This window comes from Gossypium hirsutum, chromosome A10, assembly GCF_007990345.1.
Source record: "Gossypium hirsutum isolate 1008001.06 chromosome A10, Gossypium_hirsutum_v2.1, whole genome shotgun sequence".
In the NCBI taxonomy this organism is placed as follows: Eukaryota; Viridiplantae; Streptophyta; class Magnoliopsida; order Malvales; family Malvaceae; genus Gossypium; species Gossypium hirsutum.
Window position 1 is genome coordinate 21,134,654 of NC_053433.1, and position 72,089 is coordinate 21,206,742.

Here is a 72,089-nt window from a genome sequence, read left to right on the forward strand (position 1 = left end):
GACTTGTGGTAAAAGGATTCAGTCAAAAATATGGACTGGATTACTTTGAAACATATGCTCCTCTTGCCAGATTGGATACGATTAGGCTAATTGTTGGATTGGCTGCTCATATGCAGTGGAATGTCTATCAACTAGATGTGAAATTGGCCTTTCTAAATGGAATCCTTGAAGAGGAAATTTATGTCGAACAACCAGAGGGATTTGAAGTACCTGGCAAGGAAGACTTGGTTTACAAACTAAGAAAGGCCTTATATGGCCTAAAACAAGCACCCAGAGCATGGTATGCTAGAATTGACTCTTATCTGCTTAGTTTGAAGTTTGAGAGAAGTGCTAGTGAGCCAACGTTGTATGTCAAGAAGAATAAAACTGAAACTCAGCTTGTGGTGTCATTGTATGTTGATGACCTATTGGTGACAGGAGGAGATGAAGTTGATTTGGCAGAATTTAAGACAAAGATGATGCAAATGTTCGAAATGACTGACCTGGGGCTGATGACATACTTCCTAGGAATGGAAGTAAGCCAGACACAAGAAGGCATCTTCTTGAAACAGGAATCATTTGCCTTAAAGGTGTTGACAAAGTTTTCAATGCTGAACTGCAAGCCAACTCCTACACCTGTTGTAACTGGGTTGAAACTATCAAGCCATGAGGGTCATGAAGAAGTCTGTGAAACTACCTACAGAAGCTTAATTGGTTGTCTTCTATACTTGACTGCAACGAGACCAGACATCATGTTTGCTGTAAGTCTACTTTCTAGATTCATGCACTGCTGCAATGTACAACATTTTCAAGCTGCAAAAGGAGTACTAAGATACATTAAAGGTACTCTAAATTATGGTCTCTTGTTTAGCAAGGCTACAGAACTTAGATTGAAAGGCTACACAGATAGTGACTGGGCTGGTTCTAAAGACGATATGAAGAGCACATTAGGGTATGCTTTCACATTGGGGTCAGGAATGGTATGCTGGAGTTCCAAAAAATAGTCTCTGGTGGCTCAATCGACTACTGAAGCCGAGTATGTAGCTGCTGCTAGTGCAGTAAACCAAGCTATTTGGCTGAGGAAAATCTTAGCTGATTTGAACTTATCTCAAGTAGAAGCAACAGAGATACTTTATGACAATAAATCTGCTGTTGCAATTGCAAAGAACCCTGTCTTCCATGGTAGAACTAAGTACTTTGACATAAAGCTGCAAGTGATAAGGGAGATGGAGCAAGCTTGTGAAATAAAGCTGGTTCATTGCAATTCGGAGGATCAAATTGCTGATATCTTGACCAAGGTCTTGGTGTGTCGAGATTTAACAAGTTAAGAAAGCTCATGGGAGTTTGCAGCATGGAGCTCAAGGAGGAGTGTTGAAGCTGATCTCCATGCAGCTGGTATGAAGCAAATGTAGCTGGAAGCTGGCCATGCAAGCTCGTGACAAGCATGCAGCAACCTAGGTTTTGTGTTGCTGTTAGATTTGAACTAATATTTTGTTCATTTTGAAGTTTAGTTTGCTATAAGCTTTTTGATTGATGTAATTTGATGTTGATGGAGCTGTTAACCAGCTTTGTGTTAATGTACAAGTTAAGTTTTTTGTTATTTGGAAAGCTTAGTGGAAGTAGGTGTACGTTTAGGTAGAAATTTGACTTGTAAGTTTTTTTTTATTTTGATATATGTAATGGCAATCTGCCTATGATGATGGTATGAAAAAATACAATTCTTTTTTCATCAATACTCTCAACTATTCTTCATGCTCCTTCATTCTTTGCTTTAGCTCTGTTCTTGTTTTCCTTCCAATTTCTGCTCTTAAAGCTTGAACTGGAAGTATTTTTGCCTTCATTCTTTACCCGGGTATATTACGTTGCTGCTGGTGCTCTGTTTGCAACTCTTACTTTACCCGGTTAAAGTACTCTCAAACTCCAACAGCTTAGTATATCCGGATGAACATCGAATTCTTTGGCGAAAACAAATGGAACTACTCCTAGAGGAAGAGCTACCTGGAATATGTAGATTTGGGGGTATCAATGTCTAGCTTTTTCATCCCTTTGAAAATCAAGATTAATGGAACAGTTTACTAACCTGCACGATTCCCACTCTTAATAATCTGCCTCGAAGTCCCAAGGCAGCTGCGGATGCTGCAATTAGAGCTGGACCGGCCATGAATTTCATGACCATGGCTACTGCCCTTATTCGTATACCACATGCTATTCTGCTACGTTGTGATGCCATAAATAGACCTATATTAAGTGGGAAGAGCTGGGGTTAGGATCAATAACCGTGTTCAGTAACTGTAACAGGTACTCTCACTTCCCCACGCACACACATTCAGGTCTATCATATGTGGAAGTCCTGGGTTTGAGCATAAAGAGGCGCACTTTCGAGAAATTTAACCTTGAGAGAAGTGAGAGTACTCAAAGAGAGCAATTCTTGATTGTAATGTACAGGCAGTCGTTACAGTCACATAAGCAATGCTATTACGGTCAACTGTGATGGATATACCAAAACTGTAATCCTACCTAAACTGAACATTGACATACCAAGTCCTCCACTAGCTATTATTGATAATGAATTCTGAATAATGGCAGGGAATTTTATTTCCCACCCGCGGAAGATAATCCATTTTCAGCAAAGTTTAAGCAAATTTACAGTCACCAAATAATCTTTATCAAAGATGAACATCGTGTTGTTTGGCTTAATATTTTATGTAATCTAACCTGAATCAAGTGCCTGCCTAAATGAGACCAAGCCAAGCTGCATGAGTGTTGGGATTTGCCACCAGCTTCTTTTCCACAGACCTGAAAATGAGCATAATCTTGAATTTGCTTGCTCTGGTTTCTGCCTCTTCTTCTCTCTCTTCCCCTTGTGCTTCCATGTCCTCTTATTTCAACAAAGATTAAATAGTGATATATGTCGATAGTACAATTCATATAATTATATGAACTTGATGCTGGATAATATATATTGGTATAGTTTATGAAATTCATCCATGTTTATATTTCATATAATTGTATGAACTTGATGCTGGATAATACATATTGGTATAGTTTATGAAATTAATCCATGTTTACATTTCATGCAAAGTTAAAAAGGTTTAGCTATGTCTTCTAAAGTTAGTGTAATCTCAGAGGCTGGCTTTGCAGCATTGAACTCGAACATGACCAATAGTAAATTATACCAAATCAAGCTTTGAAAAACAACAATCTGAGCCAGTAATCCAGCCGATTCATCACCATACATGGCCTTCTGTCGGAACTAAGAACAAAAACAAATGAAACAAGCAGTTTCTTGAGCTTGAAGGCTCGATACTTGCTGTAGCAAACAAAAAACAGAATCAGGCTTGAAGAACAAAAGAAAGCAAAGAATTAAGAGAGAATTAGATGAAGAATTCTGATGAATTTTCATTAACTTTGAAATATGGCATAATGCCAAGACATATACTATACATAAGCTAGTCAAAAATAAGCAAATTGTCACCTAAACATTAACTACTACCATTAAATAACTTTGAAACTTAAAAAACATGACTTGCACACTTATTAAAGTTGATTTATCAGCTCAAACATTGAAAAATTACATCAAGTACATTAACAACTTGGTTTGAATCTAACTAAATTACAAAATGTTAATTGAAGTAACAAAACAAAACAAAACAACAACACCATCTTCAGCTGCAACATGCATGGCTCGGACAACTCCTCTGCTTCTTGGCTGCATGTGCTGCATGGAAGCCAACTTCAACACTCCTCCTTAGCTTGCATGCTACAAATTCCCATCTTAGCTCTCAAATCTTCAAACCTTGACACACAAAGAGGCTTTGTAAAGATATCAACAAGCTAATCCTCAGAACTGTAATGAATCAATTGCACTTCTTGAGCTTGCTCCATTTCTCTAACAAAATGAAATTTTATCCTGAAATGCTTGGTTCTCCGATGGAACACTAGATTCTTTGCAATTGCAATAGCAGACTAGTTGTCACATTTGATCTATGTTGCTTCCCTTTGGTGTAGATTCAAGTCTACCATGATTTTTCTTAGCTATATAGCTTGATTAACAGCTCCTGCAGCTGCCACATATTCTGCTTCAGCAATTGATTGAGCAACAACATTTTGCTTCTTAGAACTCCAACAAAAAATGGCTGAACCAAGTGTAAACAGATACCCTGAGGAGTTCTTTATATCATCCACTGATCTAGCCCAACCACTATCAGTATAACCAAGTAGCTTCATGCTATCAACCTTGGTGAACATCATCCCAAAGTTCAATGTACCTTTGATGTACCTGAGAACTCTTTGGTAGTTTGTAAATGCTTCACATTGTAGCAATGCATGAATCTAGATAGTAGACTTATAGAAAACATAGTGTTTGGTCTAGTGGCTGTAAAATAGAGCAAACATCCAATCAAACTCCTATAGGTTGATTCAAAAACGTTATCGAAATCGTCTTGGCTTGACAGCTTTTCTCCAATAGCAACTGGTGTGCTTGTTGCCTTGTAGTTCAGCATGGAGAATTTGTTCAGAATCTTTAAGGCAAATGCCTTCTGACTTAGAAGATCCCTTGCTGAGTTTGAGATACCTCCATGCTAAGGAAGCAGGACATTTGTCCCAAATCTGACATCTCGAACATCTTGCCCATTTTTCCTTTGAAATCAGCCATCATGGCATTGTTGCCTCCTGTCACCAATAGATCATCCACATACAAGGAGACTATGAGCCATGTTTCATCATCTTTCTTCTTCACATACAAGGTTGGGTCACTGATGCTTCTCTCAAACCCTAAGCTGGCTAGGTAGTTATCAATTCTGTCATACCAGGCTCCTAGTGTCTGTTTCAAGCTATACAAGGCCTTCTTCAGCTTGTAGACATTACCTTCCCTGCCAGCTACTTTGAAGCCTGTAGGCTGTTCAACATAAATCTCCTCATTAAGAAAACCATTGAGGAATTCTAATTTTACATCTAGTTGATGTATTTGCCATTGCTTTTGTACAGCCAAAGCAGCCAGCAGCTTTATTGTGTCAAGCCTGGCCATTGTTTCAAATATTTCAAGGTAGTCAATGCCATACTTCTGACTGAATCCCTTTACTACTAGCCTTGCTTTTAGCTTTTTCAAAGTTCCATCAGCATTATGCTTGGCTTGAAACACCTATTTCACTCATATGACCTTCCTGTTGGCTAGTTTTACAACTAGCTCCCAAGTTTGGTTCTTTTCAATCATGCTTAATTCATCAAGCATAGTCTGTTTCCAACCTTGCTGAGCTTTAGCTTCTTCAAAATAATTTGGTTCAACAACAGCCACATCAGCCCTCTCATATATTTCAGCCAATGGTCTGGTTCCCCTAACTGGCACATTATCAATGTCTATTTTAGGATCATTTTGATCAATTTCAATCTGATCTATCACCAGGTCTTCAGTAGCAGTCTCTGGTTTATTTTTATCCCAGTTCCAGCCTTAGTTCTCATCGAATACAACGTCCCTGCTCATAAAGACTTTATTGGATGAAGGGTCCAAAACTCTATACCCTTTCTTGACACTGCTGTAGCCCACCAGGATGCCAGGTTGATCCTTCTTGGCTAATTTGTCTCTTTTTAGTGCTGGAACATGTGTATGACATATGCAGCCAAAGACTTTCAGGTGAGCAACTGATGGTTTGAACCTAAACCAAGCCTCGAATGGAGTTTTATAAACCAATGCCTTGGTTGGTAGCCTGTTTTGAAGATATACAGTAGTGTTAACTGCCTCAGCCCACAAGGTTTTGGGCAAATTCCTCTCAAACAACAGAAATCTTGCCATATCCATCAAGCTTGTATTCTTTCTTTCACTAACACCATTCTGTTGAGGTGTGTAGGTATTGGTCAGTTGGTGCTTAATGCCTGCTTCATCACAAAAGCCCTGAAACATAGTTGAGGTATACTCTGTCCCATTATTAGACCTCAATGTCTTTAGCTTGCAACCTGTTTCTATTTCTACTACAGCCTTGAACTTCCAAAATACTGAGGCCATTTTTGACTTGTGCTAGGAAGTAAATCTAACAATATCTCGAGTAATCATCAATGAACATGATAAAATACCTACTGCCATTCAAAGATAATGCCTTCATAGGGCCACACACATCAGTGTGGACAAGCTATAACTTTTCAGAAGCTCTCCAGGCTTTGTTTGTAGGGAATGGCAGTCTGACTTGCTTTCTTAGTTGACACACTCCACAAACATTTTTTTTCTTAACTGATTTGAAGAAGTTTTCAACCAAGTCTCGTTTGGTCAACCGAACTAGTGACTTGTAGTTAGCATGACCTAACCTCTTGTGCCACAGCTTGAATTAATCTAAAACAGTTATATAGGCAATATCTGAGTTCTTGTTCCAGTCCACTACAAAGCTTCTGTCAGCCATGGTCACTAACATAAGCTTAGATCCACTTGGATCACTTATTAGCCTTTCTTTGCCTTTGAACACTACTGAATAACCCTTTTCTAACAACTGAGCTATATTGAGTAGATTTCTATAAATTTCAGGCACAGATAAGACATTAGAGACAAGTTTGGTACCTGTAGGAGTGTCTACTAGTACATCTCCTTTGCCTTCTACTTTGATGAAGTTTCCATTTCCAACTTTCACCCCTTTTTTTAAAGCTTTTATCGATGTTTTTGAAGATAGCAACATTAAGGGTCATATGGTTTATGCAACCACTGTCTATCAGCCATCCTTTTATGGTTTTTTTTTTGCCAGCTGAGTAAAAGACTGCAAATACTTGCTCTTCTTGGCCACTACATTCTTCTGCCACTCGAGCTTCAGCTCTAAGCTGTTGAGGCTAGTTTTGATTCAGCTTGCCTTTGTTTTTGCAAACCTTCTTAACATGGCCCATCTTTTTGATGATTTTACACTGTCCATCAGGCCTAAACCAACAGTTTTCTCTTTGATGACTAAGCCTTTTACAATGTGGGCAAGGTGGATTTTTTCTTCTTGCTTCATCTCTCCTAGGCTTGTCTAAACAGGTCTTCTTCCATTTGTAGCCAGAAGAGCTCGAGGCAGGTTTGCTCTTGGCTTGAAAGGCATCTTTTTTATGCTCCTCCTGTCTCTTGACTCTTCTTTACTTTTGAGCATAAAGAGCATTAATCAGCTCAGTTAAAGAGATGCTAGTCAGATCTCTCGAGTCTTCAAGGGAAGAAATATTGGCCTCATATCTTTTAGGCATGTTTAAGACAACCTTCTTTACAATTCTTGCTTTACTAAACTGGTCCCCAAGAAACTTGATGCTGTTCACAACAGCCATGATTCTGTTTGAATATTGTTTCACTGTTTCTTTTTCATTTATCTTCAAATTTTCAAAGTCCCTTCTCAAATTCAGCAGTTGTTGTTGTATCTTTCTTTCAGTCCCTTGAAACTCCTCCTTCAGCCTATCCCAAGCCTGCTTTGGTGACTTACAAGCTATGTGATAAACCGTAATTTATACATATTTTTATCCCACAATTAGCACATTTATGGATGAATTCTCCTTAGATTTGGTGAATTCGATGCTCCTAATCCTTTAATTTCATGTTTTATACTTAGGTGAGCATAGGAGAGTAAAAAGAGCGAGAAACAAGACAAAAATGGAGAAAATAGACCAACATGAGAAATCAACACGGCCTGGACTTCCTCACACAAGTAAGCCACAAGGCCGTGTCCATTTGGCAGAATTGAAGCACGACTTACATGGGTAGACCACAAGCCCGTGCCTATGTAAGAGCCTTGAACATGGATTGGAAAAATTACACACCAGTGTGTCCCTGTCGAGCCCAAGTTTAGTTCTATTCGGAAAAGGTCACTCTTGAGGGATTTTAGGCATTCTAAAGCCTATTTAAACACCTGATGAGGCACTTAGAATGGAAACAGGGAGGAGAGGTAAGGAATTACTCAAGGAAAGCCGATTGATCCATCTTACAAGCTGGATTCATCATCAAGACTGAAGATCTCCCTTCAATTTCCTTCAGGAGTTTTGGGTTTTCTTTATGTTTTGTTATCTTTATTCTTTTGAGATGTTTTCTTTTATAATTATGAACTAAACGCCCTAAATGCCTAAGGGGAATGAAACCTAAGATGGATCTTGTTATTATTATTTGAATTGTATGATAAATATTTGACTTGTTCTTAATTATGTGTTCTTAATTCTTGTTTTAAATATTCCAGGATATTGATTCAAGTTAATGCGCTTATTCAGAGGAGCAAAAGTCCCTGTCTAAGAGTAAATTTGTCGTAATTAAGAGGAGTTGATTGCACGCTTAGAGATAGGGTAACAAGATTTTGCCAGAATAGGGTGAAACCTAATAAGAGAGTCCATTGATTGAGTTAATGCAACACTAGGGTGTTAATTAGAAAGAGATTTCAATTAATCAACTTAGGGTTAGATGTTTTTAGTCTCGAGAGAGATAATAATATAACTTAGGGATTTCTAAGGATCAAGTCAAATGAATAAATCGTCTGGTTCAAAGTCAAATAACAAGTGAAGTCTAGGTGGATTTTCCTTGGGCATTGTCTTAATCAATCGAGTTTTCCCAAAAGCTTTTCCCCAATTTTCTCTTTGTGCACCCTTCGTTTAGTTAATTAGTGTTGATAAACAAATCCCTTAATTTTTAGACTAGATAATAAAAAGAAAGTAATTACTAGTACTCTTGGTTCCTTTGGGTTCGATAATCCAGTCTTGCTAAAGCTATACTATTGTTCGATAGGTACACTTGTCTTCATCGTGATAATAGTTAGTTTCAAGAATGATTAATTATAAATTTCTGTCACGAATATCACGTATCAAGTTTTTGGCGCCGTTACCGGGGAACTAAAATATTAGGAACACTCGGTTTTTATTACTTTAGCCATTTTACTTTATTTTCAATTTAAATTTTTATTTCCTTTTCCAATTTTCTCTTTTATTCGCTTCTGGCAGTTTTTTTATAGTGTATGACTAGAAGAAACCCGTCGGGACTATTACTTTTTGATAGTGAGATTGATCGCACAGCTCGCAGAAACCTAAGAGAAATAAGGCGAAGCCTAAGATACACAGAGGAAGAGCAAGAGGACGATACTTCAACCGCAACCGAGGAGATGGCTGAAAATCAGGAAAATTCGTTACCTCATGCGATTGCTGCTGGTCCAGTAAACCAGAATCCTGGTCCGCGCACTATGTATGATTATGTTAAACCGAATTTAATAAGAACCGAGTTGAGTATAGTGAGGCCTACTATTGCTGCAAATAATTTTGAACTAAAACCTAACACGAATCAAATGATACAACAATTTGTTCAGTTTGATGGTTCGTAGGATGAGGATCCAAACAATCACTTGGCAAATTTTCTAGAGTTTTGCGACACATTTAAAATCAATGGTGTTTCTGATGATGCCATCCGCCTTAGCTTGTTTCCCTTTTCGTTGAGGAATAAAGCTAAACAGTGGTTGAACTCGTTACCAAAGAGGGTCAATCACTACTTGGGAACAAATGACTGAAAAGTTTTTACTTAAATATTTCCCGCCGGCTAAAACGGCTAAGTTAAGGAATGTCATCTCTTCTTTTGTGCAAATGGATCTAGAAACACTCTATGATGCATAGGAGAGATACAAGGACCTCTTGAGAAGATTCCTTTACCATGGGCTGCCCTTATGGTTGTAGGTTCAAACATTTCACAATGGCCTGAATCCTTCGACTAGATAGATGATTGACGCAGCTGCTGATGGGACTATCAATAACAAAACACCTGAAGTGGCTTACGAATTTATTGAGGAGATGTCATTGAATAATTATCAGTGGCAAGTTATGAGGACAAAGCTGACAAAAGCAGCCGGAGTTTTCAACCTCGATGCGATTACTATGTTATCTAACTAGGTAGAACTCTTAAATAAAAAGATTAACGGTTTGTGTGGTTCTACTCAGGTACATCCAGTGATGAGGTGCGATTCAAATAGAAGAAGAGCATACATAGAATATGAACCCTTCAACCCTAGCACCGAGGAGGAACAAGTTCAATATATGGGTAATAATTCTATATCTCAAAATAACCCATATACTAACACATATAATGTAGGTTGGAGAAACCATCCCAACTTCTCATGGGGTGGTCAAGGGAATCAAAGGCCACAACATCCTCCGGGTTTTCAACAACCACCTTACCAACAAAAGAAAAAGCTGAACCTTGAGGAGATGCTAACAAAGTTTATCTCGGTGTCGGAAACTCGCTTTCAGAATACTACAACAACACTTAAGAATCAACAAGCGTTGATCTAAGGGCTCGAAACTCAGATAGGACAACTCACCAAATTGATTTCTGAACGACCACAAGGTGGCTTGCCAAGTAACATGAATCTAACCCAAGGGAATAGCTCAATGCAATTACCATTCAAGATGAGGAAGGGTTAGTCGAACTTGAACCAGAACCAAGGCAAGGAATTGTGGTAAGTAAAAGCAAATGTGAGGTAGACCACAGTGAACAAACACCGGTAAGTAAAGAGTACAAACCTCGTGTGCCATACCCCAATGTGATAAGGAAAGACCGCACAGACAAAAAATTTGGTAAATTCCTTAAATTATTAAAAAAATTACATATCAACTTACCGATTATTGAAGGTCTTTTGTAGATGCCAAATGCAGCCAAATTCTTAAAGGAGCTTTTAACAGATAAGCGAAAGTTGGATGAGGCGTCGTATGTGGAGTTAAATGTAGTTTTCTCAGCCATACTACAAAATAAGCTGGCCAACAAATTAAAAGATCCAGGGAGTTTTACGATTCCTTGCGTAATTGGTAGCTTAGATGTTAATAATGCTTTGGCTGATTTAAGGGCTAGTATCAATGTCATGCCTTATAAAATATTTAAACAACTAGGTCCTGGGAAACCCAAACAAACTAGGATGAGCATTCAGTTAGCAGACAAAACAATCAGATTTCCTAGGGGTATTATTGAAGATATACTCGTTAAAATTGACAAATTCATATTCCCAGTTGATTTTATTGTTCTAGACATAGAAAATGATAGTGACGTGCCTTTAATTTTAGGAAGGCCCTTTTTAGCAACTGTAGAACTATAATTGATGTTGGTACATGTGAACTCACACTTCGTGTGGGTGAGGAAACAATCACCCTTCAAGCTCGAAATTCAACTAATGCTGATCATGTGGTGCAACCTTCCTTATAGGAAATACATCCGAAAAGCATACATGAGCCTTGTTTAAATAACAATAAAGAACCAATCTATAAAGAACGAAGGCTACAAGTCGAGGAATTAGATGAATGACAGACATAGAAACCGAGAGTACACGATAGACCAAAATCACCCCATGACGAGCTCAATATTTTACCAAAACAACTTAAGGTTGGAGACAAAGTACTCTTAGATGGAGCAGACCCTTGGATTGCCACATCTGAACCTAATGGAGAAATCCATCTTACGGTACTTAGTATTTTCCCATACAGTATAGTCGAGGTAATTCATCCCAAATTCGGTACGTTCAAGGTAAATAGTACTCGTTTAAAATCTTATTTTGATAAAATTGATTGCAAAGATAAGGAGTGTAAACTCCTCGTACCACCATGACCATGTAACAGAGAGGTAAGTTAAGCTTAGACTATAAATAGGTGCTTCTCGAGAGGCAACCCGAGCACTAATGGTGTTAACTTCTTTAAATTTTAGTTTTTAACATTTAAATCCACTAACCGAGACACTGAACATAGGTTTTTCAAAACCACATGACCAAGCCCACGGGCATGCCTTAGGCAGTGCCCATACCACGGAAGGCAACACGACCATGCGATACGGCTGTGTGAAAACAGGGCATAAATTTTCCCCAACACGGGATGCGATAAGCTGCCACGGCAGTGCGACGTAGCCGTAGTCGAATCTGTCAAAACAACACGGGTGTGCGACACGCCCGTATCTAGAAATCGTGGTTGAAACTGAGAATTGAGCACGGACATGTCGTGCTCAAGACTGATAAAATAACACTGGCGTGCGTATTTGAACATGGGCGTGGGAGAAGCGAACGAAGTAGGACACGACCGTACAACACGGTTGTGTGAACCAACATGCCCAAAGAACACGGGCGTGGAAAAATTTTAGACGCGCCCAAATTTAAAAATCATGAAACACATGGGCTAAAATTAGGGCACACAGCGTGCCCCACGACCGTGTGCCCCAAAATCTATATAAACCCCTTTCTATTCATCATCCCCTTCCCCAAAATCCTTAACCCTAGCAGCTACAACTCCTTCACACGCCCTTCCTGCCAAGCCCGTGCGCCGACCACAACACCACCATCAACGACCCAAGCTCCTCCCTCTACCAAACTCTTGCATTTGTTCATTCTTTTCTCTTCGTTTTGCTTACTAATTAGATTTTTCTTATTTTATTTTGACTGTTAATCTTCATAATTCTAATAATAACAATGCTTGTACTCTTTGTTTCTTGCTAATCTAGTTGATGGATTATGGTACATTCATTCTTGTATTGCCATTGACTTCAATCTATTTCCCATATTATCATTCCCATATGCATTCATTCACTAGGTATTATTCTCATATTCCTATTCATAGTAATGACTTAAAATATCTGATCAGGTTATCTTTCAGTATAATTGTTTTTAGTACATAACTCCTATGAAGTATCTCTATTTAGTTCTAACATGCATTGCATATTTTTCCATGCTATTGTTGGGGAGTAATTTTATTTTTAATTATTGTTTATTTTGTCTTGCCATTACAGATATCATGTTAAATCATGGTAAAAAAACTATTGTCCTCCCTTCAAAGAAGAGGAAATGAGCAGCGTCATCCTCGGGTCCTACAACGAAGATCAGACATCCCTTTATTCAATTTCCCTTAGGACCACAGGAAGAACTCTTTTAGATACTTCGGGCCCGACCCCTAGGTGTGGGCCACTGCATTGATTGGGCTGCACTTGAACAAGTCTAACTGGCTAACGCGATTAGAGCCCTTCTGTCGACTGACCTATGGGAGCTCTTCTTTGGGATCATCGAGTCGATGTACCTCGAGCTCACACTGGAACTCTGTTTGATAGAGTTTGATGATCCAGGAACTGTCCAGTTCTACCTTGGTGGTTTGGTTCGCCAGTTGAGCGTACCTAAGTTTGGAATCATATTGGGACTGTACATGGAGGAGTTCGTGGACGACAACGAACTCGACACCGTCTATCGCCATATTCACTATTCTCCTTTAAAGTCTTGGAGTGCTTTAGTCCCTGACTCGGCCACCTATGATCCTAGCTGCTCTAAGGCATCAGCCCTCACTCCATCCCTACGGTACCTACAAGCCATCTTGGCCCACACTCTGACAGGACGGAGAGAGAGCACCAGCATCGCCAACACTCACGACGCCTATCTCTTGTGGAGCATAGCGAACGGACACATCTTCGACCTTGCCTATTTCATTACCCTTGCCATTCGCCATCAGACGGAGTGGCATAGGAGAGGAGTCATCTCCATTGGCCCCTATGTGACTAGACTGGTACGGTATTTCGGGCTCCTCAACACAGCAGCACAATCATCCTCCCTCAGCCTAATTGGCCAGATGTCCCCACAGGGCATCTCAAGTATGCTATATATGAGGATGATCAAGAAACGACTTGGAACCTACCCTCCTTAGTATCGCCTCGTCCAGTCTGCCGAGGAGGAGGACCCAGAGGACATTACTGATGATGTCCTTCCACGTCATGAGGACCCACCGTCTCAACCATCATCCATCCATCATCCAGTTCATGCGGCGGCTTCATTCTCTGATATCTCTTAGCGCCTTACTCGATTTGAGTAGCAGTGTGTTCAGTACTTCGATTACATTGATGCTATTCTTCATCAGATTTGGCAGCACCTTCACATCTCATCGCCACCACCATCTCGCGAACCGTCTGGCGATGACGATGTTTAAAAACTTTTTATTTATTATTTTTATTTTCACTTTTATCTTTATTTATCTTCTTAAAGTACTTTTTATTTTATTTTCCTTCAATACTATTTCATTTTTAGGTTTTATAATTTTTATTGAACAATTTATAGTTTCGACTATTTCATTACGAGTAATTATGTTTCTCTATATTTCCTAAAGAGTTTTTGATGTTATCACAGTTATAAAGAGCTCCAAACCTCATCATCACTTAGGAACTCAAAACTCCACTGGAAAAGGTTCTCCACGACTGTCATGTCCTGCCCGACCACCATGATAACCTCTTCGTTGGACACTGTGGTTGTGGAACCCAACCTCTACCACCACCGGAGTATCTTCCTCCAAACTTATCATTGCCTTAGCCGATTATTCTCCATACCACCAATTCAAGGATTCCATTCAACATTCAAGAAGTTTCACTTCTCTCCCTATCTTATGATCTTATATTTATATCGTCGTAAATCTAACTTTGTGCATTGAGGACAATGTACATCTTAAGTGTGGGGGGGTTGTTTATATCTTTATCAGAAAAATCCCTAAATTCTGTCTTATTCTCATGTGATTTTCTGTTATCAGTATTAGAATGAATTTTGATTAATTTATGATCTTTATTGATATGTTTTGAATTAAAACATAGGCATTCATGTATTGATGGTTTAAACTTTAAGAAATTAGAGAATCAAGCATGATAAGTTGATTTTTGAGTTTTAAAAATTTTGAGGTTGTTTCCCCAAGATCAGGTATTATCTTGAGTTGAAATTCACAGGTTTAACATCAAAAAGCCATAATTTTTGTGAGATCTTGAACCTTTAAAAGCATCTATTATTTCTTTCATGCTCACTATAGCGACGTAAAAGTTTAGCTTTGGCCGCTAGTTGAGGCGATTATTTGAAAATTTGAAAATGGAATTTCGGTTTTCAAAAGAAAAGGAGTCGCCACCGATCTTTTTTTTAGGTGTGATCGGACACCTAATAAATCCTCTTTTTTTCTTAAAAAAGGAAATTTATTTTTGAACAAAAATGAAGGCCGAATTTGGGTCTACGCGAAGATCCAGAGAGAAATAGGGTTTGGGAGTCGGTTAAGCACGAAGGTATTAGCACCCTCGCGACGCCCAAAATTGGTATCTTGTTAAACACGCATTGTCTTAATTCTCAAAAATACAAGTTTAATTTAATATTTAATCGCGATCCGATTGAACTACGAGAATTTAAAATTTTGTTTTTTTAGAATGACGTCTCGTTTTTAACACGAGCCAATGATATTCACCCAACATAGCGATGAAATCAGTGACTTGGTATTGAAATCGATACGTTGCCTTATTTATTAAAAATTAATTAAAAGCATAAAAAATAATATTATTCGCAACAGGAATTTGTAAATAATGCACACGATGATACAATTAATGAAAACAATATTAAAATACAATATTAGAATAAAAAATAACAATAATATTAATATATACACGAATAAGAACAGAAATATTAATAATAATGACACGACAAGTCAAAGTAGAAAATAATAAAATATTATCAATAATAACGATCATAGATTAATAAAATGATGACATGTTAACAAGGACAATAATAAATAATAATTAATAATCCTAAATTAGTTAATAATAAAACAATAAATAAATAAACACAAAAAGGAAGGCATATAATATAATAATACTATTAAAATAAAGTAATTAAAAATGATACTATATATAAATATATATATTTATATATACATATAATAAAACATAGACTAATATTAATAATGATAATAATACTAACAATAGTAATGAAATACAAATAAAAGTAAATATAATATAATAATATTAAAATAAAGTAATTAAAAATAATACTATATATAAATATATATATACATATATAATAAAACACATACTAATATTAATAAGAATAATAATACTAGAAATAATAATGAAATACAAAAAAATAAACATAATATAATAATATTAAAATAAAGTAATTAAAAAAATACTATATATAAATATATATATACATATATAATAAAACATATACTAATATTAATAAGAATAATAATACTAGAAATAATAATGAAATACAAAAAAATAAACATAATATAATAATAATATTAAAATAAAGTAATTAAAAATAATACTATATATAAATATATATATATACCTATATAATAAAAACATACACTAATATTAATAATGATAATAATGCTAACAATAGTAATGAAATACGAAAAAAGTAAATATAATATAATAATATTAAAATAAAGTAATTAAAAAAATACTATATATAAATATATATATATACATATATAATAAAACATATACTAATAATAATAATAATAATACTAGAAATAATAATGAAATACAAAAAAAATAAACATAATATAATAATAATATTAAAATAAAGTAATTAAAAACAATACTATATGTAAAAATATATATATACCTATATAAAAAAACATACACTAATAATAATAATAATAATAATACTAGCAATAATAATGAAATACAAAAAAAAAGTAAATATAATAATAATGTTAAAATAAAGTAATTAAAAATAGTATTATATATAAATATATATACGTATATAATAAGAATATACACTAATAATAATAATAATAGTAATAATAATATTGAAATACAAAAAGCAAATGTAATATAATAAAAATATTAAAATAAAGTAATTAAAAAAAATAATACTATGTGTAAATATAAATACATATACGTATATAATAAAAACATATACACTAATATATAATAATAATAGTAATAATAATAATATAAAAATAAAAATAAAAATAATAGTGTTAGACAAATTGATGCGAAAAAAGGACTAAATTGAAACTAATATGGAAGTTTGGGGGCAATTTGAAAATAAATAAAGAAGAGAAGGACTAATTTGGGCACGTGGATAACAAGGGAGGACCAAAATGGGCAATATCCCCTCCTCCCAAAATGCACAGCACCAAGAGGGACTAAATTGAAGGTCAAAATAAATTACAGGGCAAAATTAAAAAAAACGAAAAATACTTGATTGCAAAGTAATAAAAAAGCGAAAGGGCTAAAAGCGCAATTAGCCCTTCCGTTAAAAAACACGCGGATCCTAGGCAGGTCGGGTCGGGTCGATCCAGTCCAAGTCAAAACGACGTCGTTCTAGGGTTTAAAGTCCTAGACCAAAACGACGTCGTTTTAGTCCTCTGTATAAAGCAAAGTTTTTTTGTTAAAATTTCATTTTTTCTTTGTTTCAGAAAAAAAAAGGGGGGGTTCTCTCATTCCTCTCTGGACGAACCCAGAATCCGGCGAAGGGATCGCCGTCGCGCCGCCGTCGGACGCCGCCGCCGGCCACCGTGAAAATTAAAAAGGTATATATTGTAATACCCCTACTCGTATTCATTGCCGGAATAGGGTACGAGGTATTACCGGAGTTTACGAATTAATTTTTTTTAATTCAACATTTTTTCATGATAGATTCATGCATTTATATAAGATAACGTCATCACATATCTATAACCAAGTTTGTTAACCATACTAATGGCTAACTTTACATTCATTTCACGTTAACATTTACTTTGTTAGCTTATACATGCCATTGATTTCCAAAATAAAGTTTCTTTATATACCGAAATCCTGAGGTTGACAGTGTGATGTGTCTCCGACCAAATCCGACCTCCGAGCTCTTAACACTACAAAACAGGGAAAAAGGAAACGGGGTAAGCACTTTGTGCTTAGTAAGCTCATGTAACAAGAATTATACTTACCTAATATTTTCAATACAATATAATAAACATTCATATATCCATTCAATGCATTATTACCCTAACATGCACAAACTCAACATTCAAGTTAGTACAATAATTTCCATGTATCAATAATATATATACCATGATTGATGTACTCATCAATACCATGATTTTCATTCCCTTATTATTTTTCATATTTATCCCGTTGAATTTATCGGAATTTTGATGGATTTTCAGAGGTACACTTTTAGTGTACAATTCCAGGTCCGTCAATTCATATTCATGTGCGCACATTTCCATTTCAGAGAGCATACTCCCGCGAACCTCAACCTTGCAGCGGGATTACCAGGCCAGGCTAAATCCCCTGCAATATAAACTCATAGAGTATTGTCGGGATTACCAGTCCAGGCTAAATCCCCTGCAACGACAATTACTCTAATGAGCTTGGATCTGAATTACCAGTCCAGGCTAAATTCAGACCCTAATTCGGATTACCCGTCCGGGCTAAATCCATTTTACACATATTCTTCGGGAGGGCTATATCAGGATAGGATCACCCGTCCGGGCTAGATCCTTTTACCATCAATTCCTTTTCAGAGATCCATCGAATTTTCCTTTCATTCAAACGGGATTTCTTCCCATTTTATCAAATATATCAATGTTTCATAAATTTCCATATAATGAACATTCAAATCATATTCATATCAAAAACATGCATTTCAAGCATTTAAGAATATAATTCAAGTTACACGAACTTACCTTGATACTTGTTTGTAAACAGTAAAAATCTATTAATCCCGAACTTTTTCCTTTCCTCGATCTAGCTTCGTATTTGAATCTTCTGGATCTAAATAAATAAATTTAATTATCAATTTAATACATTTCATGTTCATATGCAACATTCTCTATAATTCAACTATTATTTATAGTTCATTCAAAGCTGTCTACTTGAGTCATAGTCACTAAATTATTTATAACTTGAGCTACAGAACTCCAAATTAAGATCTGTTAATTTTCCCTAAAACTAGACTCATATATATTTTTACCATAAAATTTTCAGAATTTTTGGTTTATCCAATCAGTACATTTTATTCTTCAAAGTCACCCCTGTTCTGTTGTCTAACAGTTCTGACCCTTCTTCACTAAAAATAAATTATCTCTTTATACAGAATTCAAATGATGTTCTTGTTTGTTTCTATTAAAAATAGACTCATTCAGAATTATATACATATAAATTTAAGTCTCTAATTATTTTTATTAAATTTTTTATAATTTTTCAAATTCAGAACAGGGGAACCCGAATTCATTCTGACCTTGTCTCACAAAATTCATTATATCTCAAAATTTACAAATCCATTGCTTACAATATTTCTTCTATGAGAAACTAAACTCAATAAGATTTAATTCCATATTTTGTTCATCTTCTAATTCGATTCCTACAATTTTTGGTGATTTTTCAAAGTTAGTCTACTGCTGCTGTCCAAACTGTTTTAGTGCAAGCTGTTTATTACATTTTTCCCCTAAGCTTTTAATAAATGATAATTTCGTCCCTACTCAATTAGCCTCTCAATTGAGCTGATTTTTCTCAATTAAAATTTTATTATATCACCTTAAACTAGTTTACAACCTTTAGGAATCATAATTTCAGCAATAGACTTTAATTCCAAACATTTTCACAATTAGGTCCCAAAAATCAATTTCCATTGAAATTGCCTAATAAAATCATCTCATAAACAAATTAAAGCTTTAATTTCATTCTATTTCATCATAAAATTACAGCACTCAACCATGGTGACTTTAAATTTCATCCATGAAATCAAAAACTAATGAATTTAATAGTAGGATCTAGTTGTAAAAGTCTTAGAAACACAAAAATTACAAGAAAAAGGCAAGGATTAACTCACTTGGTGCAAAAATTATGAAATACCAGCTTAGAGAACCCTCCTATGGCGTTTTTAGCTGCTGGAATTGAAGAGAAATGAAGAGAAATCTAGATATTTCCTATTTAGTCCTAGTTTTATTTAGTTAATTTTGCAATATTCCAATTTTACCCTAAATTTATCAATTTTTCTGCTGATTTCATACCCTTGCCGTCCAGCCCAAATAACTTTTGGGTCTAATTGCCTTTTATATCCTTTCTCATTAGACTAATAAGCTATTTAATCACTCTAGCAACTTTTACACCTATTACAATTCAGTCCTTTTCATTTAATTGACTACCCAAACATTAAAATTTCCTAACGAAATTTTAATACCACATTAATAACATTTAATAAATATTTATAAAATTATTTTTGACTCGGTTTTACGAGATAGAGGTCCCGATACCTTATTTTACCCAATTTCTTCAATAATTTCTTTTTCTAACTAATCACTAAATTGATAAAATTTTCCTATCAATATTTTCATACGATTTTCCTATCATATAAATTTTCAAGCAAAAATTTTGAAATAAATTTCTCTTTAAATCGGATTTGTGGTTACGAAACCACTGTTCCGATAACATTGAATTTACGCCATTACATATATTTTTTTATTTTTTTATTTTTTTTTATATTTTTATCTATATCTATATATATATATGCTATTTTTTAGGAAGAAATATAAAGAAATATGCATATATATATGCGGAAAAATAAAGAGAAAGGTAAAAAAAAATGGACCTTTGCACCACGAATCTGTTCTTGATTGCTTGTTACTTTTTATTATTGAAATCTATTCTTTGTATTCTCTTTTTTATTTTGTTGGAGCAAAAAAAAACCCTTTACATGATTTTTGAATGGCTTTTTATAGCCATCATTTTACAAATTTTATTATTATTTCTTGCTGTCTTTTCTTGCAGGTGCAAGTGGGCGGTGGTGATGCGACTGTGGCGGTGGAGCAAGTGGTGGCAGAGGGTAGTTGCAGAGGGTGGTTGAGGCTTGCGGCTAGGGTTTTTGATTTCTAAAAATAGGTTGTGGGCTAGTTGGGTTTGTGATTTGGGCCAGGGTTTGCATATTGGGCCTTGGAAATTGGGTTCATTTTATTTTATTTTTGGGGTGGGTTGATTTGTTTAAATTTTTTGTCGTTTATTGGGCTTCGTTTTGGGTCTGATATTGGTTTGGTTTAAGTGGGTTTGTTATTTTATAGGCCAAAATTGGCTTACAACAGCTGCCCCTCTTTGCTCATTGTCGTGTAAAGGGAATAGAGCAAAGACATAAAGGAAGGCCAATTTTGCCCAGTCTTGTTGAGTATTAACTTTCTGGTGTTTCTCTTTCTTAGGTAGCCCCGTCTAGCCCACTGTATCTTGTTGCTTTGATCTACTTCATGCAACTTTAGAGGTATAGGACTTGTTACTTTAATTTGCTCGCTTCTTCAGGGGTATGAGGTTCATAGCTTGGATCTGCTTTACCGTTCCACTGTAACTTCAGGGAGATAAGGTCTAATATCTTCAGTCTGCTCTACTACAACTTTAGGGTTCCGCTACAACTTCATGGAAATCAGACATGTAACTTCAACCTGCTCTGCTGCAACTCTTGTAATATGAGTTGATTTTTTTTGAAGCATAAATTGAAGATACCTCAGCGTGTGACCCGAGGCTCAACTCACCTCTCGCAATATGAGTTAATTTTTTTGAAAAAGAAGAAATTAAAAAACATAAATTGAAAATATCTCGGCATGTGGCCTGAAGGTCAACTCACCTCTCGCAATATGAGTGGATAGGAACTAAAAATACCTCAGCGTGTGACCCGAGGCTCAACTTACCTCTCGCAATATGAGTTGATTTTTTTGAAAAGTAGAAATAAAAATATCAGGATACCAAATATCATCAAAACCTCTCGCTCTGCTGGAGTACCTGCATATGTCATGCATGATGTCATCATGGTATGCGCATGCTTGTCTTAAATTCCTGTATGTCTATATGATTATGTTATGTGCCTTGGACTTGTTTGTCATATATCTCTTTTCGTCACGGTTCTTGTGATGACCTGCATTCATTGCTTCGATTCTTAACTTTCTCTTCAGGCTTTGTACCCATTCTCCAGCTTTATGAGTAATCTGTATTTCTCAGATACCACTCTTTTCCCCCCTATTGAACTTTGTCCTTGCTTTGAGGCTCGTACTTATCGAATTCTCATCCGAGTAATGCTCAACCTTTCTTTTGTTTAGAGTATGTCATTTTACTATTTATTATTCAAATAAATCATACAATGAGATGCATGAAAATGGTCAGGTAGGTACAAAAGATATACTTCTCATTTATTTATTTTGAAGGTAACAAACAAAAAGGTTAACCAAGGATAGTAAAAAAAAGTGTCATAAAGAAAAGGGAATCACATTCAGTAAATACAAATGCTCTAGATATTCAACGCATGATCTCTTCCACGTTACTTAATCAAGAATCTTTTCAAGCATGGCTTCTTACGGAGAAGATTTCGAGCTTTCAGAGATGCTTCAAATACTATAGCCTTGCCGTTTGACCCACCGTTCAAATCGCCTTGCTCTTTAAGCCCAGGTTTGCTTCATTAGGACGCCATCTCAGGTTTTCATCCTAATCCTTTTTTGTTCATCAAGACGCCCTTTTCGGGTTTTCGCCTTGGTATTTTTTTAGGCATAATATTTCTTTACAGCATCTGAGTTCACTAGGTTAGGTAACTCTTTCCCATCCATCTCAGTGAGAATCAAAGCTCCACCTGAGAAAGCCTTCTTTACGGCATATGGTCCTTTCCAATTTGGTGTCAATTTTCCTCAGAAGTTTTTTTGTATTGGGAGAATCTTTCTCAGCACGAGTTCTCCTTCGTGGAATTCTCTTGGCCGTACTTTCTTGTCATAGGCCGCGATCATTCTCTTCTGGTACATCTATCCATGACAGATTGCCTTCAAATGTTTTTCTTCGATAAGATTTAACTAGTCATATCGAGCTCAAACCCACTCTGCTTTCTCTAGTTTCGACTCCATTAAGACTCGTAGAGAGGGGATCTCAACTTCGATGGGTAGCATAGCTTCCATTCCATAGACCAGAGAGAAAGGAGTTGCTCCCGTAGATGTCCGCACATATGTGCGATATGCATACAAAGCAAACGGTAGCTTCTCGTGCCAGTCTTTATATGTCTTGGTCATTTTCCCAAGAATATTCTTAATATTCTTGTTGGCTGCTTCAACTGCTCCATTCATTTTCGGGCGATAGGGTGATGAGTTATGATGCTTTATTTGAAATTGTTCACACACTTCCTTCATCATCCTGTTGTTCAAATTCAAGGCGTTATCTGAAATGATTCTTTCAGGCAAATCATATCGACAAATGATTTCTTTTTTTAAGAACCTGCAAACTGCAGTCTTCGTCACATTAGCAAATGAAGCGGCTTCTATCCATTTTGTGAAGTAATCTATCGCTACAAAAATAAATCGGTGTCCATTAGAAGCTTTTGGGGAAATGGGCCCTATAACATCCATGCCCCACATAGAAAAAGGCCACGGAGAAGTCATAACATGAAGGGGTGAAGTGACTACATGAATTTTATCACCATAAATTTGACATTTGTGGCATTTTCGTGCAAAACTAATGCAGTCACTTTCCATCGTTAGCCAGTAATAACCGAGTCTCATAATCTTCCTGGCCATAGTAAAACCATTGGCATGTGTCCCACAAATTCCCTCATGGACATCTTCAAGTATTTTTCTAGCTTCAATAGTATCTACGCATCTCAAGAGCACTTGATCTTTTCCTCTTTTGTACAGAATGTCCCCATCAAGAACAAATCCTACTGCCATTCTTCTTATTGTTCTTTTATCGTTCTCATTTGCTTGTTCGGGATACTTTTGATTCTTGACATATTCTAAGATATCATGGGACCATGGCCATCCATCTGGCTCTTTCTCAATGCTGAAACAATGTGCTATGAAGAGGCATTATTTCTGTTTCTTCGTTCGCTTTGAACATTGAAGCCAAAGTGGCCAGGGCATCAACCAATTGGTTTTCTTCTCGTAGGAAGTAATTAAAAGTTATTTCTTTGAATTCTTTAATCAGTCCTGCCACTAGATTGTTGTATTTGACTAATTTCGAATCTCTCACTTCCCAATCTCCACGGATTTGGTATATCACCAACGCTGAGTCCCCGAACACCTCTAAGATTTTGACGTTTCGTTCAATAGCTGTACGAAGTCCCATGATATAGGCCTCATATTCCGCTATGTTATTGGTACAGAAGAAATTCAGCCTGGTAGTGAACGGATAATGGTTCCCTTCTGGTGATACTAAGACTGCTCCAATCCCATGCCCCAATGTATTCGATGCACCATCAAAGCTCATCTTCCATGACTTCTCTTTGGATGACTCACATTCTTTTCCTGTAATGCACATCAAGTCTTCATCTGGGAAATCAAATCTCAATGGCTTGTATTCCTCCATTGTTCGAGTTGCTAAGAAATTCGCTATTGCACTACTTTTTATCGACTTTTGGCTTACGTAGACAATGTCGTATTCTGATAGTAGGATCTGCCATAGTGCCATTCTTCCTGAGAGTGTAGGTGATTCCATCATGTACTTTATTGGGTCCAGCTTTGAAATCAACCATGTCGTATGATACAACATGTATTGCCTGAGCCTCCGAACTACCCAAACCAAAGCGCAACAGAATTTCTCAATTGACGAGTACTTTGCCTCATACTCTGTGAACTTTTTGCTGAGATAGTAAATCGCCTTTTCTCTTTTCCCTGACTCATCATGTTGCCCCAGTACGCAACCCATTGAATTTTCGAACACAGTCAAATACAATATTAACGGTTTTCCTGGAGTTAGCGATACTAGCACCGGCGGACTAGAAAAATACTATTTTATCTTGTCAAAAGCCACTTGGCACTCAACGTTCCATTCTCCCGGATTAAGTTTTCGAAAGAGTTGAAAAATTGGGTCACACTGGTTGGTAAGTTGAGCAATGAATCGAGCGATATAGTTTAACCTCCCTAAAAATCCTCTGACTTCTTTTTATGTGCGCGGAGGTGGTAGTTCTTGTTTGGCTTTTATCTTATCTGGATCAACTTCAATGCCTCTCTCGCTGACGATGAAGCCTAGCAATTTACCCGAGTTAGCCCCAAATGTATATTTGGCTGGATTAAGCTTTAGTTGGAACTTTCTCAGTCTTTCGAACAACTTCCTGAGGTTCCCAACATGCTCTCTTTCCCCCTTGGATTTTGCAATCATATCATTGACGTAGACTTCTATTTCTTTGTGCATCATGTCATGAAACAACATCACCATGGCCCTCTGATATGTTGCCCCAGCGTTCTTTAATCCGAATGGCATCACCAAATAATAGAATGTTCCACACATCGTTACGAAAGTAGTTTTCTCCATATTCTCAGGAGCCATCTTTATCTGATTATAACCCGAGAATCCATCCACAAACGAAAACAATGAATGTTTGGCTGTGTTATCCACCAATGTATCGATGTGTGGCAAAAGAAAATTATCTTTAGGACTTGCTTGATTCAGATCGCGATAATCCATACACATTCTTACCTTGCCGTCTTTCTTCGGTACTGGGACAATGTTAGCTACCCATTGTGGGTACTTGGAGACTTGTAGGAAGCCAACATCGAATTGTTTCTTGACTTCTTATTTTATTTTTAACAGCATTTCAGGTCTCATTCGTCTTAGCTTCTGTTGAATGGGTTTGCATTCTGGTTTCAGTGGGAGTCTATGGACCACTACATCCTCATCCAATCCTGGCATGTCCTGATACGACCATGCAAATACATATTTGTACTTATGAAGCAAATCGATCAAATCATGTCTGGTATTATCTGAAATGGAGGTCCCAATCTTCACTTCTTGCCTCTTTTCTTTATTTCCCAAATTTATCATCTCAACAGATTCTTGATGAGGTAGAATCTGTTTATCTTCTTGTTCTACCCTTCTTAGTAAGTCAGGAGACGAGACATAGTCTTCAACAATTTCCTCAGCTTCGAACTCTTCTAAATAAATAGCTTTCTCGAAATCGATTTCAAGATTTATAACGGGTTTGTTCATATCATTGATATCTGAGCACCTGAAAGTTGAATGGAAAAGAAAACTATAGAGGAGTATCAAAGTATTGGGACCAACAAGCATAATATTATGGCATGATGTGAGATATATACAATGACAGGCTGTGAGAAGAGGGAAAAATTATGAAATTAATGAGGATCAAAAGACCATGACAAAATGCATCTTCATTAATGTTCATTTAAATGATAAAGAGCAAATCATAAGCTCTTACAAAAGAATCCCTACTATTACTTAGGGACACACAAAAAGGAGGGTGTTAACATTGAGTATTACTCTAAAGAAGACTTAGAAACTACAAGGAGATCCACAACAGTCCAATTTTTCAAAACGAATCCAGGAAGACAAGGGCGTATCATTGAAACATCTTTAATTGCATCATTTCCTTTGTCAATGACATTTATACTGACATTCTGAAGACCCCTTTCAATTAATAACAGTGTGCTTCATGGATTATCTTGCCCGGGGTGTATCATTCCTGCAGACGTAAATGTTTTTGACAAAGGAGGGTACGTTATGGGCTCCCATTCTAATTCTCGGCCTAAGACTCTTGCAATCTGCCTTTCTCGATCTTTCTGCAACTATTTTCTTACTTGTCGCATATTCGGTTCGAACCCTAAACCGTATCGAGCCTTGTGGGGCACTGGTTTTAGAGCTCTAACTATCCCTTGCTGATATCTTCCCAAACCTTTCCTCGCTCGGGCTCCCTTTTCCCACAGTCAGCTTAATTCCCATCTTGGTATTCCTTGACAGCTTAGGCATGAGAATCTTATTTCCTTCAGCAACGAACGTAGCATTGATGAATTCGAAGGAACGGAAGGAACATTCTACTACATCCTTGCTTACTTCGAGGTATGGTGTATCAGTAGAGATAGATGCGACAATGTCTTCCTCACCCACAACAGTGACTAAAAGACCATCCATGATAAACTTCACTTTTTGATGGAGAGATGAAGGAACTACCCCAGCAGAGTGGATCTAAGGCCTTCCAAAAAGGCAATTATACGAAGGTGTGATGTCTATGACCTGAAACTCGATGTCATATATATAGGGGCCCACTTCTAGAGGAATTTTGATTTTTCCTATGACTTCTCGTCTTGTCCCATCAAATGCTCTTACTGTAGAGTGACAAGGCCTCCGATAAGATATATCAATTGGAATTCTAGAAAGCGTGGCCAAAGGCATGACATTGAGTGCTGACTCGTTGTTAATGAGCACATTTAGTATTATATAACCCTTCCAACGGGTTGTGATATGCAATGCTTTTACGGAGCCCTTACCATTTGGCGGTATTTTTTCATCATTGAAAGTAATAAAATTATCCGCGTTCAGGTTATTCACCCACCTATCAAGTTTTTCGACGATATATTACTTGCCATGTAAGCTTGATTTAACACTTTTAGCAAAGCATTCCGATGTGGTTCTGAATTCAACAGTAGGCATAATATCAAGATTCGTTCCGGTTGTTTACTTAACTGTTCTACGACGTTATATTCACTATGCTTGATGAACTTCAAGAATTCATGTGATTCTTCTTCATCCACAGGCCTTTTAACCTCTTGTTCGGATGGAGTCTCAAGTTCGACCTCGGCCTCGTGCATCGGTGCCTTTCCTTTCTGCTTTGAGTCATTAGTCTTTTTTATTAGTTCGACCTCTTTAGAATAACACTTCCCGCTGCGAGTGAAGTGTCCTACTTTGCCAACATTTCCGGCAGTGACTTTGGATTTTTCACCTTCAGGTATGATAATGTTGACGTCATATTTTTCTATGGTACTGCCTTGTTGTCTTTGTAAGGGAAAGGAAATGGTACTTCAATTATCATCTTTGGTTTCACTTGCTCCTTTTTTGCATCGTAATAAATCACCAATGGTCGATCGACACTATAAAAGAAACCCGATGATTGATTATCAGAAGTGCATACTTCTCCTTCATCGGCCTCTTTCATTTTGTTAAAGATCTCGAATTCCTTGTTGTCCATCATGTCTGGAAGTAGTTTTCTGAATCCTTCATAAGATTGGATGTCATGCCTCTCGATCCCATGAAAATCACAAAAACATTGACTTTTTTTATTTCCTTCTTTAAAAATTCTGTTGGGATGACAGAACAACCCTTTTTCAACCATTACCTCCCAAATCTTTTGCACCGGTGTCTTTATTTTAGAAACACAACTTTTGGCACACCACCTGTCTTCTTTTGTCACCGCGCTCACGTTCCCTTCAGTGTGGTTAAGGAGCGGATTTCTAGCCGTATTACCAGCACCATCAAATCGTAGAATATCTGCATCAATAAGACCTTGAACCATCCTTTTAAAGGCTAAACAATTTTCTGTAGAATGCCCCTGGTTTCCAGCGTAGTACATGCAATTAGCATTAGGATCGTACCATTTTGGGTATGGAGGCTTCAGGGGCGCCATATAATATGGGGATATTAATTGTTTTTCCAACATTTTTGGGTACAGCTCTCGTATGACACGGGAATTGGGGTGAACTGGGGTTTTTCAGGATTGGGTCTTGTCGGTCTTTGATCATTTTTGGGTTGGTTTTGAATAGGCATGGCATTTGGTGGGAACATGGAAAATGGTCTTTGGTTATCTGTGGCGTAAACGAGGTAAGGAGGAGGTGTTTGATAGTAAGGGTTTTGGGAAGGATAATAAAAGTTTGGAGGTGGGCGATATCGAGGTCGTGGCTGGACTGGGTAAGGATTAGAAGTATGGTGGCTCTCAATTCCCACCATATGGGCTTCTGCCTCTTTTTTCTTTACAGGTGCTGCCCTTTTCGAGCTTTCGAAACTTTCCATCCTTTCACTCTTGATGGCATTTTCTATAAGTTTCCCGAATATTACAATATCTGCGAAGTCTTTCGTGGCACTTCCTACCAACTTATCATAAAACGGTGCTTTCAAAGTGTTGATGAAGAGGACCGTTATTTCAGTTTTAGTCAATGGGGGTTCTACTTGAGCCGAGATATCCCTCCACCTTTGCACGTATTGCCTAAAAGTATCCGTCGGCTTCTTTTCCATCATCTGTAAAGTTAGCTGATCAGGCACCATGTCAGATACATGCTTGTATTATTCACAAAATGTTGATGCCAAGTCTTTACATAATCGGATCCTTTCTCTACTAAGTTGATTATACCATCAAAAGGTCGATCCAACCAAGCTATCTTAGAAATAGTGTATTAGCAATTTATCTTCATTTACGTAACCAGTCATCTTCCGGCAGAACATGACAAGATGCGCCTTTGGACATTTCGTTCCATCATATTTTTCAAAATCTGGCACTTTAAATTTTAGAGGCAGAACCAGATCGGGCACCAAACTAAGCTCTTTGGCACTTAGTGCAGAGAAGCTTTCAGCATATTCTATCACCTTGAGCCTTTCTTCCAAGCTCCTATACTTATCCTAGGCATCATGATCATCCATTTTCAACCTGGCTATTTTTACCGGATCATCCAAATCTAGAACATTGGGATTAGCAAGATTAGCTCCGTGGTTCGATATGAATATACCTTGCCCTAGATGAGCAGGGGGTACGGGTCGTTGCTCCAAGCTTGCAAGTTCTCCTCGAGGACATTCTCTTTGCATTACATGTGCATGAAGTGGAGTGAATCCTAGGGGATAAAGCGGATCCTGATCATGATTAGTTCTTGGCTGAGGTTTCATAGTGTTAGGGCTCTGGATAGGTCCTTTTCCTTTGACCAAAGCTGTCACCATCTCCATCATTTTGGCCATCTAATCTCTTTGGTCGAACGATTCCTCTTGATATCTTAACATCAGATCTCTTGCTTCCTGTTGTGACTTGGTCAACTACTCTTGCAATTCTCTTTGGGTCCTTTCCATCCTTTCAATTCTCTCATTGAACTCGGCTTCCATAATTCTAGCTTTTCAGCGCGTCCTATAAGAATGGCATGATTCCAGACTTGGAGTGTCGCAACTGCGGATTATACGGTTTTAGCCTCAGTGAATGATTATGGTGATATGTACATGCAATGAACAGATGAATGGATGAATGACAAATGAATGTTATTCATGAATGAATATGCAAGAATTTGGTGTTGATTCCAAGATGGCCCCTACTTAGGCATTTCATTAATCAAAAGAGTCTATTACAAAACGTTTCACTATCTTTGATTCAACAGCTACATAAATTTTCTAGCCACATTGCCTTGTTTCTTCACTCGTTCTAAGAATTCTGATATGCTTGATTTTTGACTCGAATGGAATTGGCAATTGAGAGCTTCGGCTTCATCTGATGATTGCACGACTTGTATAGCCGCCTTGCGAATTTCGTTGATCAAAAAGTCGAGTTGCATTTCTTTTTCTTGGAGAGCTCTTTCGTAGACGTGAGTGTCTCTATCGTACTGACTATTCTTTTCTTCCAGGGCTTTTAGGAGATTATCTAACTGTTGCTATTGAGCTTGCAGTGTATTTTCTAAATCTCGTACTTTCCCTCTTAGCTCTTGATGTTTAGACTGACTAGTCACAAATTCTGCAGACACAGTTTCATACTCAGCATTCTTCTTCCTTAACTCTATCATAGCACGCGCAGCTTTTTCCTCTTCTTTCTTTGCTTTCCCTTTCCAGAATTCCATCCCACCTTTTATATTGCTAATTTCTTCCTTCCATTCTACTGACGACTTGCCCAAACCACTATTTTGTATAGTGTTTCTTATTTTCTTATTTTCCAAATGAAGGTCCCTTAAGTCGTTTCTCACGATCTCAGCTTCTTTTTAAACTTTCTGGTTTTGGATTCTTCAATTTGAACCCCGATCTTCAGCTGGTAGTTTTCCTCCTGAAGAGAACTAATATCCCGTAATAGCTTGGCCTTTTCACATTCGAATTCATGTCTCGCTACTTCCAGCTCGGATGGCATTTCTTCTGAGAAAGGATTCTGGAAAGTGTAACTCGTCAGTAAGATTTATTGACTATTCACTCGTCGTTTTCTCCATAAGTCATAATCCTGAGTGATAGTATCAGCATAAAGGGCTAACTCCATTAGGTGAATTTCCTTCCAAGACTTTGTAGTATCTCAGACTCTTTTCATGTAGCCTTCACCCGTAAAGGCGAACTTTGATTGTGCCAATCCTCCGGTAGCAGGTATGAACTGTCGTGAAGCAAATTATCTTTGAACCATTAACGGAGTGTATCCAATTACTCCCCATAGTCCTAGTAAAGGCACCCAATCTTGGCTCCCACATTTGTATAATAGAACTGAAGGACGGATCCATGGTGCTCTCCAGGTTATATCTTTGGTACGAAGGTTCTGAAAAACTGAAACCCAATGCTGTTCAGTGACATCCTTTGGCCAATCTTTCTCAAGGTAAGCTTTCAATGGGGTGAATGTTTTTGAAAACATGTGGAAATGTGTGCGCTCCACTTTCTAGAAATGGCTTAGAATCCAGACATTAAGTAACTGTGCGCATTTGATAAAACGTCCTTCCTCTTTCCTTCTACAACAACTTAGAGATATAAAAGTCTCGGCTAAGATAGTCGGGACGGGGTTGATCCCTTGCTTCAATCTTTCAAAAAAATCCACTATCGCGACTTCTATATGCCCGAGAACTTTTAGGAAGACAATTAATTCGTAAATGACCAAATCAAACAGATCCACTCTCTTCACAATATCTGGATGGTTTTGAACTAAGTCTCGCAGAGAAAACCACGGAACACAAATGACTTCATTCTTTTTCTTTATCTGTGTTTCAGCCCATATATCGGTTATTCCCGTCAACCTCACTAGTTTTTTCTTGAAAGTCATTGGTTTGGGCTCTTTCACATATATCTTGTTGAAGTGTACGTTGTCAACACGAAGCAAGGCAGCATACTCTTCTATGGTTGGAGTCATATCTTCCTGATTGAAAGTGAAACATTGGTATGCTGGGTCCCAAAATCAAACCATGGCTTGAATCAACTGTTCGTCTACATTGACGGCGATCAAGTGAGCTATATCCCCGTACTTTTTAGTGAAAATCCCCCTAGTATCTGAGTCCCACTGTTTCCAATCTGAGTCAAGTCTTCGAGGTTATTTTGACGAACGTTTGAAGTTACATGTTCGGGAAGATTGGAGATACATCCTTCCGTTAAATTGCCCCATTTTGCTTTCTGGGTTTTCAAAGACCAGTCTCGAACAACGACATTTTTTTCGGTTACTTGCGTAATTGACTCTTCCATCAGAAACCCGTTTTTGGCAACCAATCTCTAATCAACACCTTTCTAATCAAGATACTTATAATGCATGATGAAAAATAAAAATAAAGACAAACAATGGTTAGTAATCACAACAAATATGAACTGAGAAAAACTATGGAAACTTCAACAAATAAAGTTACCCAATTCAATTCTTTTGCATAAACAGTGTAAATGTAAAGGAAATGAAAGGCAAGAGGTGTTTCTCCCGTGTACTTATTTTGGTGACTATTAGCGGACAAAGGTTTGGCATGGCTCTAATTAGGTGGCTTATATGGTTCACTACATGCGGTTTCGGTCTTAGACAGGTACTCAAATTGTTCGTACTATCGTCTACTAAGACTAGTACGAAGCCTCGGTTGTAGCCCATCACAGGCTCACGAGTTCAATTTGAGGGATTACATTTACTTATGCCTATACGGAGGGACAAGTTAACTCATGAAAGCATAAGTCGTATGTAACCCGGAAGTATTCACTAACCTGTGCAGAGGGACGAGTTAACTCACGAAGGCATAACGTTTACTTCCACTTAAGCAGACGGAGCCCGGGTATAGAGCTTATGTTATGCAAAAATGCAAATGCACGGTGTGTAGGGAGAAATTTACAAACCTTTACGTTTTATTTAAAAACTAAACTAAAAAACTAAAACCATACAAACTTAGAGCTGAAAAACAACAAGACAAAAACAAGTTAGAAGAATATTTACAACATGATGCAAATACATGACTTTTCAAAAACAAAATTTAAGGATCACGACTAAATATTAATTCAAACAAGGAATTTTGAAAATTTTGACAACACGCGTTTAATTCTAGACTCGACTCTCAAAAGATGTCCCCAGCGGAGTCGCCAACTGTAGCGACGTAAAAATTTCGCTTTGGCCGCTAGTTGAGGCGATTATTTGAAAATTTGAAAATGGAATTTCGATTTTAAAAAGAAAAGAAGTCGCCGCCGATCTTTTTTTTTTAGGTGTGATCGGACACCTAATAAATCCTCTTTTTTAAAAAAAGAAAATTTATTTTTTAACAAAAATGAAGGTCGAATTTGGGTCTACGCGAAGATCCAGAGAGAAATAGGGTTCGGGAGTCGGTTACGCACGACGAAGGTATTAACACCCTCGCGACGCCCAAAATTGGTATCTTGTTAAACACGCGTTCTCTTAATTCTCAAAAATACAAGTTTAATTTAATATTTAATCGCGATCTGATTGAACTACGAGAATTTGAAATTTTGGTTTTTTAGAAGGATGTCTCGTTTTTAACACAAGCCAATGATATTCACCCAACATAGCAATGAAATCAGTGACTTGGTGTTGAAATCGGTATGTTGCCTTATTTATTAAAAATTAATTAAAAGCATAAAAAATAATATTATTCGCAACAGGAATTTGTAAATAATGCACACGATGATACAATTAATGAAAAAAATATTAAAATAAAATATTAGAATAAAAAAATAACAATAATATTAATATATAGACGAATAAGAACATAAATAATAATAATAATGACACGACAAGTCAAAGTAGAAAATAATAAAATATTATCAATAGTAACGATCATAGATTAATAAAATGATGACATGTTAACAAGGACAATAATAATTAATAATTAATAATGCTAAATTAGTTAATAATAAAACAATAAATAAATAAAGGAAGGCATATAATATAATAATATTAAAATAAAGTAATTAAAAAAATACTATATATAAATATATATACATATATAATAAAACATATACTAATATTAATAATAATAATACTAGAAATAATAATGAAATACAAAAAAAAACATAAAATAATAATAATATTAAAATAAATTAATTAAAAATAATACTATATGTAAAAATATATATATACCTATATAATAAAAACATACACTAATATTAATAATAATAATAATACTAGCAATAATAATGAAATACAAAAAAAGTAAATATAATAATAATGTTAAAATAAAGTAATTAAAAATAGTATTATATATTAATATATATATACGTATATAATAAGAATATACACTAATATTAATCATAATAATAATAATAGTAATAATATTGAAATACAAAAAGCAAATGTAATATAATAAAAATATTAAAATAAAGTAATTTAAAAAATAATACTATGTGTAAATATAAATACATATACGTATATAATAAAAAATATACACTAATATATAATAATAATAATTATAATTATAATAATAATAATAATAGTAATAATAATATAAAAAATAAAAATAATAGTGTTAGACAAATTGATGCGAAAAAGGACTAAATTGAAACTAATATGGAAGTTTGGGGGCAATTTGAAAATAAATAAAGAAGAGAAGGACCAATTTGGGCACGCGGATAACAAGGGAGGACCAAAACGAGCAATATCCCCTCATCCCAAAACGTACAGCACCAAGAAGGACTAAATTGAAGGTCAAAATAAATTACAGGGCAAAATTAAAAAAACGAAAAATACTTGATTGCAAAGTAATAAAAAAGCGAAAGGGCTAAAAGCGCAATTAGCCCTTCCGTTAAAAAACACGCAGATCCTAGGCGGGTTAGGTCGGGTCGATCCGGTCCAAGTCAAAACGACGTTGTTTTGGGATTTAAAGTCCCAAACCAAAACGACGTCATTTTAGTCCTCTATATAAAGCAAAGTTTTTTGTTAAAATTTCATTTTTTCTTTGTTTCAGAAAAAAAGGGGGGGGGGTTCTCTCATTCCTCTCTAGATGAACCCAGAATTTGGCGAAGGGATCGCCGTCGCGCCGCCGGAAAATTAAAAAGGTATATATATTTTTTTATTTTTTTATATTTTTATCTATATCTATATATATATGATGTTTTTTAGGAAGAAATATAAAGAAATATGTATATATATATGCGGAAAAATAAAGAGAAAGGTAAACAAAAATGGACCTTTGCACCACGAATCTATTCTTGATTGCTTGTTACTTTTTTTTAATTGAAATCTATTCTTTGTATTCTCTTTTTTATTTTGTTGGAGCGAAAAAAAAAACCCTTTACATGATTTTTGAATGGCTTTTTATAGCCATCATTTTACAAATTTTATTATTATTTCTTACTGTCTTTTCTTGCAGGTGCAAGTGGGCGGTGGTGATGCGACCGTGGCGGTGGAGCAGATGGTGGCAGAGGGCAGTTGTAGAGGGTGGTTGAGGCTTGTGGCTAGGGTTTCTGATTTCTGAATATAGGTTGTGGGCTAGTTGGGTTTGTGATTTGGGCTAGGGTTTGCATATTGGGCCTTAGAAATTGGGCTCATTTTATTTTATTTTTGGGGTGGGTTGATTTTGCTTAATTTTTTTGTTGTTTATTGGGCTTCGTTTTGGGTCTGATATTGGTTTGGGTTAAGTGGGTTTGTTATTTTATAGGCCAAAATTGGCCTACAACACTCACTTTTATTGTTGCTTTGAGTGTGTCAATATTGATTTGTTATTCTAGAACTTGCCTGATTATGCATGTCAAGACCACACCTTTGATTTGATATGTCGAGATGATAAAGGAACTTAGGTTTAACTCACTCATTCCATAAAAGCCTACCTTCATAATTAACCATTAGTGAACCCACTTTGATCCTAACAAGCCATTTATTGATTTACCCTTTCCCATAATCCATTTTTGTTAAAATCCTCTCAAATTGACCCCTATTTTTGTCAAGATTTGATTTGAATAAATTGCTTAACTATGTTTTATCTTTGATAGTTAGCTTATGTTGTTTGACTTATTTAAAAAAAACATACATTTTAGTTGTAATTTATTGTTTTTGAGCTTAAGTGTTTAATCCCATAATCTGAGAAGAAGCTCACTTGTTTTTAATTGATGATTAGTTATTTTTCTAGTTAGGTAATTTTTCAATTCAATATCGATTCTAACCTTCTCTTTCAGCTTGTGACCACACCCCCTAACTAAAGCCACGTTACAACCCTCTAAAGACCTTTTGATTAATGTATCATCTCAATATAAAGTGGTGGAGATTTGATTTTCATGCAAGCCTATGGTAATAACTTTTCATATTGACTAATGAGTGCTTCATTTATTGTCCTTAAAACACCTCGAGTGATTTTAGCGAATCTTTAGTGAGGATGTTAAACTTTGTGATATTTTGAATCAAAGGTAATCACTTAGATGAGGGGAGACACCTATGTTTTCGTGATAAAATGCTCAACTTGGAATGTTTGAAACTTTGATGTTCTTCTAGTTGAATTCTCAATGTATGATTACTTATGGTTTATTTTGATATATTATCGATAGGGGTTATAAGTTGAAAAGAATTTATTTTGATTGTGAGTTGAGGATTTTGCTTGAGGACAAGCAAATGTTTAAGTGTGGGGGTATTTGATAAACCGTAATTTATACATATTTTTATCCTATGCTTAGCACATTTATGGATGAATTCTCCTTAGATTTGGTGAATTCGATGCTCCTAATCCTTTAATTTCATGTTTTATACTTAGGTGAGCATAGGAGAGTAAAAAGAGCGAGAAAAGGGCAAAAAATGGAGAAAATGGACCAACATGGGAAATCAACATGGCCTGGACTTCCTCACACAGGTAAGCCGCATGACCGTGTCCATTTGGAAGAATCGAAGTACGATTTACACGGGTAGACCACACGCCCGTGCCTATGTAACAGCCTTGAACACGAATTGGAGAAATCGCACACGGGCGTGTCCCTGTCGAGCCCAAGTTTAGTTCTATTCAGAAAAGGCCACTCTTGAGGGCTTTTAGGCATTCTAAAGCCTATTTAAACACCTGATGAGGCACTTAGAATAGACACACGGAGGAGGAGGCAAGGAATTACTCAAGAAAAGCCGATTGATCCATCTCAGAAGCCAGATTCATCATCAAGACTGAAGATCTCCTTTCAATTTCCTTCAGGAGTTTTGGGTTTTCTTTATGTTTTGTTATCTTTATTCTTTTGAGATGTTTTCCTTCATAATTATGAACTAAACCCCCTAAATACCTAAGGGGAATGAAACCTAAGACAGATCTTGTTATTATTATCTGAATTGCCTGATAAATATTTGACTTGTTCTAAATTATGTGTTCTTAATTCTTATTTTAAATATTCCAGGATATTGATTCAAATTAATGCACTTATTCAGAGGATCCAAAGTCCCTGTCTAAGAGTAAATTTTTCGTAATTAAGCGGAGTTGATTGCACGCCTAGAGATAGGGTGACAAGATTTTTCCGGATTAGGGTGAAACCTAATAAGGGAGTCCATATATTGAGTTAATGCAACACTAGGGTGTTAATTAGAAAGAGAATTCAATTAATCAACTTAGGGTTAGACGTTATTAGTCCCGAGAGAGATAATAATATAACTTAGGGATTTTTACGGATCAAGTCAAATGAATAAATCGTCTGGTTCAGAGTCAAATAACAAGTGAAGTCTAGGTGGATTTTTCCTTGGGTATTGTCTTAATCAATCGAGTTTTCCCAAAAGCTTTTCCCCAATTTTCTCTCTGTGCACCCTTAGTTTAGTTAATTAGTTTATATAAACAAATCTCTTAATTTTTAGGCTAGATAATAAAAAGAAAGTAATTACTAGTACTCTTGGTTCCTTTGGGTTCGACAATCCGGTCTTGCTAAAGCTATACTACTGTTCGATAGGTACACTTGCCTTCATCGTGATAATAGTTAGTTTCAAGAACGATTAATTATAAATTTTTAAAACCTATCACGAATATCACGTATCACTATGATCCTTTTGAAAATCATATCAGACACACTGTTTTGCATGCAAGACATTGCCTTGTGTCTCTTGGTTCTTTTATTTGTGTGTTGCCTAATTTGAGCCACAGTGGGATTGGCTCTTAGAGGTGCTGGTTCAACATCCAACTTAGCTACTTCCCACAAGTCGAATGCCTGCAGGTAGGTTCTCATCTTTACTACCCAAATGTGGTAGTGGTGCAGCTGGAGAGAAACCCGATGAAGACATGATTTTGAGGAATGAAAAATGACAGGTCCACTAAGAAATGAGCTCTAGATACCAATTTTTAGAACTGATAACAAAGATCTTGAAGGCTCGATACTTGCTGTAGCAAACCAAAAATAGAATCAAGCTTGAAGAACAAAAAGAAAGCAAAAAATTAAGAGAGAATTAGATGAAGAATTCTGATGAATTTTCATTAACTTTGAAAGATGGCATAATGCCAATACATATACCAGACATAAGCTGGTCAAAAATAAGCAATTTGTCACCTAAACATTACCTACTACCACTAAGTAACTTTAAAACTTAAAAAACATGACTTGCACACTTTGTAAAGCTGATTTATCAGCTCAAACATTGAAAAATTACATCAAGTACGTTAACAACTTGGTTTTAATCTAACTAAATTACAAAATGTTAATTGAAGTAAGAAAACTAAACAAAACAATAGCATCATCTTCAGCTACAACATGCATGGCTTGGATAGCTCCTCTGCTTCTTGGCTGCATGTGTTGTATGGAAGCCAACTTCAACACCTTTAACAACGGTATCCCCAGGATCAAAGTGTTAGGCAAGGTCGATAACGAGAAGCCAGTTATGATAGACGGCTAACCGCCCCGAGATCAGAGTTGTCCAATGGCAATCAAAACAATGAAGGTGAATACTTTCTGAAGAAAGTCAGCAAGTATGAGTTTAATGTTCATCTTGTGAAGGTTGGTTTTTGAGATCACTTGGAAAAATAGTAGTGGGATTGAGAATTTAGCTATGAACTTGTTTATGCCTGCATATTGTTGTGGTGTAAAAAGCTTCTACCATTTCACGGAAATGTAAGCCAAAATCAAGGCGAAGTATAAAGGAACAGTGGCTGCAAAAACATGGTAGATATCTACTGGAGAAATCATGGTAAACTAGTTATTATTGAACGATTTTTTCTTTTAAAATGTACTGCTTTGATCGTATAACCTTAGTAAAGACTATCGCTATTCACATTCTCATTGAGTAAAATTACTTAATAATTAATTATTGGTATATTTATAATTCTTTTGGAGATTTAATGGGTAAAGTAAAAAGAGAAATAACCAAAGTGTAAATATTAAGACATAAATTTGTCATTATGTCATTTTATTATAATTCTTTAATTTTTCAATAATTCACTTTATTGAACAAGATAGGCACTATACATAAAGCCCTGACTTGATAGCTTACAGTGTATAAGGCTTGAGAAGTAAAAATGCTCAAGATGAAGCATAATAAAACACTATTTAACACGATATAAAAACTAGTACAAGTCACAACAAGAAACAAAACACATAACAACACAAAAACTCTACATGGACATGTTTGATCACTCTACACTGGCTTTACTATAATCTTTCATTCATGAAATATGTTAGGATCGTCCCGAATAAGCAACGAACAAGTAAAAATAGTAGAAGAAATTGAGAAGATGAACACACAAATTTAACGTGGAAACACCTTTCAAAAGAGGATAAAAAACCACGGGCAAAGATAATTTTACTATAATGGCAAAAGAATGAAGAGTACAAAAGATGGAGATAAAAACTAAACCCCAAAAAACCCGAAAAACAAAGAACCCTCAAACGTAAACACAAAATTCTCTGAATGTGTTATGAGTTCTAATCTAATGGGTGTCTCATAATTCTAAGATTGTAAAGGAGCCTATTTATAGGCTAAATTAGTAAGTCAAATAAACTATACTAATAAATGCTAAATATATTATACTAATAAATACTAAATCTTCTAGAAAGAAAATATATTTTTGTTTAACTTGACTTGCAAGCAATCTCTTAGAATTTGGGTCACATAATTCTAACAATCTCCACCTTGACACGAATTCTTTCAATGCCATCTTTGCCAAAACCCGCCACGGTCCTATCTTGAACTATGCAGGGAATTAACTGAGTCGAATCTATGCTTAGAAGCTGGAAGACTTCTAGCCTTCGACTTGTGCACTGCCAAATCAAAACTAACCCAGGTCTGATTTTCACGAATACAGTGCCCTAACTTTTCAAAACCTGCATCCAAAAGAGAACCTCTCTTCAACGAAACAGTCATACCTTTTTCCCTCCTATGACCAAGTTGCCTCCGCTTCAAATAAGTTGACTTTGACTCCGTAACGGACGAGGGACGTCTGATTTCACCGGTCACTGTAGAACCTTCCAGAATATAAAGACTGCCGGTTCTTTTACCTTTTAACAAAACGAGAGCTCCACGAGATACTTTAATGTCGCTCGACTCGATGTTGATTCTGCATCCTTTCAAGTCTAAAATACTCAAGGAGATAAGATTCTTTCGTAAATCAGGTACATACCTGACATCTGAGAGTGTCCTAATCGTCCCATCGTGTATCCTAATTTTAACAGTACCAATACCGATTATTTTACTAGATGAATCGTTTCCCATGTGCACAACTCCACCTTCAACTGAACTGTATGTGGAGAACCATTCTCTATTGGGACACATGTGGAAAGAACATCCTGAATCTAGGATCCACTCAGACGTAAGCTTGGAGTTATCGCTCGTTGACACTAACAAGAAATCATCACCGCCTTCATCGACCAAATTAGCACCAGCTACATCTTCCTCGTTACTCTCAGCAGCTCTTTTATTTCGCAGTTTATAACAATCTGCTTTGACGTGACCTAACTTTTTGCAATAGCGACACCTTTTGTCTCGTTTCTTTGATGCTACCAAAACGGAAGCTTGTCTATCTGCTGTGCTATTCAAATCAAACTCATTGTCGAGTTTGTCTCTACTCAACAAATGACCCTTCACATCTTCGAACGAGAGTTTGTCTCTGCCATAAATCAAGGTCTCCCTGAAAGACTTGTATGAAGAGGGTAAAGAGCACAATAATAGCATAGCTTGATCTTCATCGTCAATATGAACCTCAACGTTCTTTAAATCATTTAAAAGAGTAATGAATTGACTGATGTGATCTTTAAGAAGCTCACCTTCGTTCATGCGAAACGTAAATAGACGTTGTTTCAACACTAAACGGTTAGCCAGAGACTTAGTCGCATAAAGAGTTTCTAACCTTTTCCACAAGGCGAATGAGGTCTTCTCCATCAATACCTCCTGCAATACTGTATTCGCGAGGCACAACTGGATTGCAGACAAGGCCTTTTCATCAAGCTCTTCCCATTCTGTTTGATTTAGATTCTCAGGCTTTTTCCCTGTAACAACCTTTTTCAAGCCATTTTGAACTAGAATTGCCATCATCCGAACTTGCCACAGATTGAAATTTGTCTCACCATCGAACTTCTCAATTTCAAACCTTGTTGCTGCCATCTCTGACCGGGCTGATCTATGAAAGTTAACCTGGCTCTGATACCACTTGTTAGGATCATCCCGAATAAGCAACGAACAAGTAAAAATAGTAGAAGAAATTGAGAAGATGAACACACAAATTTAACGTGGAAAAACCCCTCAAAAGAGGATAAAAAACCACGGGCAAAGATAATTTTACTATAATGGCAAAAGAATGAAGAGTACAAAAGATGGAGATAAAAACTAAACCCCAAAAAACCCGAAAAACAAAGAACCCTCAAACGTAAACACAAAATTCTCTGAATGTGTTATGAGTTCTAATCTAATGGGTGTCTCATAATTCTAAGATTGTAAAGGAGCCTATTTATAGGCTAAATTAGTAAGTCAAATAAACTATACTAATGAATGCTAAATATATTATACTAATAAATACTAAATCTTCTAGAAAGAAAATATATTTTTGTTTAACTTGACTTGCAAGCAATCTCTTAGAATTTGGGTCACATAATTCTAACAAAATAAAATAAAATGAGAACATACATTACCAACTTTATACCTCTACATATCTATTTCTTTAAATATATCTTACAAATTTCATGGTCAAACCTAAAGATTGATGCATCAAGAAGCAACAATAATCCTTTTATTAATAAATTCATGAGCACCCCATCATAAATAAATTCATAAAATTAGGCTCATTTGCAAAATCTTCACTACACCATTTTCTTTCCATCCGCGATCAAACAATAAAAGTCTCTAATATCTCATTACATGGTTCTTCTACTCATCAATATCACACAATTCGTACACATTGTTCATCACCATTGCTCTCAAATAGGGTTTTTAAGCCTTGATATCTCATTCGATAGTTTTTCTATTTAGCAAACTCTTATCATGCATACACATAGACCATCACAATTTAGAATTTTTTTTACGTCTAGCTCTCTTTAATAATATCCCGTTGTGCTTAATAATATTTAAATTCATTGTAAATTTATTTTTAACCCAAATGATGATTAATTCCCTAACTCTATCATCTATTGGAAGCTAAAAATCCCTTCAACCCAAAATTTTGTATCTCTTTCACTTTTCACTATTAAGAAAAGATTGAGAGAAGAAAGAATTATCTTTATGAAGCATTCAACTTAATTTTCACTATTTAACCTCTCAATTTTTAATGTAAGAATCACGTGGTTTCAGAATCTACACTAAAACATTAGCTTTGAAAAACAAGTTATGCATAGATTCGCAAAATAACCACTTTATATATACCTTAATTCTATTATTGGTTTACAAGATTAATCGGTTCACTGATAATTAGATAATCATCATAATTTATCAATAATTTGATGAGTTTGGTGACCTTTCAAGCCTCCTTTGTGTTTTTTTTATAAAATTATTCTATGATTTTGAATATCAAAATTAGTAAAGGACTTATTTGTATATTTCTCACTTTTGTTAATCGACAACCACACCTTTTTCCTTTCCTCTGTCTGCTCTTTTCACTCAAATTTTGACAATTAATCTCAACCAAAGTGTATCCTCAATCTCTTCAAAGCTCTTCATTTTCCTTATTTTTAATTATGGACTGCTACTCTTTTCAATTATATTTTGGGTAACTCATCACCATTTGTTCCATTAGTTTCAAGCCCACTATATATATTTTCATCCTTTTACGGATTCAATCCTGACTTAATTGGTTGTGTTGATTCTAAAAAATTTAAACCTGCATTAATTAAAAATAACCATGAAGTATCCTAATCTAGTGTTGGTGTATTAAGGTCTCATTCATCTCAAATAATTGCTTCACTTACCACTGTTTCTTGACAACTACCTCCATATAGATCCTCAACATCTATTCCTTTATCGATTCATTCTTGATCAAGATTGATACTATGCTTCCTTTTTTTATTGTTATGTTCCACGTATAAAATCCCCAAAAATAGCTAATTAAGTTTGCCCCATTTTCTCTTTCATTATCTCCACCTATGACATGAATATATTCCTCTATCTTTCCTAACTTCTTTCTTTGATCAACAAATCCACTTGATTTAGTATCCAATAGCAATAGAGACATGAATATATTGTGCTTTGTATTTTGGAAGAATATCTAGTGCACTATCAGTGCATAAATCACATGCACTATAAGTTAATAATAACATAACAATTAGAGGTGCTCATAGGCTAGACCAAGTTTGGGATGGACCAATATAAGGTATCTAGATCAATTTTTCAAGCCCGAGCTCCATTCAAAAAATGGGCTTACTTTTTTTTCCCAAGCTTGACCCAATTTATGAAAGGTAAATCTAGGCTCGAGCCACCCTGCCCATATTTAATATTTTAGATTAATTTTTATTTAAAAATATTTTTTAAAAAAATATAATGCGATAAATACACTAAAAATGCTAAAATAAAGGTTTCTAACACATTAAAAATGTATTTATATTAAAAAAACATACTACAATAAATATAATAAATACTTTATTATATTAAATAATATTTTTAAAATTTTATATTTTGGGTTGGGTTATTTAGTTGAGTAAATTCTTTTTAGGTTTTAGATAATGAGTTTTATTGTTATTAGGCTAGTGATTTAATATAAATATATTTAATTATTATTTAACATATATAATTAATATACTTAATTTTCATAACATAATATATTCGGGCTAAACTCGGGCCAAAAAACTTATTCAAGGCTTGACCCATATATAAAATTAGGCCTTAAATTTTACTCAAGCCTATTTTTTTGACATCGTATTTTTGTCCAAATCCTCTCATTTTTTATAGGCCTTCAAGTTTTGGAAAGGTGATCCGGCTCATGAACAGGTTTAATGATAACTCATCATTAAATTAACAAAAAAATAGTGGAAGATTTATAAAAAAATACTAATAAATTTATTTAGACATAATTAATTATAAATAAATGCTAAAACCCTAAATCCTTGAACCCAAAATCTTAAATATAAGAGTTATTAATATTTATTTATAATAATTACTTAAATATAATCAAATAAAATAATTAGTATTTATTTATAAGTCCTCTATATCTTTTTAATTTAACGATGATATGTCATATTATTATTTGCACGAAAGATTCACATATTATACCATTAATAAATTTGGCAAAAAAATCAATCAATTAATAAATATGATAAAATAATAAAGTAGTACTAATTTTATAGTAATTGAGAAAATTCAAAATTCCTCTCTGTTTTCTCGGCGAAATATTTTGCATTCACTTGCATAACAGTAAACTTTAACTGTCACCGATGAGTTCACAATTTCTTTCACATTTTCCTTCAATCCAAGCATGCCAAATTGTCAGCCTAAATGGATCCTCTCATTAGCTTTTGGCTCCATTTTCCCCTTATTTTTACTCTGTTTTACAACCATAGCCTCTTTTAATGGCGTCCCATTACTTTTATTGTACCGTTTCTCCGCCATAGGCCGTTCCTCCTACCATTTCGTGGAGAACCAACTGAAACCCATCCCCGTCTCGACTCACATCACCATCTCCACTCCGCCTTCACCTCCCCGCTTCGCCTACCTCATTTCCGGCTCCGCAGGCAATGGTAAGATGCTGAGAAGGATGCTTTTAGCCATTTACCATCCCTTGAATCAATACATAGTTCATGTTGACCGGAAAGCTAGCCATGCAGAGAGGCTGACTATTGAGCAGTTTGTGACAGATTATAAAGTGTTTAAAGAAGTTGGGAACGTTAGGATGATTATGAAAGCTAATTTGGTTACTTATAGAGGATGTACAATGGTTGCTAATACGCTCCATGCTGCTGCAATCATGTTGAGAGAAGGTGGAAACTGGGATTGGTTTATTAATCTTAGTGCTTCTGATTATCCCCTTGTTACCCAAGATGGTGAGTTAGATCTTCAAAATATATGACTTTTTGTACTGTCTTTGTTTTTATCTATTTATTTTGACATTTGGGTTCTTTCAGATCTTTTACACATATTTTCATACGTACCAAGGGATTTGAATTTCATTGATCATACAAGCAAAATGGGGTGGAAAGCGTGAGAACTTGTTTTAAATCTTGTAACCTTTAATTTTCCTGATCTGGGTACTGTTTTATTGTTTGGGAACTTTGTGTGATTTGATGGGGTTTTAATGTTGAAATGGCAGGGGTCAAAGGGCTAAGCCAGTTATTATAGATCCAGCATTGCATAATTCGAAAAAAGCTGAAGTGTTTTGGATAACTCAGAGGAGAAGTATCCCTACCGCATTCAAACTCTTTACAGGTTAATATGCTGAAACCTTCTACTTTTCTTTTCAAAGTGTTGTTTTAGCTTATAATATATTTAGTTGTTGGAATTTTAATGGTGTTGTTATTTGCCAAATTTAGGAGTATGATCTATTCAGTCTTTTTTGTGTTCAAAAGTATTTCGGCCCTCTTTGTATCCTAATCTCAAACTGTAATTTAGTTTCCATACAGCTAAGTGTTTTAATCTTTTCACATTTATGGTTATTAAAAAGTTTATTCAATATTTACAATTTAAAATAATTAAACATAAAATAAAAATAATTTATATAAATTTAAATTTAAAATTAAAATGATGAATAAAAGTTTTATAAATAATTATTAATTGTAATTAATTTATTACTTACTCATATACTAAAATATAATAAAAAAATAATACTACTATTGAACATGAGAGAAATGAAATTGATAGCTACTTTAGTTGAAAATCATACGGGTGAGCAAAATTCAATTCGACTTGAAAAAATCGAAAAAAACTTGAATTTTGAGTTAAACTAATGGAGTTATTCGAGTTATTCGAGTCAACTCGAATTTTTTTCGAATTTCGAGTTTGAATCAAGTTGAGTTTTTGAATTCGAATAACTTGAATAATTCGAATATCAAACTATAATATTTTACATTTTTACCCCAAACTCTCAAACCTTTTTACTTTTCTCTCAAAACTTTTGCTCATTTCCACTTTCCCTCCAAAACTTTTACTCTCCTCCCCTCCTATCCCAACCCCCCAATTTACCCAAAATTCATTTCCTACCAAAATTTTACTCTCCCATTTACTTTTTCCCAAAATTTTACTCTCTCCCACTTTCACCCTAAAACTTTTACTCCCTCCTATTTTTCCCCTAAAACTTTTAATCCCTTCCAATCACACCTCTCATATACCCCAAACCCATTCCCTCCCCCCCCCAAAAAAAAATTTTTTTTTTTAAATATTTTCCCTCCAAAACTTCCCTCAAACTTTTATTCCCCAAAACTTTTTATTTTCCTCCTAAACTTTTACTTCTCACCCTTTACTCTCAAATAAAAAATTAAAATTATCCAAAAAATATCACTAAACATAAATAGTAATAATTTTATTTATATATACTATTTATATTATTAAATTAAATTTCACAATTTATATTATTTATATTATTGAATTGTTTAATCATATTGAATATTTATATTAAAATTGATTTATTAATTATGCCATAAAATATTTGTGCTAAAATTTTATATTGGTATCAATTTCACATTTTATATTTAAAATAGCTTTTATTAAAAAATCATATTTTTACATTTAACATATTTTTTAATTACAAAATACATAGTGACAAGAATCTGAAGATAATTGAAACAACTAAGCAAGCAAAGAAGCTAACCCGTATATAAAAGATTAATAAATAAATTATAAGGTGATGAAAGTTAATAAAAAATTTGATTAAGGTGGACAAATTTTATTATGATAGGTGACAGTGGTTACAAGGACCCAACATTATTTTTAAAATTTAACTCAAACAAATATATTCGATTCGATTCGAATCGAATTCCATCTCACTCGACTCGATTCGAGAAAATTTCAAATCAAATTAGGATGATAAAATATGATTCGTCAACTCGATTAACTCGAAATTTTTTCATTCGATTCGATCAAACGCTCACCCTTAGAAAATCGTCTAAAAGCATATTGTACTTATCTATATAACTTTATATAAAAGAAAAGTCCAGTTGACATGTGGCAAATCATCATACTCAAATTTTTTTTTTTACATTTGACTTAATTCATAATTTGGTATCTAAGTTTGATACCTTTTTTAATACGGTACTTGTGTTTATTTTTTAGTCTAATGTGGTATATGTATTTAATAAAAGCTATACATTTTAGTATTTAAATGTAACAGTGTTAATTTTTTAGTACTTAATTTAGGTTTTATAGTTGATTTAATAAAAATTCATAACTAACTAATAATTTTAGCAATTATTTTTCATCAAATTTACCTTAAAATCAAATTAAATCACATCCATTGGATTGTATTTAATAAATTAAATACAAACTTAAATAGGTTTACAATTAACACTAAATATATTATATTAACAAAGTCTTGGAAAATTTAAACTTAATAATATTAGCAATTATAACTTTCATCAAATCAACCTTAAAAATCCAAATTAAATATTAAAAAATTAACATCGTTATCTTTCGGTACCAAAATAAATAATTTTTGTCAAATACAAATACTAGATTGGACCAAAAAAATAACTCATGTAACACATTAGAAAAAAAGTGTCTAATTTGGTACCAAGATATACTAAGCCTTTACATTTTGTAAGAATGATTAAATTTTAGTTTTGGTCCCTCTAATATGTCTAAATTTGAGATTTATAGCATATTTTGGTCTTTATATTTTTATATTGTTATTAATTTGTTTAAATGATTAATATCTTTAAATTTCTTATTAAATGAAAATCAATTCTTAAATCCAGACAATAGAAGGGCTAAATTTTTTAAGTAAAAGTAGATAGACTAAATTTCAAATGTACAAAGTATATAAAAACTTATAGTATATTCTTTACTTTATAGTTTGTACCAAACAAATAATCAATCTAGTGCAAGACGTAAGTAGACTAGTACAATTTGAAAATATGAACCCATAGATAGAATTAAGCTTTGCTTGGTATCGAGGAAAGAAAATTGAAAAGATAAAAAATTAAAGGGATAAAAAAATATAAAGATGAAAAATATAATTTTTCTTTCCATTCATTGCTCGGTAAAGTTGAAAAATAAAAATAAAACATTTGAAAATTGCATAATTTTAATCTAACATAAACATATCTTCCATTTTCTCTACTGTTATCATTCAAATTTGAAAAGACTACTTTTTATGTATTAGGGTGAAAAATGATCATTTTTTTGTCATTTTTTTTCTCTTACTTTACTTCATTACTAAGCACCCTGAAAAATTTATTTCCTTTCCACTTTTTCCTCATATCCTTCAACTTTTCTACCCAATCAAACACATCCTAATCAACAAAATAAATTATTCCAATAAAGAATATATGCTTTGTTAGACTTCAATTCATATATTTCATCCATTTTGAGAATTCCATTGTCAGCATTTAGACGTGCCTACATAAATTTGTTTATACTTTTTGTATAGTGGAGTTGAGGTTGATTCTTTCACGAGCAAACCGATGATAAGATTAAAAGACTGTAGGAATTCAATTGCTATGCTCTTGGTCTTGATTTCAGATTATAGTTGGGTGGAAAAGTGGAGGGGTGGGAAGAGAGGGTGTAAAAGTTGAAAGAAAATAAATTTTAAGTATCAAAAGAAAATAAATTTCGAGTGTGCTTGGTAGGGAAAAAAGTAAGAGGAAAAAAATAAGCGGGATGATCATTTTCGATCCTAATATCTAAAAACCAATCCTCTCAAATTGAAATGATAGAGGAGAGAAAATGAGAGAGAAGCGTATGTTAGTTCAAAATTATACATTTTTAACTTTTTTTTCTTTTCATTTTTCAATTTTTCCTATTAAGCACACCTATGGAAAGAAAAATTATATTTTTTTATCTTTCCAAATTTCTTTCCACTCTACCAAACAAAATATTAGGGTGTGATTGGTTGACTGAAAAGTGGAATGATAGAAGTAAGAAGTGGAAAAGTGGAAGGAAAATAAAATTTAAGTGTGCTTGGTAATGAAGAAAAACAAGAAGAAAGAAAATAGGAGAGATAATCATTCTTCATTATAATGCATAAATATCACTAATTCCGAATTGGAATGATAATAGGAGATAAAATAAGAGAAGAGTGTATTTTAGTTTAAAATTATGCATTTTTCACTAGTTCCATTTTCTTTGCTCTCATTTTCAACTCTATCAAGTCATGAATGGAAAGGAAAAAATATATTTTTCACCCCTCCAAATTTCTTTTCATTTTACCAAGCAGAAAATATAATATTTCTTTCCATTCGTATACTTGATAGGAAAAATGGAAAAATTAAAAGAAAAAAATATTTTTTTTTCATTATTTATTTGGTAGAGTTGAAAAATGAACTAAAACATTTAACAATGTATAATTTTGAACTAATATGCATCTCTCTCATTTTCTTTCCCCTCATTTTTCCAATTGGGAAGAATTAATTTTTATGTATTAGGATGAAAAATAATTATCTCTTCTATTTTCTTTCTTCTTACATTTATTTCCTATCAAGCATATCTAAAATTCATTTTCTTTCAATTTTTCCACTCCTTCCATCCCTTCACTTTTCTTTCAACTTTATTTGGTAGAGTAGACACAAAATTGGAAGAATGAGAAAATTGAAGGGGTAAAAAATTAAAAGGATGAAAAGTAGAAATATGAAAAAAAAATTCAATCTATTGCTTAGTAAAATTAAAAAATTAAATAAGATAAAATAAAACATTTGAAAATTACATATTTTTTAACTAATATTTTATCTCTCTCATTACATTAAAATAAAAATTATCATCTTTCTTCTTTTCTTTCCCATCACTTTTCTTCTCCATCAAATATACACAAAATTTATTTATTTTCACTCTCCACCAATTTCTCCACTTTTACACCCAAACAAGCATTCCTTTTGTAGAGAAGGCATGTCTAAATTGGTTCACCTGTTTAAGTGACGTGTAGCGTATCAGACGAGCAGTATGTATACAGCTCGGAAAGAAAGCTTTGCTGCTGTTTCCAAGGGATAGTTGGTGAGAAACATTCTAGAAAATTGGTGCAATAGGCAAAAATTATTTATGCTATGCTTCCATGTTCTCGTTCTTTCACCTGGTTAGCAGCCCACTCTCTCATTTCCCCTTAAAACATCAAAATTGGAGGATTTTTAGTGTATTTAAATTTTGCTGAATATTTCGGAAGTCTTGGTCGAAGCTTGGATGTCCTAAAAAGATTGTTCTATATGTTTACACTTTAATCTCATTTTCTTGTACCCAATTTCTCAAGAAGTTAAAAAGTAGCCAGTTGAATAATCTTACGTTTGTCATTTCATTGAATTTTGATGAATGTTTATAACAGTGAATACTCATCATGTTAATGATGATTGTACATAACGTAATCTTATATCGTCAAGCTGTAAGTAGGTTCGGCATGGATGGCACTTTCTCGCCCTTTTGTGGACTACTGCATTTGGGGATGGGACAACCTCCCTCGAAAAGTCCTCATGTACTATACCAACTTTCTATCATCTCCAGAAGGTTACTTCCACACTGTCATTTGTAATGCAAAAGCTTTCAGTAACACTACAGTAAACAATGATCTCCATTTTATATTATGGGATAACCCACCTAAGCAGCATCCTCGTCGCCTCACGCTTTCTCACATGCAACGGATGCTCAACAGCAATGCCCCTTTTGCCAGGAAATTCCATCAGAATAGCCGAGTGCTGGACAAAATCGACACTGACCTCTTATCTCGGGGCGAAGAAATGTTTACTCCTGGTGGTTGGTGTGTAGGAAGTGGGGAAAACGGGACTGATCCGTGTTCAGTTGTTGGTACTCCAACAGTCCTCAGACCTGGCCCCGGCGCCAAAAGGTTGCAAACTTTGATCAATTCTCTTCTATCCAATGACAATTTTCGACTGCGACAATGTAAATAATACTCGAGGAAAGCTGCTATGGGATGGGAGGCACTCTTCTTGCTAACTGGGATTTAATATCAGATGATGCAGTCCATCAGCATCCAGTGTTGCTTCCGATTCAAGTTGGAAAGAAGAGTGAATTGATCAAAGTTTGAATACTAGTAAAAAGAAATATCTATATTCAAAGTGTATCGGGGAGAAAGATTTATTTTTACTAGAATGAAGACCCAGGGGACTCATAACCATAAAATATATTGAAGTTTCAAAGCGAAATGTTTCATATAGCAATGATATTAGACAAAGGCTATTGCTTGGACGACAAATAATAAAACCAAAAAGTAAAATGGTTGGGAAAGCAAGTGTTGGGTCATCAAATGGGTTGCCTTGTCATTTGCATTTGTTTCAGGCTGCCATGATTCCATCAATTCTCCCATGCAGTGAAGTGAAGGAATTGACGACCGGAACTGAACTGCTTTTTAAGGTTTTTTTAGTGTTTCTGTTTTTTTTACAACCAAAAATCCTGAGGAGGTAAAAGAAAATAGAGGAGCAAATATATCAAAGATGTACGGAAGAAAAATTTAAAGCCTCACCAATATTGCGCCAAATTTACAGGCTTCTCACTTCGGTTTTTCCAGCTGAATCTGGGGTACCTAAAATTTCCACAGCATATTAAATAATAAATTAGACAGGAGTAACTACCTCCTTCAACAGCTATAGTTTTTATATATAGGTATAGGTTATGAAAGGTTATATATTATTTGAATTATAAAATAAATAATTATTAAAAATTACAAAATAGTATTAATAAAATAGCACTAGGACGCATAAATTTTTTTAACTAGTCCCTATATTTTTATTTTTTTGAATAATTTAATTTTTTCGAATGAGGTAAATTTGTGGACTAGTTTTAATAAACGAAAAACATAGAAAAACTATGTTAAAAGAAATGGAGAAAGGAGGAAAACAAAGGGAGAAGCAAAAGAATGGAAAATAAAGAAAAAAATTAAATTGCTCAAAATGAAAAAAAATTAGGGACCAAATGTAGAATTTAACCTAAAATTTTCATTTGAAATGATGATTTAACGTGCTACGTCAGCTTACTGTTGCACCGTTAACAGTAATTAACAGCTTAGTGACTAAAATGTTACAACACAATAACGTAAGTGACTGAAACATAATATTTCAAACATAAGTGACTAAAATATAACCTAAAGCAAATAAAAGTAACTATGTTGATAGTTTATCATTAAAAATATCACCTTTTTTGTGTAAAAAACTTGTAAAACTAAACAAACCTAACTACCCTACAATTACCTTATTATTCCAATATTCCTCCTAATAAATGATCAAAATCTAAATTGTGTTCTCTGGATGGATCCCACTTTTGAGTGTCTCTATACTGTTTTACCAAACTCACTGATATCTTAATGATTTTCATAAAACTCCATGACAATCCTTTAAAAGCAAAAAGATTCCTATTCTTCCATAGACGACATGCTAGCAAGCCAAAGAGAGTAGTCCAAGGAATCTCAATCCTTGGCACCCACTCACAATTTCCCAAATTTGTCCCAACTCACTTTAAGAGATTTTTTGAGAAGAACTGAGGTTGGCGACTTTTAGGCACAAAATTCAACCAAACATCTTTAGTGGCCAGACAATTTCTAGGGACATGCAAGATATCTTTTATATTATAATAACATATTGAACAAGATGATTTTGACCAATCCTCATCGCATGCGCTCAAGATTAGTAAACAACCATTGCTTGCAAACAAACTATAGAAACAAATCGTATAGGATCAGTTATATATTTTATTAGTGTAAGAATTATCTTATTTTACTTTTTACAATTATAATTTGAATTCAGAATATTTTTTTGAAAAAAACAAACATTCACTTATAAACTACAACTTAGTGTTGTTATGCTAAAATTTTATATTAAATACTACTTAATCATTTATTTAGTTTGGAATTAATTATGCTTGTATGTCCTTTTTATTAGTTAATTTATTTCCTCGATATATTCAATAGTTTTTATATTCAAAATGAATGTGTAATGTGTAATGTGTAATGTGTAATGTGTAATGTGTAATGTGTTTGAAGTATAGGTCTCCTCCTCTACATTGGTGAGATGTCATCTTACAACCCATCTAAAACCATGGACAGAAGATCAAACGTCCAATTCTTTGAATATCGTTTTTATAATTTATTGGAAATTTCCTTCTTCAAAACCCTTTACAAAAACAAATACATATAGTGAAAAATATTTGGTCAGAAGAAACATCAGAAACTAACTATATACTAAAGGTGACTGATATTATACTACCAAATATATACACAAATGATCATATAAAAGAAGATAATATTTTTTATTAAGGGTTTGGTTTTTCCAATATAATTATTATAATATTATATTTTAGAATCAGGTTACAGTGTTTGGATTTTAATATTTCGGTCATTCCGTAATTTCATATTACGATCATCTTGTATTATAGAGTGTAATCTCATTACGGCCCATTCCTTATGTAATCTTAGATTATAGGTGTAGTCTAAAATTTTGAACCAATTTGCCTTTTGTTTTTTTTATTATAATCATTTTAAGTTTTTTTAAAATAAAGTTTAAGACTAATTAAAAATAAAAAAATATCATGCATTAGAATTATAATCATTATATTTTATTTAATAAATTATTTATAATATATTAATTATGGTTATAACTATAATGTGTTGCAATCACTATTTATGAAATATTATAATTATGATTTACAAAGTTATTTCATCATAATATATTTACTTATTAATATATAAATTGTAATAAAAATTAAGAATTGCAATAATTTATCATAATTTTATAAAAAGTGAGAATAATAAATATTAAAGGAAGTAAACTTGTTAAAAAAAACAAATTTTATAACAATGACAATTGAGTAAAATGGTGCTTCTGGGTAACCTTACATCTTATTAACCAAATACTCGTATCTTATATTTCGATTAAATGAACTAAACAAAGTAATCTCACATTCCATCTGTAAAAATTCAGGCAGTTTAAGGAAAAGAAACTGTGAAGTGAGATTTATAAATTAAATGGTAAGAAGTGTGTATTATTTGAAGAAAATGTTACAAAAACTCTAAATAGAATCCTGGTCAGTCCCCCAAGCTGAAGGACAGAAAATAATTACATAGTCTTTTGAGGCACAATTCACCAATGGTGGAGGCATGTCAAAGGCATAGCTATAATAAGAAGGGCATGCGTCCTTAAACATCTTTGAATACACACTTGGTTTGCATTTTTCAGGTGTCCCAAACTCGTTTCTGCAACAAAATGAATCGATATCAAACGCCAAGCAAGCACTTTTGCAAGCAACTACTTCCCCATTTTTGTTAACAACTTGAACTTCTTGAGGGCAAAAGTTGTTTGGATTCTTTGAGCAGCTTCCGATGGTGCATTTGGGTGAAAAAGGTCGTGTAGTGACCGAGACAGGAAGGTTGTAGCCGTCAACCAGGCTAACGTCGTAGAAATTTGGCTTGCCTTTATCACCTTGAAGTGCAACTTGTACTAATGTGGCTGGAGGTATTCCTATTAGTCCATTGCATTGGAGCCTACCATCACAGTCACCGGTTTCACAAGCCGGTTGCCAATTCGAGTTGAAGTTGCAACCTGTCCTTGCCCAAATTCGTCCGTTCCACGTCCACGGTGCCTCAAACCGCTGCATCTGTCCTGATGGGAGATAGAATCCGCCATTTGCTATCACTGGATGGCCGGTGTTGGGGGCCGTTGCTGGCCATATAGGAAAGGAGCACTTATTGTGTACATAAAATGTTACCGTATGTGCTAGTGAGTGCCCTGCAAATTTTATTCGCTTCCATTGAATTAATATTGCTAAAACCATTTCAGTTATTCAACAAATTTTAGATAATAATTGGTATGAAAATTACCAGAAAACAGGAGCAGAAGAACAGCAGCAACCTGCAATGACTTCATTTTTTCAATTCAGGTAGAGATGAAAGACAAAAGGTTTTTCCAAACTATATATATATGTATGGAAACATAAGTTACGAATTTTAGGTATGCTTAGATTGCAATTTAAGGTTTGATGTGTTTAATTTTTGCAAACAAAGCAATCTTGTCTTTAAGGAAAATCAAACAGCTTTAAGGAAGTCGACATTTGTTGTAAAAATTTACGAACTGTTAAAAATCAGATTGTTTGTGTTTGTCATTTGAATTTAGTGTTAACAGTTGGAAGTGAGTATTTTTGCATCATTTTCACAACATTCAGAAAGGTAATGGATGATGCATAATACTTGTATCTAACATATAATGGATATGAATATGAAAATATCATCCTTTAAATATATAAAATTTTAAAAAAATTCAATATATAGACATGTAAATGTCTACAAATAGGTCACCATTATGTGAGTCATATTAAATAAATATGAAGAATAATAATCGTATGTGACATAATATCAAATTATGTCGGTATAAAATAGAGTAGGATGGATAAAACTGAAATCGGATATGAAATATATATTTATAAATGTGACAAGCATCAACCAATCATATTTTGAAAAAGAAAATTGTATTTCTTAAATAGCTCCTACCTCTAGCATTTTCAATACAATTACCAAAACCATAATACTTCTCCCAAATGCTACAAAACTCTGATCATAGTAAGAGTAAAGAGTTACTCAAATTTAGTTTACCATAACCATTTGTTTGTATCTTCGCTGGATTTTTTACTCCCACGTTTGAGTTTTTTTTTCCTCAAAATTTGGTTTCATTATTCCACTTTTGGGTCAAGAACCATTACGCAACTGTGGATCGTGAGCGTGATGGACATGGGATCCAAAATCAGACCATCTCTGTTTCAATTCTAATGATTTGTAAAAGGGCTAGTTTCGACTCGTCCCAGTGACGTCCATAGCTTCAATTTGTCCTCGTTGGTTTAAGAGCCCATGAAGCAGAAAGGAAACTTTCACGCATTGATGGCAATGTAAATGGGGTTCTAGTCTCGATGGTAATTTGAAGCTTTGGTTGGAACCTTCAGTATGATGGCTGAGCATTTCATTGAAACATAGATCACTGCTTCATGCTCATGAAATAATTGAATAACTGTTTTCGACCTTTGTAGAAATTGTTACTGCTACATTATTGAAGAGCCTTTTGCTACTTCTTGTAAGGTTTTCTGTTTTTACGAGGATATGATGATCTAATAGTCTCCAAATACATGGAAAAACTTCTCTTTATTTTTCTTCTTCAAGTATACATGTTTGACATATATCCGTACTTGGGTACAAGGATATGATGCTCCAAATGCCTCCAATTTTTTTTATTTTTTTATTTTTTAAGTTGAGCATTGAGGCAGCAACGCATACCAATATCAAATAATCAGTCAAATCCAATTAAGCTAGTACATAGCTAGCCACACTACTGTTACACCAGAAGTTAAACTCCACTTTAAGCCAAATCTAATAAGTACTGAACAAGACAAAATGTAATGCTTTAAAATTTATAAGAAAATATCATAGCATTCCATAAGCTGAAGATCCTAGTTATTATCTTCAGTTAGGCATTATCATCTTTGATTGGCAAAATAAAAGGGCTTTACCAACATGGACACCGTTGTTGACAGGCAACATGGTGATGCATAGACTAAAGAACTATTACGTCAGCTCGTAAGCCATAAAAAGAGCCAAATTTGAGAATCCTAATAATGCTCATGAACCTAATCAAACTTTTATTATAATTATATATATTATTTTTAATTAGTATTGAAAAATATCAATTTGATCTCCAACTGGAGCCTGAGAGAAAAAAATCAAGTTTGATATTGAGCATGGAAACGAACTCATTATTTATTAGGTAAACAAGTTTAATCAACAAGCTCAAGCAGCTCGATTTTTTTTTTTCACAAATTGAGTTCAAGATTTAAAAAATGAAACTTAATAGAGCATAAAACAAGCTTCTAGCCTTGAATTTCAAATTGACTCAAGCTTCTCACATCTAGAGCTCAGGTCGGCTCAATTACAGATTTTATAAAGAAGTGATATAGACATGGTCTGTATTCTAAAGCAGTACACATGATGCAATCTGATCAACTCACCAATTCATAATGTTAAACATCAAAATAAAAGAGAAAAACTGTCTAGCAACCCAAGCCAACAAGGATTGATTCCTTTTTTTGATTGCCAATGAGCAGAAAGGGCCATCAAATTTGCTTAGCATGAAATTAATCAATAAGACTATATTGACAAACACTTCCAAGATATAAAATGCAAATATACCAATAAGTCAAGGCAGAATGTATGGAAAATCGGAACTCAAAATAAAGTCTCTTATAATGCATGTAGAAACAAAGAAAATAAGTAGGTTTACGGAACAATAAGTATAATACATGATTAATTAATACTCCGTTTGGGAACATGGATTTGAAAACTTGGGATTTGGATTTCATTGTTACGTAAATGGTAAGAATAAAATGCATATTATGGAAAAACTAGCTGCTATTTGACTTAATATATATTCGAAAGGTATAAAAACATGGAGTTGTCAAATACGAATATATTTTGAGAATTTCAAATTCATTACTAAATAAGCATCTAACAACTTCATGGATTTGAGAGATTATCATAAAGTTATATTTCTGAATAGTTTAGTACTCAATTTACCCTACTTTTGAAATCCATATCCAAATTCTAAAATCCAAGTTCCCAAACGCAACCTGAATAATTTGGATAAATACTTTTCATTTGCTTATTCGAGGAAGTCAAAAGCAACACGCAGGACACATACAAAAAACTTTGCAATCTAATCTTTATAACCTCTAAAATCCAAAATATGGTGCATTCAACGAGGTTCGTGCGTGTGTACATACAGGAATCAACATGATGTTTCCAAAGTCCAAACATCCAAACCAAGATAGCAGATTGACAACGGTAAGGACCAATCTAAAGTAGCTTTTATCCCATCCAATATAGAATCCGATCATATCATTGTAAAACATATCCTCATCAATGCAAGAAGTTAGATTCAAAAGAGATTAGATGCAAGCAGTAACAACTAAAAATTCATTACATTAATGGGATTCTTTACGATTTCCATTATTCTAGTAAACTAGATACATGCACAAGGATAAAAGACTGATGAAAGTTTTGAGGGCAATCCATTATTTAGTCCCATTGAATAAAGTTAAGTAATGCTAAAATATAGAAGGTAGGAAAATGATCGGATAAGGAAGTAAGTTTCAATCTGATCTGTAGAAACAACATAATAAGTTGCAACTAAGAATCCATCATTCATTACTAATTATAAAAAAAATCTAAATTAGCAGCACATTATGAAAACAGAATTTGGAATTTTAACAAAAGGCAAAAGGAACTAACACTGTCATTATGAGCCCTCAAAATCTCATGCCTCAACAGTATTCCCAAGTTCAAATGAGAAATATTCACGAACGGGTGAAAACTCCACCAATCCAATGTCCATTGCATATCCAGAAACAGGCAATTTGGACTCTCTCAACACACAAAAAGCTTCAGCTATTCTTGTTTTTGGCACATCCTGAGCTACTGCACAAAAGGGAATCCAAGAGTCAGCTTTAAACTCTTCACCAATTTCGATCCCTTCCTTTTTAATTGCCTCACATAATTGAGCTTGGAACTGTAGGAGGGCCATTGTTGGAACAGGTGCAAGAAAAAGAACATTTTTGTCATTTGGGAAACTCCCAATTGAAGTAAAAGATAGAGGTAAAGGTCCTTGTTTTGAAGCAAAAGACTTGACAACAGATTCAAGCTTGGCAGGGTCTAGAAAAGGGCTGGAGAAGAGAGTAATGTGAGGCCTTGACTCAATTTCAATTAACTGAGTGCTGATTTGGCGACGAGCCAATACATTCCAAGCTTTCAAGACTTGGTTTTCGAGTGCTGGATCAAAGTAAAGCTCAATTGAAAAGCCTTGTGACATCGAATCTTTGATGAAAAAATAAAAGGAACCCAAATTTGGAAGGGAGATCCCAGACTACCCAGATGATGAAAACTGGAACTTGAATTAGAATTGAAATGAGCCAGAAAGGGGAAACACTTCAAAACCCTAGAAAGAACATGGAAAATGAAAGATGCACAGATTAGATTTTTGTGAAAAGACCAAATTACAAGAAAAATGTAAAAGAAAAAGGGATTTTGACGGTTTTCTGGAAGAGACAACGCATAAACAGAGGGTGCGGGTGATGATTTTCGATTGGGTTTGAAAATTCAAAATTAAAATACTTACATGTAATGAAATTTGATTGAATCTGAATCGGATTTTATGGTTTGGATGATTTAGGTTTGTTTGATTTTTTTTTTTTAATTTGAAAATCAATAAGAGTTGAATAACAATAAAAATTATTCGATTAAGATAATTGAGTTTTTTTATTTATTTATTAACCAAATAGAGCAAATTCAGTCAATTTCAGGAAAAAAAATCTAGTCAATCCAATCGTTAAGATTCAGAAAAGTTCACAATTCAGTGATTCACACACACAAATAAAAAAAAAAGGGGAAGGAAAGAAAACAAGAAAAATGCTTAAGCTATAAAGCTTCCGTTTTTATTTATTTTAGATTTTTAATATAAAATTGAATAAGCTATAAAAATAGTAACTTGATTATGATTCTATTTTTTTATAAATAATTATGATGCTATTTTCATCACTTAATTATAATTTTTTTCCGATTTAATCAGTAAATTATTCCGCCGTTAATTATTGTTAAACGAGTAATGGAAAATTGAGGTGACTTTTTGAATTTTTCACATAATTTTCAGATTTCCACGTGGGTAGGTAAATTTGTTTTACAAGTCCTCATAGCTTTTTGGTTTCACAAACCCACTAACCATTTACGTAGTCCCTCATTTAACCTAGCCGCCGCCACCCTACTCTGGTGGCCTAAAATGAGGTCGATCCCTTTCTCTTTCTCTTTCTCGCTCAAATCTCCAGAGAAAACAATTCGAAATTGGAAAATTTCATAGCTTATTTATGTGGGGATTACTATTAAGAATAACATGAAATGTGTTTCCAAGTGTGGTGGGTTTTGGAAGATGACAAAGCAAAGAGGCAACAAGTTGAAGAAATCTGCTAAATTTTGTTCTTCTGAGAAGTTTGATTCTGGGTATTTTAGACATGAACCGAAGAAGGTGGAATAAGATGATTTTGTCAATGGGTTTCTCAAGAACATTGAGTTTAAGAAGCCTAATATGGAGTCTAGATATGGATTCAGAGACTTCAATGCAACATTTAGGAAGTGTTTGAATAAATTCAGATGTGTGAAAACGGGATTTCCAAAATATGATTTAAGAAGAAATGCCAAGAATGATTATTACACTCCTCAAAAGAGAAGCAAATATGAGTGTTTAACCTGTAAAAAGACCTTTGACTCCCATAGAAATCTTGGAAACCATAAAGCAAGCCATACAAAGGTGAATTACTGCCATGGGTCAATACACAAGAGTTATGAAATAGCTTAGCAAATTATTCTTTTACAGCTCCAATTGTTGATACCAAAGTTACCAAGTCTTGTTAGCCTTAGTGTTGTTGTGACACTCTCATCTAACTCAAAAGAAAGATTCGAATGTAAAATGTCACATTCTGTTGCTAGAGTAACTCAAAATATCATCATTAATTTTCATTTAAATCAAACCGATAAATGTAATATAATTCATAAAATTTCAAGTTATACAAGTAAATTGCACATACAGAGGTCAAACAAGTCCACACATAGTCATCCATGATCATATTAGGTCAAGCACGGAGTTAGGACATGAATCCTAACTCAAATCATTGAAGTGAAGGGTAGTGTCTCGAGACATGCCTCCTTTGTTTTAAAATATTTGCTTCGAACTATGATGTCTCGAGACAATAGGGTTCATTTCTCGTCACTTGCACCCTTATGTCTTAAGACAGGTCTAAAGATTTAACTCCCCTATTTTAGACCCTTAAGCTTCGATGTTTGTAATCTCGAGATAATGGCATTGATGTCTTGAGACTCACATGATAAGTCTCGAGACCTTGATCTATAATTGCACAAAATGATAATTTTGTTCTTGTTGTAATTATTTATTCAAACTGCCCACAACATCATCATAAGAAATTGATTCTATTCTTTTTTCCATTCTACATGAGATTAAATTTGTCCATTCTTTTGCATAGAAACAATTCTTGTTGAACAATTATACATATTATATCACTCTAGAACTCTTCCGATATAGTTTTTCCAAGATAGTCCTAACAAATCTTGTGATCTATCACAAAATATTTCAATTCCCGTCATATAAGGTGCCTTTTTCATATATTTTATGTCAAAGTTATTCGAGAGAAAAAAAATTTGTCTCACACAGTATACCAAAAACATTTGCAGAAAACAAAATATCATCAACATACATATATAGAACCAAGAAAATAAACTTGCTCTCACTAATCTTTTAATATATACACGGATTAACGATGTTTGCTTGAAAAATAGATTTCTTTATGTTATCATTAAAATTGATATACCATTGTTGTGAAACTTGTTTAAGTCCATATATTGACTTCTTAAGTTTACACATCATATGACATTTTTCTCCAAATGTAAAACCTTCAGGTTGATTCATATAAAATTCTTCCTCAATATCTCAAATTAAAAAGTTTATTTTCACATCCATTTGGTGTAACTCTAAATCATAACAAGCCACCATTGTTATAATAATTTTGAAGGAGTCTTTCTTAGAGATTGATGAGAAAGTCTCTTCAAAATCAATACCATCATTATTAATTATAATGTGCTTAATTGAAATATTATTATTTATTTTAATTAATTTTAGACATAAATTTTACTTAATTTAGTACTTAATCAATCATTTTACGTGTAGATACAATTATTGTCCAATGTGTTGGGAAATGAATGAATATACGAATTGCGCAAAAGATTTGTCATGAGAATTCGAGTTGATACACAAGAAGAAAATTTTAAAATTATTTTAAAATTATTTCTATTAAAATTATTTTATATTTTTAAGCTTTTATTTTTATTTTAGGGTTTATTATTATTATAAGTATATGCATGAAACAACACAATTCTTTTTAGGTTTATATATATGCACGAGGATAAAGGGGGAGGCGAATGAACACACAACCACCAAATTTGTCTCTTTTTATTTTATTTAGGATAAATCTCAAAATTACATATGAAATTTTTGTTTCGATTCAAATGAATTGATAAAATTTTAATTTTGATTTAACTATATACATTTTAAAAAATAAATGTATTACTTTCTTTTCATATTAGATAAATATAATTATTTGTGTATGCAATATGTTAATGTAAAATAGTATCATATTGATAATTGTTTTAGTAATTTACGAAAATCGAAACAAATCAAAATTTCATGTATCAAATTACACAAAATCATAGTTCATATGTAATATTACACATTTGACCGAAGTTCATGTATAAATTTGAGATTTATCCCTTTTATTTAATAAATTTTCTTTTATTTATTTTTATTTTCTTGTTCTTCAATTTATGATTAGTTTAGTTTTGATCTAGTTTTAGGCCGATAATTGATCTAATGTTTGAACTGTGAGACTTCAAGTTTTCACTTAATATTTTTCACATCAATATTCATGAATTATCTAGTTTAAGAGAGACTCAACAATCTCATAACATCATTTAAGCATCAAATCGAGAAAAGGTACCCTTCATTTCAATGTTGGATGACATACCGTTGGTGAATTGGTACGATTATTAATTTTCATATTCATTCCATCAAATAAAAAATTGATATGACCAATTAAGAGAGTGGTTGGATCTGTCAAGGGAGTTAACGGTCAAGTTTAAATAACTTGTGTAGTTGAAGCTGTTGATTTAAGTTGGATTCTTCTAGTTTGTAAGGCTGCTAAGGAATTAAATCATAGAAGTAGATTTCAAGGTTATTCACTTGGTAAGGGTTAGCTATCGAGTTGTTCCTACAGTTAGTTAATCACTACAAAAGAATTAAGAGGTTTGAGATAGTTCCACGATCTCTATAACCAACTTATCAATCAGAGGAGAAAATCCATTATTTGGGATCAGTCTGAAGCCAAAGCCAAAATCGCGTCTAAGGCTAGAGTTTTCATTTATTTGTTTTATTTATATTTAATTTTTTTACTTTTATTTAATTTCTATTATTTATTTTAGATTTAATCCCCATTTTCTTTAATTTCACATTTTTGTTTAATCTTGGCCATAAGAAATTGTAAAATTAATCAGTCCAGCCTCAATGGGATCGGCCCTACTCTTTAAATTGCAAATTTAATTTATTTTCGATTCAGGTGTAGAAATTTATTTTTGATAGATTAGACACCCATCATTGAGTATATCCTTTGGCAACAAATCTAGCTTTATATCATTCGATATTGTCATTCGAATCACAATTTGGCTGTAAAAAAACTCATTTACATCCAACTTGTTTTGAGCCTTTTGGCGATTTGACAATGCTATAATCATCGCCAGAGCAACAACTAAAAAATTCATGGTAAATAAACATTCATTCATGAAATTACTTGTCAAATACATTTGAACTATGTTAAACAATCAATACCAAGTCTCAATCGAGCTTACGAAAACTCTTTTATCGACTCGAGCACGAAATATGATCAAATTGAAAAGTTTTAAAAATTGAGGACCGATGTTGTGACGTTGCCTCCTCCATGTCATGTCATCACCTAATTGTTTGTCACATCGTGACCTTAGGCTACTCGACGATGTGGCGTGACTCACTGTCGGTCGGATTTGCAACAAAAAAGGTTGCTCATCTAGACATGAATTCTATTTTTGGTAAAAATGAACCATTTGATACATATTTCAAGCCTTTCAATCAAACCATACTAAATATGCAATAAACAATAGATTGACCTGATTCAAAACATATTAAAAATATGTCAAACAAACCAAGTATCTATATTCAAGTTCTTATCAAAATATTCACTATTTGTACATCATGTAAACTTAACAATTTCAAAGGGGCATTGGCACTTAATATCTAAATTATGCAATTATCTATCTTTAAATAAGAAATACCTAATGGAAACTGGTCATTTTTCTTTCATTACACACACTCAATAGCAAATACACAAATATAGCTTATAGATATTAAATATGAGCCTCAACAATAAAAAATAAATCACATTTGATCCCAAATTCCATTCACCTATGTAAACCAAATTCAATCTTTGTTAACATGTACTAAATAGCTAACAAAACCTTTATGACCTTATAAGTAAATCAAACTAATCATACACCAATTTTCATTCCAGGTACAATAACAAATATATCATTTCATCTAAGCATCAACTATTACCACAATCAGAAATTAGGTAAGTTTCATACTCTATCCAACGTTCAAAGCTACTATTTATTAGGACACTTATATACATTAAACTCAAAGCTACTATTTATTAGAACACTTATATACATTAAACTAACCTCAATGCTCCCTATAATTATTGTAACAGCTTGATTTTTCAATGGTATCAGAAACAGTGGTTCAAGGCCACCAAATCTGGCAAGTAAGCTCGTAAATTTTATTATTTAATAGTTACGAGTCAAATATGATTTTAAAAAGATTTTTGAATGGGTAATTTATGTTTTATAATGAATTATTAGGTTCGAGTGGTAAAATCCTAGGTCAAGTGGTTTTAGGAAGTGAGGTATCAGGACCTCGTTTCTATAATCCGAGCCCTAAAATATTTTTATAAATATTTACGGAGTGGCATGAAGGTGGTATTAAATTTTAGTTGAAAAATTTTAACATTTCGATAGTTAATTAGTTAAAAATGACTAAATTATAAAAGATGTAAAATTTAATCACTATTTGATTAAGTGGGTAATTGAAAAAGGAAAAGAGACTTAAATGGTAATTAAACCGTGGTTAAAGTTTCCAAGCAATGGTGTTTTGATTGATTCCACTAGCTTTTGGATTACTTGTTCTTTTAGTCCTAATAAGTTTGGGATTAAATTGTAAATAAGTTTATTTAGTTAGAATTTAATTAAATTGAAAGACCAATTGTGAAATTAAACCTTCCTTGGATAGTAATTATGGCATATATTTATGTGATGGACAAAAATGGACATAAATTTGGTGTTTTAAATTAATTATTAATTAAAGGTAATATGGTAATTTGATGGATTAAATTAAATTAAAATAAAAACATAAGGAAAAAGGTGTGGTTATCATCTTCTTCCCCAAAATTACACCTGAAATCTTCCATGAAAATAGAGCTTGGCCAAGCTTTAAAACCCAATCGATCAACGTCGAGTGGAAAATGGAGGAAAATGGAAAATTTCCAAAATACCCATGAATATTGGTATTTCTGCAATTTAACCAGATAAGTTCGTACGGTTAAACTTTAATATTTGTATTGAATTGATGAATGATATTATGTATTTCTTTTATTGTTGAAAATGAAATATTGTTAAACTTATAAATTTGAATTGAATATCCGGATTAAATGGAAAGCGAGATTTGGGTACATTCGACATTCGGCAAATTGACAACATTAGAGGAAAATGACAGCAAATTACCCAAGTAAATCGAGGTTCAGCATTTGTTGTGAACTTTCGTGTTTACTTTCCGTTTAGCTCTCACGAGCTTCTATTTAACTCATATGAGTTTCCGTTTAGCTGTATTGAGCTTCTGTTCAACTCTTATGAGTTTTTGTTCAGCTCTTCTGAGCTTTTGTTCAACTCTTATGAGTTTTCGTCCAACTCTTATGAGCTTCTGTTTCAACTCATATGAGCTTCCGTTTAGCTCTTATGAGCTCCTGTTCAACCCTTATAGGTTTCTGTTTAGCTCTCATAAGCTTCTATTCAGCCTTAGGGCTTTTGTTAACTATATACTCAAATCAGTAAGTCGTTCTTTGAATGGTAAAATTTTGGGAGTTATCATGGATGATATATGTTTATGAAGAAATGGTAAGAGAATGATATGTATTATGATATGTATAATGTTGATTGTAGATTGACACAAAATTGGGTGAGAAATATGGCTTATAAAATGGCCTATTTTCATCCACATGGGTGTGCGTGACACACGCCCAGGTGACACGGCCGCGTGTCCCTTGTATTTTAAATTTGCACAAAATAGAATACTCACACGGCCTAGCACACGGGTGCATGACTTGGCCGTTTGAGCCAAGTCAGTATACTCACAAGGGAACGGACACGGGTTGAGACACAGCCGTGTCTCCCTATTTCGAATGCCCACACGGCCTAAGATACAGGCGTGTCTCCAGACCGTGTGAGTCACACAATCGTGTGACCCCTGGAATGTTGAAAATTTTAAATATTTCTAAAAAATTTTCTGACTTTTCGACTTAGTCCCTATTTGTTTCTAATGCGTATTTGGGCATCAAGGGCTCGTTTAAGGACAATATGTATAATTTTGATTGGTTTCTAATATGAATGCTAGATGAAATAAAATGTCTGATAATTAATTTGTAAACTCCGATAATACTTCGTAATCTTATTCCGGTGACAGATTCGGGTTAGGGGTGTTACAATTATACATGCCACAATTAAGACTCAATATAATCGAAAAATATTACCAATTTGGTGATACGATAGTATAAGCTTCAAGATGATCCAACTTGATGTATTTCGCAATGTGGCGATCTACAAGGAAGAGGGAAAATAAACGGGTAAGCATATAAAATGCTTAGTAAGTTCAAAATGGAATTTAACATACCTTGAATATTTAAAGCGATTAAACCAATCAAATTAACATTAAACTTAGTTATCCTTTGGCATATTATGACATAACTAGGTATATAAAAACATTGACAAATAAACCTTTTACTCATATTTTCGAATCATAAGCAATATTGAGACTTTAACGGAATCATGTAACCATCCACATATGAAGCATCAATAATTTCCATTTCATCTCACCATTTTATTTCCAATTTATCATTAAGTTCCATTTATAATATATTGAATATCACCCGATGTAACTATAGTTAAGCAGTGTCACATCTTGAATTTCTTATTGATAAAATTGTAAATTATATCATGAGTAAGTAATTGACCTAGTAATTAAAAACTAGAGTAATTTTCCTTGAGACTTGAGTTCTTTTACTCGCAAATTCTTATTTTCTTTTAAGCCTGTGTCGCCCACCCTAGCAAGTTGTCAAATTTTAGTATGACTCAAACACAGAAAAATCTAATTAACTTGAATATTCCAAAAAAAAATTATCTAAATTATCTAAGGCTATCAGTTTTTCTTTTTTTAAAAAGATTAAACTAAATTTTGCTGAGGTTTTTTTTCCTTTTCTCTCTCTTAATTTCCTTTTGTCGTCCCCTCCTCATTATCCTTCTCTTTTCTCAATTTTCTTTTCTTTCTTCTTTTCCCTCCTCCTACATTGTATCACCACCACCATTATTCACTATTGTGCTGCCCATTGTTCACCTTCTCCTCCCATTTTGTAATAGCCCAATTTCGGTAAAAAAGGAACAGTGGTCTCGAGACCACAAATCCGAGCCGAAAAATAAAATTTATTTTTATTTTATTATATGATTCATATTATACTAGAAATATCGTGTGAAAATTTTGAAATGAAAATTTTATCGATTTAGTGCCTAATTACGAGAAGGACTAAATCACATAAAATGCAAAAGTTAGATTCTAGTAGCTAGAAGGATCAAATAGCTATGGAATTCAAAAATTAAGGCCTTTATATGTAAATTAGGCCATTAATAAAAAGCATGTAGATTTTTATGGTGACTTATCCATGGAATTATAGAAAAAGATAAGGGACTAAATTTGATATACCAAAATATTAATTAATTAAAAAGATGAAAAGAATTATATCGTCTTATTTTGTCATCTTCAACCTTAAAAATACATGGAAACCCTAAGAGAGAGAAAAGAAGCTTTCAAGGCCTATTTGGGTAAGTTCTCTTATCCCGTTTTTAGTAATTTTGGTATTTTTGAAACCGGGATAGCTTAATTTCTCTATTTTAGGGATTCATTTGAAAATTTATCAAGGTATGAAATGGGTCATGGATGTATTATGCTGGAAACTAGAAATTTATGGTAGAAAATAAAAGATTATTGATAGATAAACAACTTTTACAAAGTGATTTTTCATGAAAACATGATTTAGGGACTAAAATGAAAAGTTGTAAAATTTGATGAAAAATTTTGAGATTTTATGAATACATGTTCTGGAAAAATTGTAATGGGGCTTTGTTTAGGCTTGGAATAGTGAGTAATTTGCATAAGTTTCATTTTCCAAGCCTAGGGACGAAAATGGAATTTATGGAAAGTTAGGGGCAAAATAGTAATTTTGCCTAGGATGAATATTTAGTCCATATGAATGTAAAATATGATAAATTGATGTTAAATTTACTCGTATAGATCCAGATAAACCAAATTTGGAGTTAGAACAAGGAATGAGGAAAATGTCGGATTAGTAGATTTTACGTACACTAATCTTTGTCGAGGTAAGTTCGTGTAACTAAATTGTATATGTTTTTATGCTTGATTTAAATGTTGTGTTTGTGAATTTATTAATGTCATAAATATGTAAAATGATCACCTACTCGATAAATGCCCGATAAAATGGAAAATGAATAGAATGTTACTTGTATGCTTGACTCGAATTACATAAATGTTACGAAAGAATGAAATAATCAAATACCCGATAATGCTTGAAAAGTGTTTAAACCCCGGTTGAATAAATGGAAAATCGACGGATATGTGATTTTCCGAAACGAAAGAGGTCCTGCATTTGTTGTGGATAGGATTTAGCCCGAGTGGGTAATTTTGATATAAGTAGAGCTGATCATGGGCTGGGCGGCCCGAAAAATGGGAAGGTTTGGGTAAAAATATAGGCCCGAAAAATGGGCTTGGGTAAAAAAAGAGGCCCGTTTAGAAAATGGGCCGGGCCTCGGGTAAGATTTTTTGGCCCAGGTTTGGCCCGAATTATATATTAATATATTTTTTATTTTATTTTTAATCATTTTAAAATTTTAATATAACCATTTTTTATTATATTATCAATTTGTGTATTGTTTTAAGAATTGTTTTAGTATCATTTTTATTTGTTTTAATATTTGTTTTTATGTTTTTAAATATATTTGATTTATTATATTTTTAAAATTTTTATTTAATGAAATAAGAAAAAAAAATTTTAATATGGGTCGGGCCGGGTCGGGCTGGGCTCGGGCTTAGCAATTTTATTTCGGGCCGGGCTTGGACAAATTTTTAGGCCCATATTTCGGACTGGGCCAGACCCAAGCCTAGTAGACAGGCCTAAAATTTTATCTGGGCCTAGCCCGGCCAATGATCACCTCTAGATATAAGTCCTCTCGAGCATATATTATGGATTAGATTTAGCTCGAACGGGTAATCCAGATCAAGCTCTTTAGAATATATGATGTAAAAAAGATTTAGCCTGGACTGGTAATCCTGTTGTATACATGTGTAGCTCGAGAGTGTACTCTATGAAATATTACCTTATGGGTACAATTGGACACAAATTGACGAATTCTGATTTGTACACCTTGGGTGTGCTACCTATGTATCCATCGATATTTCGAATAAATTCAACGAGTAAAGTTCTGACAAGGGCAAAAATGAATTTAAAACAAGTTGACATGAAATGATCTGAACTCGAAATGGATTATTATGAAATCATACTCGAAATAATGAGATGAATTATGCTTGTTGAATGAATACATGATGTGGCAAGCATATGTGCTTGAAAACTTGGTTGTTGTTGAGCCCTTATATGTTTTAATGTTAATATGAAATATATGACTAACGAGGGCAATGATTATGCCTTACATAGTTACCTCATAATAGAATGAATGGTAAATTATGTACCATGGTATACAAACTTACTAAGCTTTTTTATGCTTACTCCATTTTATTTCCCCTATTTTAGAGTAAATTAGAAGCTCGTTGGATTGGAAGCTTGGCGAAGATCACTCACACTGTCCATCGGCCCACATCGGTATAGTATGGTAATTCAATTGCAATTGCAATGGCATGTATAGGATATGTTGGCCATATTGGCATGTAAACGTAAACGATGCTTGTAATCTAGCCATTGGAATGGTTAGTAATGATTGTTTTGATATACTTGTAATGTCATATTATGTTAGCCATATAAATGTTAAGTAGTCGGTCAAATTATATCTAACATGAGAATATAACCAATGTAAGATTGTAAACATGTATGCATAAAAAGTTATGTCATGATGATGAATAGAATATGCTTAATTAGAATGCCTGAAATGGTTAGTAATTGTATGTAATGATATATCATGTCAAATGATAGAATTAACTTAAATAAAATGCTTGGATTTGTTGGGTTATAAATGCAAGATGTGGTGTAGGATTATGGCAAAGTTTGGGGTGAGAAATGAAGCTAGGAATGGCTTTATTTTGTCCACACGGACATGTGTCTAGACCGTGTGTGACACACGACCTGATAACACGGGCATGTGGCTAGGCCGTGTGTCCCCTGCACCTTAATTTTGAGAAACAGAATGCTCAGAATTGGGCATACGGGTAGAGACACGAGAGTGTGTCTCAGCCGTGTGTGCCACACGGCCTGGAACACAGGCGTGTGTCCTGGCCGTGTGAATCCTGCACCTAATTTGAATTGAATTAATTAACAACACGGCCTAGCACACGAGTGTGTGGCATGGCCGTGTGTGCAAGTCATAGAGTTACACGGGGTCGAATACGACCTCTAGCATGGGCGTGACTCCAGGGTCACTTAGGCGTGTCCCTTGGACCACACTGGTGTGTGAGCCCTGCACATTGGAAAAAAAATTGTAATTTCGCGAAAAATTCTTAGAGGTCTTGATTAAGTCCCGACTCGAGTCTAATACTCGTATTGGGCCTCGAGAGCCCAATCAAGGGACATTATAAATGATCTCGATAAATAAATAGTAACTTGCATGAATAAATCAAAAAATGTTTTGAATGTTCCGGTAACACTCCAAAACCCTATTTCGGCGATGAATACGAGTTAGGGGTGTTACACATTTGATTTTATTTTTCTAATCATCTTTCTTTTTCCTAAAAGCCAGAACTTACTGTTTTTTAACTGTCATTGCTGCCCCTCTACGGCCCTTTTTCCCTCCATTGTCACTATCCCAACAAGCCATCGTCCTTGCTGTCTCCGTATTTTAAAACCTTTTCCCCTACCTTTTGTTGTTTTTCTATCGTTGGATCTGAGCAAGTAGTGTAAGTGCATGATTTTTTGGTTAGTTCATTTAGATCTAAGTAGTTTTCTCTACGTTTTATATTCTATTATGGCCAAATGGTTCATGGAATAGCTGAATCTCACATGTTTTATTCCTTTTGTATTTAACTGATTCAAGGTCTAGATCCAAACTATTCGGATTAGCAGTAACTTCGATGAACTATTTGCAACTCTGTTGTAAGCGTGATAGGGTAAGTGTTAACTTTCTAATTCAAATATGAAATTTTGGTTAATACCAATGGTTTGGCCAAACCCTATATGGGTAATAGGGGGTTGATTTTTTATTAATGATCTCTATTGTGTACACATCTAATTGAGTTCTAATCGAATCAAAGCCCTAGGAGTTGCGGATTTAAGTTAGTTCTTCGTATTTACGTTTAACAAGTGTGGGTCTATCCCCCTATGTCTAATTAGTTTGGAAATCATACAATATGTATTTAAACGGCTAATTTGCTTGCTAGTTTTGGCTTGGCTAAGTGCCCTAAGTGCAATTAAGTGATGTGCCAAGCAAGGTATGTGAACACTTAAAAAGCCCAATTGTTAAAGGCCCTACTTTAGTCTGATGAAATTGTGTATGAGTTGTTAGTAATGTATTGTAACACCCCTAACCTGTATCCATTGTCGAAACAGGGTTTCAGAGCATTACTAGAATTTGCAGATCACCTAAAAAAATTTAAATACTTACCGATTCAATGCATCATATAAATAAATATATTACCATTCAATCAACAGTTTGGCACTTATATAAGCATCAAACAGCAACATTGTTAGTATACTTGCACATATCTCATATAAATTCAACATTGATATATCTATTTTCTCGACATATCGCACTTGAGTTTAATAATAGTCTCAACTTACATAATTTCCTTGTATCAACATATCAAAGATAATCATATATGTACATGTCATGAAACATATCAT

General features: G+C 34.0%; 3 protein-coding genes, 1 non-coding gene and 1 pseudogene across 5 annotated transcripts; 1 reads left to right on the forward strand and 4 right to left on the reverse strand.

The window, feature by feature from the left end:
• Nucleotides 1–1,881: 1,881 nt before the first annotated feature.
• LOC107897581 (probable auxin efflux carrier component 1c) lies at nucleotides 1,882–38,656 on the reverse strand (annotated as a pseudogene).
• LOC121208755 (small nucleolar RNA R71) lies at nucleotides 9,490–9,596 on the reverse strand. The gene has a single exon (XR_005903880.1). It is a non-coding gene; the product is annotated as a small nucleolar RNA R71 (small nucleolar RNA).
• A 5,659-nt stretch (nucleotides 38,657–44,315) lies between the features above and the next one.
• Nucleotides 44,316–51,516, forward strand: LOC107896136 (beta-glucuronosyltransferase GlcAT14B). 2 transcript variants are annotated; one of them, XM_041078962.1, is made up of 5 exons: nucleotides 44,316–44,620; nucleotides 44,738–44,923; nucleotides 45,005–45,080; nucleotides 45,190–45,305; nucleotides 50,403–51,516. In XM_041078962.1, exons 1-5 carry the CDS (start codon nucleotides 44,359–44,361, stop codon nucleotides 50,915–50,917), a joined length of 1,155 nt encoding a protein of 384 aa, XP_040934896.1. In that variant the 5' UTR covers nucleotides 44,316–44,358; the 3' UTR covers nucleotides 50,918–51,516. The 2 variants fall into 2 exon arrangements, with proteins under 2 accessions (XP_040934896.1, XP_016676753.2); XM_016821264.2 differs by having other exon boundaries at nucleotides 44,316–44,923.
• Nucleotides 51,517–53,970: 2,454 nt separating this feature from the next.
• LOC107897579 (thaumatin-like protein) lies at nucleotides 53,971–54,932 on the reverse strand. Its single transcript, XM_016823071.2, has 2 exons — nucleotides 54,835–54,932; nucleotides 53,971–54,742 (listed from the first exon to the last, which is right to left on the reverse strand). The coding sequence occupies exons 1-2, from the start codon at nucleotides 54,878–54,880 to the stop codon at nucleotides 54,027–54,029; spliced, it is 762 nt and encodes a 253-aa protein (XP_016678560.1). The 5' UTR covers nucleotides 54,881–54,932; the 3' UTR covers nucleotides 53,971–54,026.
• Nucleotides 54,933–57,952: 3,020 nt separating this feature from the next.
• Nucleotides 57,953–59,401, reverse strand: LOC107897580 (uncharacterized). Its single transcript, XM_016823072.2, has 2 exons — nucleotides 59,165–59,401; nucleotides 57,953–58,984 (listed from the first exon to the last, which is right to left on the reverse strand). Exon 2 carries the CDS (start codon nucleotides 58,856–58,858, stop codon nucleotides 58,307–58,309), a length of 552 nt encoding a protein of 183 aa, XP_016678561.2. The 5' UTR covers nucleotides 58,859–58,984; nucleotides 59,165–59,401; the 3' UTR covers nucleotides 57,953–58,306.
• Nucleotides 59,402–72,089: the final 12,688 nt, after the last annotated feature.

Bases quoted from the DNA above. Each gene is read 5' to 3' on its own strand.
- LOC107896136 (XM_016821264.2), top strand. From the start codon at position 44,359: ATGCCAAATTGTCAGCCTAAATGGATCCTCTCATTAGCTTTTGGCTCC. The intron at 44,924-45,004 runs GTGAGTTAGATC...GGGTTCTTTCAG, and splicing joins TCCCCTTGTTACCCAAGATG to ATCTTTTACACATATTTTCA. The intron at 45,081-45,189 runs GTGAGAACTTGT...TTGAAATGGCAG, and splicing joins AGCAAAATGGGGTGGAAAGC to GGGTCAAAGGGCTAAGCCAG.
- LOC107897579 (XM_016823071.2), bottom strand. From the start codon at position 54,880: ATGAAGTCATTGCAGGTTGCTGCTGTTCTTCTGCTCCTGTTTTCTG. The intron at 54,743-54,834 runs GTAATTTTCATA...TAAAATTTGCAG, and splicing joins TCTTCTGCTCCTGTTTTCTG to GGCACTCACTAGCACATACG.
- LOC107897580 (XM_016823072.2), bottom strand. From the start codon at position 58,858: ATGTCACAAGGCTTTTCAATTGAGCTTTACTTTGATCCAGCACTCGAA.